Genomic DNA, 72,089 nt, shown 5'->3' with positions numbered 1-72,089 from the left:
TTCTGGAATCAGAAAAAAAATGTTGCTTATTAGCCCAAACATCAAAAACAATTATTGCAAAAGAAAATTGAAGGATACACTTACAAAAGTGGAGTCACTGGTGTTGCTGAAATCATGCCTTTAGGAAGGCCTTGTTTTCTGTATATTTGGTTTAAAATTAACAGCATTAATTTAAAAAAATACAGATAACAACTGCTATTTATTTGTTTCTTGCTCTTTAATTTTCAGGTGATGGATTCTCCAAAATTATTTTAGCCTTTTAGTCTCTCGTCTTAAAAACTAAGTCAAATATTGATCTTAGAACAATTATCTTATAGGAGATGAACTTGGAATCTCCCCTCTGGACTAGAGAGACTATCTTGTAAAACAAAGTACTTAAACATAGCACATATAATTATTTCCTGAAGCCTGCTTCGGGAATCCTGTCTGATAAAAAGTAACAATAGCAAGTTCATTTGATTCTCTGGTGCAGAGTTTTTCCTTCTCTCTGTCCTGTAAAGCCACTTAAAGTACATTATTTTTCTCTCTCTCTCCAGACTCCTGATACTTTAATCCCAGAACAGCAACTTTTTTACCCAGATAAAATAGGCTCTATAGAAATTATTAGTCTTATTATTATTCAAATAAAATTACATATGTATATCAATTCAATTGTCTTTATATAACAGTGGTATTTCTCAGTCAGCAAGTAACCAGGCTGTAGACTTTTTATTTTCATCTACTTTAAAGTGCAACTGTTCAGCTATTGAAATCACTATAGCCCAACAAAATGCTCCACTTTGAAGTAAAGCATTTTGGTTTGGTGGATATTTTTATTTAACAATTTTTTAAATGACATTTCTGTGTACTCAAGTGTTACTGCTCATTGTGTTTGATCCAGTCCACTGTTGAATCTGTAATTCCACCTTATGGAGAAATATTTATTGATACCTTCCCAATTTTCCTGAAGTACCTGTTATCAACCTCATGTCATTGGAAGCTTTAACATTTGAAAATTATTTGCAAAATATTTAAAATTCTTAATGAAATTTCGGGGAACCTGTAGACTCTTGAACAACAAAAATAAATTCAAGTAGAAAAATACCAGATTTAAAAATATTAAAAATATGAATCATGTTTCTTATTAGCAAGGTTACAGTGTGACTCGTGAAATAATTTCAAGCATTACCACTCCCCTTCCACTTGCTACCTATTGCTTCTGGGGTCATCAAGTGTCAGCTTGAAGAATGCCTCTTTTATCTTCAAATGTAATTTTGCTTTTGATTCTCATGGACTAGAGCTACTTTTATTATATAAAATCACATCAAGAACTCACAGGACTTGCTTTATCTTGAGCAATATATTCTTACAGGTTGGAAGAGAAAGCTATTCCTGGGTAACTGTTCAAGTTCCCTTTGTCTTAACCCATATAATTGGATAATTTAAGAGTGGTACCCATTCCTTGGCCCTAATATTTCTGATAGTTTAAAAAGCTAGACATTCAAAATTTGGCAACTTAAAACAGCAAGGTTGTTTTAATTGTAAGAAGCCTAAAGAAGTCAAATAAGGTACCTGATTGTTTGCATGTGTTGGGGAGACAGGAGATACTCTGGAAATTCCCACCCCTGTTTTAATAAAAGCAGCTTCAGCTTTATCTGCTATAAATCGTGCCTTTCATGTAGCAAGTACTCAGTGTTTTTTATTCTTTTTAGCTGCTAATGTTTCTGCTGCTGTGTTACATGATGCTGTTTGCAACCAAAAATTGTCTCAGTAATGCTGATCTTTACTCCAAAAATGATCTTCTATGCTCAACATTGCCTGATACACAGTAGGAACTCCACGTAAATTGAACAAATGAATGTGTCCTTTGTTGCATGAGAAATAGGATTGGAATATGGAAAATTTGTTGAAAACTAGTGCCCACTTCTGGAGAATCAACCCAGAAAATTACCAGGTCACTATGTACTTTATCCCTCCAGGGAAGCATTGAACCTCCTCAAGGTTTCCTCTGTGATTTCCTGAGTGACAGCCAAGGGATAATTTCTAAACCGTAACATTCCTATAAAGACACAGTATAAAGACCAGTTAAATATCCATTAGTGATTAGCATTTGGATATTTTTCACAGTAAAATGATACATGTTTAATCATTTATGAGATATGGATATAATATAGGGAGAAATCAGGACATTCAATATGACAGAAAATGTTACATCTACATTTGAACAAACTTTGTAATATGTGAAGGTAACTGTGTTATGTACTTAGAAGATGTAAAGCTACCCAAGATGATGTTTTTGTCATCAAGTAGTGTATACTATACAGAAATACATAAAAATTTTAAAGTCATTATTCTACTGGAATGAGATATGGATGAATACGCATACATACACACACACACACAGACACACAAATCATTCTATGCTTATGAACAGGAAGAATCAATATCATAAAAATGACTATAGTGCTCAAAGTAATTTATAGATTCAATGCTATTCCCATTAAGCTACTACATGATGCTAGAGGGATCATGCTACCTGACATCAAACTATACTACAAGTTTATGGTAACCAAAACAGCGTGGTCCTGGTACCAAAACAAATATATAAACCAAGGGAACAGAACAGAGGCTTCAGAAATAATACCACAGATCTACAACCATCTGATCTTTGATAAACCTGACAATAGCAAGCAATTGGAAAAAGATTCCCTATTTAATAAATGTTGTTGGGAAAACTGGCTAGTCATATGCAGAAAACTGAAACTGGACCCCTTCCTTACACATTATACAAAAAAGCTCTAGAAGAAAACCCAGGCAATACTATTCAGGACATAGGCATAGGCAAGGACTTCATGACTAAAGCACGAAAAACAATGGCAATGGCAACAATAGACAAATGGGATCTAATTAAACTGAAGAGCTTCTGCATAGCAAAAGAAATAATCATTAGAGTGAATTGGCAACCAACAGAATGGGAAAAAATTTTTGCAAGCTACCCATCTGACAAAGGGCTAATATCTGGAATGTACAAAGAACTAAAACAAATATACAAGAAAAAAAAAATCAAAAAGTGGGCAAAAGATATGAACAGATACTTGTCAAAAGAAGACATTTATGTGGTCAACAAACATATGAAAATATGCTCATCATCACTGGTCATTAGAGAAATGCAAATCAAAACCACATTGAGATACCATCTCATGCCAGGTAGAATGACAACCATTAAAAAATCTGGAGACAACAGATGCTGGAGAGGATGTGGAGAAAGAGGAATGCTTTCACACTGTTGGTAGGAGGGTAAATTAGTTCCACCACTGGGGAAGACAGTATGGTGATTCCTCAAGGATCTAGAAATAGAAATATCATTTGAACCAGCAATCCCTTTATTTGACATATACCCAAAGGATTATAAATGGATCTGTTATAAACACACATGCACACGCATGTTCATTGTGGCACTGTTTACAATAGGAAAGATGTTGAACCAACCCAAATGCCCATCAAATACAGACTGGATAAAGAAAATGTGGCACATATACACCATGGAATACTATGCAGCCATAAAAAAGGATGAGTTGATGTTCTTTGCAGGGACATGGATGAATCTGGAAACCATCATTCTCAGCAAACTGACACAGGAACAGAAAACCAATCACCACATGTTCTCACTCATAGGTGGGTGTTGAACAATGCGAACTTTTAGAAACACAGAGAGGATCATCAACCACTGGGGTCTGTTGGGTGGTGGTGGGTTAGGGGAGAGATAGCAGGGGGTGGGGAGATTGGGGAGGGATAACATTAGGAGAAATACCTAATGTAGGTGATGGGGGGGATGGAGGCAGAAAACCACCATGGCATGTGTATACTTATGTAACAATCCTGCAAGTTCTAAACATGTACCCCAGAACTTAAAGTAAAATAAAAAAAAAATTAATGCAAAATGTATTAAAATCTTAAATGTAAAACCTAAAACCATAAAAAACTCTAGAGGAAAACCTAAGCATACTATTCAGGACATAGGCATTGGCAAAGATTTCATGAACAAAACACCAAAAGCAATGGCAACAAAAGCCAAAATTGACAAATGGGATATAATTAAACTAAAGAGCTTCTGCACAGCAAAAGAAACTATCATTAGAGTAAACAGGCAACCTACAGAATGTGAGAAAAATTTTGCAATCTATCCATCTGGCTAATATTCAGAGTCTATAAGACACTTAAAAAAATTTTACTAGAAGTAAACAACCCAATCAAAAAGTGGGCAAAGGACATGAACAAACACTTCTCAAAAGAAGACATTTATACAGCCAAGAAACATATGAAAAAAAGCTCATCATCACTGGTCATTAGAGAAGTGCAAATCAAAAGCACAATGAGATACCGTCTCATGCCAGTTAGAATGGTGATCATTAAAAAGTTAGGAAACAAGAGATGCTGAAGAGGATGTGGAAAAATAGGAACTTTTTACATTGCTGTTGAGAGTGTAAATTAGTTAAACCATTGTGGAAGACAGTGTGGTGATTCCTCAAGGATCTAGAACCAGAAATACCATTTGACCCAGCAATCCCATTCTTGTGTATATACCCAAAGGATTATAAATCATTCTACTATAAAGACACATGCACACGTATGTTTATTGCAGCATGATTCACAATAGCAAAGACTTGGAACCAACCCAAATGCCCATCAACGTTAGACTGGATAAAGAAAATCTGGCACATATACACCATGGAATACTATGCAGCCATAAAAATGAATGAGTTTCCGTCCCTTCCAGGGACATGGGTGAAGTTGGAAACCATCATTCTCAGCAAACTGATACAGGAACAGAAAACCAGATGCTGCATGTTCTCACTTATTAGTGGGAATAGAACAATGAGAGCATATGGGCACAGGGAGGTGAACATCACATAATAAGGCCTGTCAGGGGGTTGGGGGAAAGGTGAGGGATATCGTTAGAAGAAATATCTAATATAGATGATGGGTTGATGGGTGCAGCAAACCACTATGGCACATGTACACCTACATAACAAACCTGCACATTCTGCACATGTATCCCAGAACTTAAAGTATAATAAATACATACAAATATATTCTTCTTTTCAAAAAGTCATAACAAAAGAACATGTTGTGTGTACTGGTGGAGATTTGCTACTTTGAATGGCAAGTATGAAGGTAAACATGACAAAACTGAGTATATATATAGGTAGGAGATAGAAATGAGGGCACAAGAGCCAGATAATAAACTTTATGTTCTAAGCTGAAGAGTTTACATTTTATTACATAGATAATGGGAAAGTCATTGCAGATTTTTTAAATATCGAAAGTAATGCAAACACACCTGGAACGTTCAAACAATGTAGAAGTATACAGAGTAAAAAGTAAGATGCTTATTTTTAATTTCATATATTTAAGATGCATAATATGATGTTTTGATATATTAATACTTATACATAGTGAAGTGATTACTACAGTAAAGAAAATTAAGACACCCATCACCTCACAAAGTTACCTTTTATCTGTGTGTGTTGTAAGAGCACCAAAAATTACTCTCTTAGGAAATGTTCAGTATACAATACATTAGATCTCTAGAGTTATTCATACTACATAACTGCAACTTCTTACCCTTTCCCCTACATCTTCCCATTTACCTCGTTGCATAAGTTTATTAGTATGACTCATGAGCATGCTTTGAAAGATATTTCAATTTGTTTTATTAACGTTAAAATAAAGTGCATTTATTTTAAAATGTGAAGGATAGGGTCAGACTTAAATAAAGAGTAAAAATATATCCACTGTCCAAATCGTTATCTTTAATTCCACTTGTTAGGGGCAAAACTATGAACAATCTTGCTTATACATTTGAAAACTTTCATTTTTAACTGAAAATAATAATAATCTATTTTTAAGGAAACACCATTAAAAAGGATGAGGTATAATGACAATATCAATGCAGAAAATTGTCAGGTTCCCTATCTTTTTAAAAAATTTACCAAGTAAAGTTTACAGAGTGAATTACACTAGCACTACATGCACAAGATAATCCCAGTCTTACTCCTGTTTGATTTTAGCTTTAGTTCAATGTTTTTTTGAAGGGGAGTTTTGCTTTTGTTGCCCAGGCTGGAGTGCAATGCCACAATCTCGGCTCACTGCACCCTCCACCTCCTGGGTTCAAGCAATTCTCCTGCCTCATCCCCCTGAGCAGCTGGGATTACAGGAATGTGCTACCATGTCTTGCTAATTTTGTATTTTTAGTAGAGACAAGGTTTCTCCATATTGGTCAGGCTAATTTCAAACTCCTGACCACAGGTCATCTGCCCACCTCAGCCTCCCAAAGTGCTGGGATTAGAGGCATGAGCCACCACATCTGGCCTAGTTCAAATATTAATATTTGCTTCATCATGTACTTTTTTGCATGGATTTTTATTTTTAATACTCTTACATTAACATATTATCGACCTTGAGTTTTTATGCCCTCTTACATTTTCACTTGAGGAACATACCACACTTTTAAGTTTATTAAGTTGCCCAAAACAGTAAGAAAAAAAGCATCTCATTTCTTTTTTCTGTTAAACAACACACATTAAAATACGCTCAGCAAATAAAACTACATCTACATAAGACTTACAGATATTAAAGGAAACATGTTAACTAAAAATCAAATAAACTGTATAATGAATTAGTCAGTTAGTCCTTAATTCAAAATTTATTTCTGAGAATGGAAGAGTGGCTCAGTATAAGAAAACAAGTAACATAATTTACTATAAACATAAATAGTATATTGAAAATATAGAGGTACAGTTGGAGCATATGGTTTTGGGGAGATGGGAGATGATAAGATTGACAAGATAGACCTAGCAGTGTATAACAAAAGAGTTTATAATGGTTTCCAGCTTCATCCATGTCCCGGCAAAGGACATGAACTTATCCCTTCTTATGGCTGCTTATTATTCCATGGTGCATATGTGCCACATTTTCTTTATCCAGTCTAACATTTGATGGGCATTTGGGTTGTTTTCAAGTCTTTGCTATTGTGAACAATGCTGCAATAAACATACGTGTGCATGTGTCTTTATAGTGGAATGATTTATAATACTTTGGGTATATATCCAAGAATGGGATTGCTGGATCAAGTGGTATTTCTGGTTCTAGATCCTTGAGGAATTGCCACACTGTTTTCCACTATGGTTGAACTAATTTAAACTCCCACCAACAGTGGAAAAGTGATCCTGTTTCTCCTCATCCACTCCAGCATCTGTTGTTTCCTGACTTTTTGATGATTGCCATTCTGACTAGCATGAAATGGTATCTCTTTGTGGTTTTGATTTACATTTCTCTAATGACCAGTGATGATGACTGCATAAATGTCTTCTTTAGGGAAGTGTCTGTTCATATCCTTTGCCCGTTTTTTGATGGGGTTGTTTATTTCTTGTAAATTTGTTTAAATTATTTGTAGATTTTTTTATATTAGCCCTTTGTCAGATGGGTAGGTTGTAAAATTTTTCTCCCATTCTGTAGGTTGTCTGTTCACACTGATGATAGTTTCTTTTGCTGTGCAGAAGCTTTTTAGTTTAAGATCCCATTTGTCAATTTTGGCTTTTGTTGCCAATGCTTTTGGTGTTTGATTCGTTCTTTGCGCATGCATATGTTCTGAATGGTATTGTCTATGTTTTCATCTGCGGTTTTCATGATTTTAGGTCTTACATTTAAGTCTTCAATCCATCTAGAGTTAATTTTTGTGTAAGATGTAAGGAATGGGTCTAGTTTCAGTTTTCCACATATGGCTATCCATTTTTCCCAGCACCATTTACTGAATATGAGTTCCTTTCCTCATTGCTTGTTTTTGTCAGGTTTGTTGAAGTTCAGATGGTTGCAGATGTGTGTTATTTCTGAGGTCTCTGTTCTGCTCCATTGGTCTATATGGCTGTTTTGGTATCAGTACCATGCTGTTTTGGTTACTGTAGCCTTGTAGTGTAGTTTGAAATCAGGTAGCATGATGCTTCCAGCTTTGTTCTTTTAGCTTAGGATTGTTTTAGCTATACAGGGTCTTCTTTGATTCCATGTTAAATTTTAAATAATTTTGTTTCTAATTCCCTAAAGAATGTCTATGGTAGTTTCATTGGAATAGCATTAAATCTATAAATTACTTTGGGCAGTATGACCATTTTCACGATATCAATTATTCCTTTCCATGAAGATGGAATGTTTTTTCCATCGTTTGTGTCCTCTCTTATTTCCTTGAGCAGTGGATTGTAGTTTTCCTTGCACACGTCTCTTTATTGCATCACTATTTACAATAGCAAAGACACAGAACCAACCGAAATGCTCATCAATGATAGACTAGATAAAGGAAATATGGTACATATACACCATGGAATACTATGCCTCCATCAAAAGAAATGAGATAGTGTCCTTTGCACGGACATGGATGAAGCTGGAAGCCATCATCCTTAACAAACTAACAGAGGAACAGAAAATCAAACACTACATGTTCTCACTCATAAGTGAGAGTTGTACAATAAGAGCACATGGACACAGAGAGGAGAACAACACACACCAGGACCTATTGGGGGTGGTGGGTGATTGAAGGGAACTTAGAGGACGGATCAATAGGTGCAGCAAACCACTATGGCACACGTATACCTATGTAACAAACCCACATGTTCTGCACATGTATCCCTTTTATTTTATAAGAAATTTTAAAAGTTTATATGCAATAATAGCAAACATTATATGTTTCCTGTGTACCAGGAAACATATATGAATATACATATATATAATATATATACACATGCACATATGTATATATTTAAATAAAAAATAATATAACTAAGCCTCACAACAATAGTCTGTTATTAATATTATTCTTCTATTAAAAAAAAGCCCACAAGTTTGATACCAAAATCTGTGTGTTTAATTCACCACACTCTGTTTTCCCAACATAGTACAATGTAGACAAAACAATAAATAGGGAAAAGTAATATCTAAGAACATTCTGGTGAATGTGAATCTTTTAGTAGGGGTGAAAAGTTTCCCAGGAATAATCTATAAAAGGAAGTCAATATGTAAATATTTCAAGCATTCAAAAGCTATCTATTCTCTCTTAAGAATAAATACTAGTTCAGCTTAAATAACAGTAATAGTTGCCAATAGTAAAATAAGTATTTTAGACTTTATCCTCATAGTAGGTCATTTGTTTTGAGTTACCCTTCATACTTGAGTTGAAATTGTCATAACACGGACAATTTCAGAATGTGTATTTCTGTCTTTTTTTTTTCCAAGGACCATGTAAGTTACTTTTTTATGTTTTAAAACTTCTACAAGATGTGTCATAAGCTTAACCACTGCATAACAGTTCAGTAATATGCACTGGACAATGCAAGAGTATTATAGTAAGTAAAGACTAATGAAGAAGAACAATGTAGCTAATGTAGCTTCCCATATAGACTGTTCACTATTGCAGTGTAGTGCTACTGTCATGCTCTTGTTAATATGGGAGCTAGAATAATGCATAACTATTTAGGAAGTCTTGCAAATAACCTTCAACTCCTAATAATCTGTATTTTAACATATATGGTCTAATTTTAGTTTCATTGTAGAAATAGCAACAGCCTATTAGATGCCAAAATATTGATTACTATTGGTGCTTTAAGGTAAAAAGAATTGTAAATCAAATATGCTAATAGTGGCACTATTACTTATATTAATAGTAAACAGTCATATTATTAAAGTAGAGACATTTAATTAGCTTTTGAATTCAAAGCATAAACAGAAGAATAATTCAAAGACTTTAAAAATGCATTTGATGATAGCAAAGGATGCCATCTATTATAAACTAATATACATTTTATATGTGTGTTCTGTATGCACACATGCATATGTATGTTTTTGCATATGTGCATACATGTGATTTTTTGAAAGGTCTGGTTTACAAAAGAAGTCACAAGATCCCTCTCAACATTCTATGTATTGAATCCCAGGAGTCATTCTATACTCACTGTCTGATAAGATTTGACAGTACAAAATTCAGTTGCAAAGCTACATACAATGCAAGTAGTCTGCAGCATTGCACTATCTTGCTGAAGGCTAATCACTTTATAATGAGTTTAGTGAAAAGTACCTATGCAATAAGTTGTAGTTGACAGCAGCCCAAGGGAACCTCTAAGTGCTAAAAATTAGCAGCTGAGAGATGTTGGATAGCATCCTTTTGAAGACAGAAAACAGATTCCTTTCTAAAATACAAGCAGTTTAAATTTGACATAAATCACACAGATGGTAAAAGAAATATCTTGTTGCTATGGGCTTTATCCTGTTTTTGTTCTCACTGTTTTATGAAGTAAAATAAGAAAAAAATCAGGCTGCTAGTGTTCTAGTTTGAGGAAACAATATCTTAACAGTAGAGAGAAATGATTTTTTTTCACTGCAGTATTGTATATTTGACAGTTCATGAAAAAATTTACACCAAGCTATATTTAAAGAAAATGATGAACATGCATTGAACAGTCAGCTTACTTTTAAATGATTAGCTTTCATTGTGGATTTTGGATTTATATTATCAATCTAGACTGGAGAAATTGTAATAAAACACAATCACTACTATTTATAAGACTATTGAAGAGCTGGGTTGCTATAAAGACCACTATGCATTAGAGGAAGAATAATTTTGGTTAGACTGTACTGATACTATTGATGAGCATCGAAATCCATGCTAATTTTGCCTGCAAGAATGATGCAGCACACACCATAAAGAAAGAAGGTTATAACACTGCTTGGTAGGAAGAAATTCATAAAATAATATTTTAGCTTTCCAACCTGGCAGTAGAAAAAAATGAAGAACAAAACAGAAAAAAAGATACATTTGATACACTGCCATGAAAGGCATTTGACACAGTTCCATGAGAAATATTTGTAAACTTCAGTATATTTCCTTGAATCAAAGGGCATTCACTGATCAGGGCTTTAGAGGTCAAAATTTTCAATGGTATGATACTCATAATTGATAGATACAGTCTCTAAACTATTTGTGTTTCATTAGTAAGTACTTGAAGTGAAATGATGTATTGACTTAAGTATCATACAAAGTTTCACAAACATGCCAGGTAGGAAAATGTAATTTTATAGTATGATTTGAAAGACTAACCTATAGCTGCTAAAAGGTTACTGGGCACAAGAACAATATGTAGGGGTGCAAGCAGATAAGTCTTCACAGAGTCATGTGGTTTCAGTGGCGGTTGTAAGGTAGGTTACAGGTTAAATAAGCAAAGAGAAGAGAGAAGAGCGTTCCTGCAAAGCATAAAAATGTAAAGAAGATTTTAACCAGATTGTAGAGAACATTAAATTTGAAATGGAGGAATTACAGGTTTGTTTGGTAGGTGATTAGGGGCTACTGATGGATTTCAACAGATGATAATGTCCACAAAATGGAACTTTATGAAGATGTGCTGACCAGCAATTGGAGAAAGAGCAAAGGAAGGCGAGGAAACTAGTTAAGAGACCTTAGCAACCATCCAAGGAAACAGTGATGAGGGTTTGAACAAAGTTTGTATCAGGGACAATGAAAAGGATGGATATTACAACAGAAAAAGTACACTGCACCTGTTGATCGATGCGATGGGAAAGAGATAGGGGAGAATCAATATTTGTGATGCGTAGGGTAATTAATTTCATAACCAGTCTGTTTTAAGTTTCTCCAGAAAGAAAAAGAATCAAGAATGATTTCAGTATTTAAGCCTTAGGACAAATCGAAAGTTAAGTACCTTGAAAGAAATATCTCCAGAGGGGAAATTGATTTTGAAGAAAGAGTTAAATTTATTATATTTTCCTGTTATTTCTGAGTGTCATTATGCAGGTGTTTTGTAAAATGCTGTTGGTATTGTGTTGATACTTTTAAAAAATTTAAAGTATTTCAGCTTATGATTTATTATTTTATGTTCTTTATATATATATATAACATTTGACAAATTGTTTCATCATGTGGTATTATAATCAATGTAGATGTAGCCTTGATTGCTAAGTCTGACCTTTATAACTAACCTTTTAAAATTATGAATAATATATATAATGTATATATAGTATAATTATAGATAAGTATATATTGTATATTTTTAGAAAATAAATAACCACATTTATTGTCAAAATCTAGTATTGTTAGGAACATGTTCTTGGTATCTGTCACTCAGTAAGCCTGATCTACACATATTCCACTATAAAATGGAAACAAATCAAACAATAATGATTACAAACTGATGTAAAACAATATTTTAATATATCAAAATTTTTTAAATATGACCTGAAGCAGTTAATGATAAATAATATCAAAAGTAAAAAAGGAATAAAAATAAATATCATAAGTCTTTTGCACGTACTATTAATAATATGTTTTTATGAACAGGCAATACACATTCAAGTCAACATGCATATATACTCATCTCCTGAGAACCGTGCATTCATGTTTCTATTTGCTTCAACCCCTGCTTAGATATTTCAGGTCATGAGCGAACCCTTAGAAATGTAGTAAGTATAGTAAATGTTTTTATATAAAATGTTTAAGCAGAGTTGTTTTCATTTAAAATAAAGTCAAAACATCATGGCACATTTTGGTTTGTCTTAGGTATGACATTGGGCAATATTTTTTCTACCCCATTTTGTTAACTTGTTGCTTCTCTTTACCTCCACTCATGAACTGAAAACTGAAAACTTAAGGTAACCTTATAGAAGTTTCAGTTTCCAAAAAGGATGTACCTTTTAGCTAAATGCTCTGACACTGTTTTTCTCTAAAACCAGCTTTTCAATAATGGTCTTATTTTGTTTTAAAGGTGAAAAAGCAACCATATCTTCAATTGAAAATGTACTTCTATTCCTTCATAAAGGTTCTATCCTATACCTATTTCCAATCTGGTTTTCTTATCTAAACTTCTTCTCACTAAAGAATCAGATGAAACAAAGGATCAATGAAATGGAAAGTTGATTCTTTGAAAGGAAAAAGAAACTTGGCAGTTCACTAGCTAGAATAAACAAGAAGAAGAGAGAAAAGATTCAAATAAACATAATCAGATACAACATAGATGATGTTCTAACTAATACCACAGAAATACAAAAGATCAATGTAGAATAATATGAACACCTATAAGTACGCAAACTAGAAATCCTAAAGGAAATTGATACATTCCTGGAAACATACAACCTCCCAAGGTCGAACTAGGAAGAAATAGAAATCCAAAACAGACCAATAATGAGTAATGACATTGAATTAGTAGTAAAAAATCTCGTAACAATAAAAAGCCTAGGACCAGACATTCTTATAGCCGACTTTGGTTAGATGTACAACCAATAGCTGATACCAATCTTACTGAAACTATTTTTTAAAAAATCAAGGAGCAAGAATCTCTCCCTAACTCATTCTATGACTCCAGTATTGTTTCCTTTTGTAATGCCTACAGGACATAGCTTAATGCCTACCATGCCCTAATTCTGCTTATCTTTAAGAAGCAGGACTTTTGTGATAAAAGCTTCCTTTTGTAACTGGACCAACTGAGACTGATTAGAACCAAGATAGCCAACCAAAAAACTTCAAAAAGACCCCAGGCTTCATTTTAATCTTATTTAAAACTAAATGAAACTCACACCAGTGCCAGAAAAATTGACAATGTTCATGACAATACTAGAAGAAGCCATAAAAGAACAAAAAAGAAGGCAGCATTCCCGTTCTGACAAGTTCACTGCCCATTTGTAGAAAAGACATGAATATTCCTCCCTTCACTTTTAAAGTTCAATTTATTCATTACAGAAACCTTATATTTTAACCACCTCACCACTTATCAGAAAGTTGATTTGTGAGCCATGCTCCCACTTTTGAATTCCATTGCCATTGAATGCTTGACACTCACTTTTGGTTTTGTGTATTAGCTTTGTGACACCAAGCAGGGAAAGACCCCATCATTTGGAGAACTGGCTTTGTCAATAACAGTATCATCCTGATACCGAAAATCAGGCAAGGATGCAACAAAAAAAGAAAACTACAGGCTGATATCAGTGATGATCATGCATGAAAAATCTTCCATAAAATACTAAAACTAAATTCAATAGCATATCAAAAAGATAATTCATAATGATCAAGCGGGCTTTATTTGGGGATGCAAGTATGGTGTAACATATGAAAATCAATAAATGTGATTCACCATATTAACAGAAGCAAGAACAAAAGCCATATGATCATCTCAATAGACGCAGAAAAAGCATTTAATAAGGTCCAACACCCCTTCATAGTATAAACCCTACACAAATTAGGAATCAAAGGAAAATACATCAAAATAATAAACCACATATAACAAAACCCACAGCCAACATCATACTGAATGGGCAAAAGTTGAAAGTGTATCCCATATACCAATAATGTTCAAACTGAGAATCAAGTCAGAATTTTAGCCACACACGTGCATACAGAAATGCCTAGGAATACATTTAACTAAGGAGTTGAAACACATCTATATGGAGAACTGAAAAACACTGATGAAAGAAATTGTAGACAACAGAAACAAATGGAAAAACATTCCAAGCTCATGTATTGGAAGAATCAATATCATTAAAATGACCATATGGCCCAAAGCAATCTACAGTTTCAACACAGTTTCTGTCAAATTCCTAACATCACTTTTCAAAGAATTAGAAAAAAAATTCTAAAGTTTATAGAGAACCAAATAAAAAGCTTGAATATCCAAAGCTATATTAAGTAGGAAGAGCAAGTCCAAAGGCATCATATTACTTGACTTTAACTTATACTACAAGGCTATAATAACTAAAACAGCATGGTACTGGTACAAAAGTAGACACATAGATCAATGGAACAGAAACAGGAAGTAAAGTCACATACCTAAAAACAACTGATCTTCAACACAGTCGACAGAGATAAACACTGAGGAAAAGATACCCTTTTCAATAAATGGTGTTGGGAAACTTGGCAGACATATGTAGAACAAAACTGGAACCCTATCTCTCCAATACACAAAAACTAACTTAGGATTGATTAAAGACCTAAATTTAATACTTGAAACTATAAAAATTCTAAAAGAAATCTAAGAAAAGCTCTTCTGGATATCAGCCTAGATAAATAACTTATGAAAAAAATAGACACATGAGATTTAAAGTAAAATTTTCTGCATAGAAAAAGAAATAATCAACAAAGTAAACAGGCAACCTATGGCTAGAAAAAATATTTGAAAATTATACTTCTGATGAAAGCCTAATAAGCAGAATTTACAAGGAACTCAAACAACTAAGAATAAAGCAAACAACTCCATTAAAAACTGGACAAAGGACATGAGCAGATATTTCTAAAAAAAAAATACAAGTGGCCAACAAAAACTGAAAAAATGATTAACATCAATAATTGTCAGAGAAATGCAAATTAAAACAATCCTGAACTATCATCATAAACCAGTCAGATTGGTTACTATTAAAGTATCAGAAAATAACAAATGTTGGCATGGATGCATTGAAAGGGGAAGGTTTATACACAGTTGGTGGGAATGTAAATGAGTTCAACATCTATGGAAAACAGTATAGAAATAGCACAAAGAACTAAAAATAGAACTACTATTCAATCCAGAAGTCCCACTACTGTTGTCTATCAAAGAAAAACATTAAAAAACACCTGCAACTGTATGTTTATTACAGAACTATTCACAGATGCAAAGTCATGGCACCAATGTGTATACACACATTGGTATGTATAGATATATGTGTGCATGTGTATATACACATACTGTGGAATTCTATTCAGCCATAAAAAAAATAGTTAAATAATGTCTTTTGTAGCAAAATGGATGGAATTGGAGGCCATTTTTGAAAGTGAACCAACTCAGAAGCAGAAAATCAAATATTGCAGGTTCTCACTTATAAATGAGAGCTAAACAATGGATACACATGGACATAAAAATGGAAATAGTAGATGATGGGGACTCCAAAAGGAAGCATTGCAGTAGGTGTTGAGGGTTGTAAAATTACCTATTGGGTACAACTCAATATTTGGATGACAGGTACAGCTGAAGCCCAATCTCCAACATTATGCAATATACCCATGTAACAAACATGCACATATACCACCAAATTTAAAACTAAAATTAAAAAAGAATCAGATCAATAATGTGTAGTAAGATGTAAAAGATAAAATGAATATAATATAGGTATACATTTATGAAACAAAGTTGTTAAAGTTTGATAGTAATTACTACAACCAACTTTGGTTCAGGCACCATGATATATATATATTTTTTAACAAATGATCCCTTTTGACATTCACAACAATTTCATCGAATAAATATATATGCCACCTTTTCTTTATCCAATCAATCATTAGTGTGTGTATATATATTTACTGAAATATATATATTTAAATATGTAAAATGAAATATATATTTATGATCAAATGTTTATATTTATATAAATATATTTTATTAAAATATATAATAACATATATTATATATTTATATATCATATATAAGTATAAATATATATACTTTAAAAATATATAATATACAAGCATATATAATATATATTAGGTTAGTGCAAAAGTAATTTCAGTTTTTGTCATTAAAAGTAACAACAAAACTCACAATTACTTTCACATCAACCTAATATATATTATATATTTTATACAAATTTATTTAAGAATTATATATATATATACATATACGGATATAAACACACACACACACACACACACACATCTTGCTTGCTAGGCATGTGTAATGTTACACTTAGTAGTAATGAGGTTTCATGAGAAGCAAACAAATCCAAAATGTACAAATATTCACTAATGAACTAACATTAAATAAAGTCATTTTATTCTTTTAAAATGCCCATGAACCAATGAGTAGATGAAGGAAATGTGGTATATATGCACTATGGAATACTACTCAGCCATAAAGTAGAAAAAAAATATGACTTTTCCAGCAACTTGGATGGAGCTGGAGGCTATTATTCTAGGTGAAGTAACTCGGGAATGGAAAACCAAATATCGTATCTTCTCACTTATAAAGTGGGAGCTAAACTATATTGATGCAAAGGCCTAAAAATGATATAACGGATTTTGGGGACTCAGAGGGAGGGTGAGGTAAAAGACTACATATTGGGTACAGTGTACACTGCTCCAGTGATGAGTGCACCAAAATCTCAGAAATATCTACTAAATAACCTATCTGTGAAATCAAAAACCACCTGTACTTCCAAAACTATTAAAACAATAAAAAAACCCACTTAATTATCCATTCATGATAAATTCTAGAATCTCTCTCATTCCTAGCCATAATCTGATATTTTAATGCTGATGTATTCAAAATTATCACAAGGTAAAATTATAAATTTTACATGTGATGAAGAATTTCATGACATAAGTGAAAACAATATAGGAAATCACAAATGAGAATAACAAATGAGAATCTGACAGAAATACAGGAGGCAAGTTGAATAAAAGAACATAGGCCAGAATGACAAAGATTGTGTCTTTTGGAAAACTGATTAAGCCCTTGAATAGTTTTTTCCAGGTATGACCTCATTAATGAATATGCACAAAAAATCAAAACTGTGCCATGTATAATACTATTTTATGCATTTTTTCTGAGAAAAATATACATGCATAAAGGTACAAATCAACATCAAATCCACCTTTGTTCTAAGAAATGCAGCATAATTTTTAATATAAATACAATTTTGTTAAATGTATGGCAGATGATTTTTATAATTATTTTTTCAAATTATACTCCCAGTCAAACCTTTTGATCACAATTTGTGATGCATTTTCAGTTACGTCAAACTAAAAAGCTTCTGTACAGTTAAGGAAACAATAAATAGAGTGAAGAAACAAGCTACAGTGTGGGGGAAAATGCTTGCAAACTATATATATGACTATGGATTAATATTCAAAATATATAAGAAGTTCACTAAATACTAAAAAAATGACAATAATCTAATTAAAAATGGTCAAATGACCTAAATAGATATTTCTTAAAAGAACGCATACAAATTGATAACATGTGAAAAAAATGTTCAATAAGACTAATTATCAGGGAAATGCAAATCAAAACCACAATGATATATCACCCCATCCCAGTTAGTACAGCTACTATCAAAAATATAAGAGTTAACAAGTGTTGGCAAGGGTGTAGAGAAAAGGAAATCCTTTTACACTATTAGTGAAAGCATAAAATAGTATATCTACTATGAAAAACAGTATGGAGGTTCCTCTAAAAAATAAAAATAGTATTGCCAAATGATCCAGCAATCTAGTTTCTCCTTTATAGTGCATTCCAATTAAATGGTATTTTATGGTGCCTGTTAATCTTGGATCATGAGGACTTCCTTTATTATTGTCCCTATGTTTAAGATGAGGAAACTGAATTTCAAGAAAATATGATAGCTTGCTATAATGGTTATTCAGTTCAGGTACAAAAATGACACTAGTTATTTGAGTAGAGAGAATTAGATATAAATAATTGTTAACTAAGTATAAAAGTTGTTAACTTAATAACTTAAAAAGTAATAAGAGAACACCAAGCTATCAAGTTAGCAACTACAGGAAGAAGTTACCTACCACACCTAGGGATGGACAAATAAAGAGAAGAGGTTAAGATTAATAAAAGCACAAATTTAGAGGTGTCTCAGTGACACTGAATCTCAGACTTCTCAACAGGGAGCACCTGTAACTCTGGGTTTTATTAGGCACTTCTCAAATGGTAGTTGGCAAGATAAAATGAAAAAGAAGCACAAGTGGAACCCTCTGCTAAACCCATCAGATCTCCTGAGACTTATTCACTATCACAGGACTAGCATGGGAAAGACCAGCACCCATGATTCAATTACCTCCCATTGGGTCCCTCCCACAACACCTGGGAATTCTGGGAGATAGAACTCACATTGAGATTTGGGTGCTGGCACAGCCAAACCACATCATTCTGCCTCTGACCCCTCCTCACATTTCAAAACCAATCATGCCTTCCCAACAGTCCCCCAAAATCTTAACTCATTTCAGCATTAACCCAAAATTCCACAGTCCAAAGTCTCATTTGAGACAAGGCAAGTTCCTTACACCTATGAGCCTGTGAAATCAAAAGCCAGCTAGTTACTTCCTAGATACAATGAGCGTCCAGGTAACAGGTAAATACAGCCATTTCAAATGGGAGAAATTAGCCAAAACAAAAAGGTTACAGGGCTCATGCAAGTCCAAAACACAGTGAAGTCAAATGTTAAAGCTCCAAAATGATCTCCTTTGACTCCAGGTCTCACATCCAGGTCAAGCTGATGCAAGAGATGGGTTCCCACGATCTTGGACAGCTCTGCCCCTGTGGCTTTGCAGGGTACAGGCTTCCTCCTAGATGCTTTCACAAATGGGCATTGACTGTCTGCAGCTTTTCCAAGTGCACAGTGCAAGCTATTGGTGGATCTAACATTCTGGTGTCTGGAAGACAGTGGCCTTCTTTCACAGCTCCACTAGGTGGTGCCCCAGTGGGAACTGTGTGGAAGTGCCAACCCATTTCCTTTCCGCACTGCCCTAGCAGTGGTTCTCCAAGAGAGCCTCACTCACGCAGCAAACTTTTGCCTGAGCACCCAGGCATTTCCATATGTCTTCTTAAATCTAGGCAGAGGTTCCCAAACCTCAATACCTGACTTTTGTGCACCTGAAGGCTTAACACCACATGGAAGCTGCCAAGTTGTGGGGCTTCCACCCTCTGAAGCCACAACTTGAGCTCTACATTGGCCCAAGCTGGGATAGCCATGGCTGGAGCAGCTGGGACACAGGGCACCAAGTCCTTAGGTTGCACACAGCACAGGGATCCTGGGCCTGGTCCCAAACCCACTTTTTCCTCCTGGGCCTCTGGGTCTGTGATGGGAGGAGCTGCCCATAAAGGTCTCTGACATGGCCTGGAGATATTTTCCCCATGACTTTTGGGATTAACATTAGGCTCCTTGCTACTTAGGCAAATTTCTGCAGCTGACTTGAATTTCTCCCCAGAAAATGGGTTTTTCTTTTCTATTGTATAGTCAGGCTGCAAATTTTCCAAATTTTTATGCTCTACTTCCCTTATAAAACTGAATGCCTTTAACAGCACCCAAGTCACATTTTGAATGCTTTGCTGTTTAGAAATTTCTTTCACCAGATACACTAAATCGTCCTTCTCAAGTTCAAAGTTCCACAAATCTCTAGGGTAGGGGCAAAATGCTGCCAGTCTTTGCTAAAATATAACAAGAGTCACCTTTACTCCAGTATCCAGCAAGTTCCTCATCTCCATCTGAGACCACCTCAGCCTGGACCTTATTGCCCATTGCTATCAGCATTTTGGGCAAAGTCATTCAACAAGTTTCTCATAAGTACCAAAGTTTCCCACATTTATTTTCCTGTCTTCTTCTAAGCCTTCCAAACTGTTTCAACCTCTGCCTGTTTCCCAGTTCCAAAGTTGTTTCCACATTTTTGGGTGTCTTTTCAGCAATGCCCCACTCTACTGGTACCAATTTACTGTATTAGTCCATTTCACACTGTTGATAAAGACATATTTGAGATGGGGAAGAAAAAGAGTTTTAATTGGATTTACAGTTCCATATGGATTGGGAGGCCTCAGAGTCCTGCTGGGAGGTGAAAGACACTTCTTACATGGTAGCAGGCAAGAGAAAATGAGAAAGAAATGAAAGCAGAAACCCCTGATAAACCCATCACCTCTTGTGAGACTTATTCACTATCATGAGAATAGCATAGGAAAGACCAGTTCCTATGATTCAATAATGTCACCCTCGGTTCTTCTCACAACACGTGGAAATTCTGGGAGACACAATGCAAGTTGAGATTTGGGTGGGGACACAGCCAAACCATATCATTGGGGGTAGGGGAAACAAGCAGAATGAGCCTAGTTCTATAAATTTTGGAATAATAGCATACTGGATTCAGCCACTACTATGAGAAACACCTACTGCTTCCAGGGTGAAGAAGCTGGCTGAAGTAAGACATGATAACAAAGGAACAGAAAATCAACCTGAAGCTAACAGAGATCAAGCAGGTAGGAACTTCTCCCTTCTTCCTCCTCTAACCTGGCTACAGTCTCCCAATCCTGCCCTGTATTGGCATAGCTGAACACAGAGCCAGCTGAAAAAGCAGAAATGTGGTTTGTAGAGCCCTGGAACAAGCATTACAAAGAGTAGAGAAGAGTAATTTAAAGATGAGAGATAATAGCTTAAAAACTGGTATAGCCCCCTCTCTACCCAGAATCTACGTATATCCTTCAATAAATATTTGAACTGCTGTGTGATGAAAACAAATCTGTTTCCAAAGCTAACATGATACAACTATCCTTCAAAAAAACAGATGTGGTCCTTTCTAACTATAATTTTATAATCTAATCTATATCTTCCTACATCACCCCACCCTCCACACATTTAGGAAATGGCAAGCAATGGTAGCCATTGCATCCAACTTATGAGGCAGTCACACTACCTACTACTGGATCATTTGCCTAAATAAACACAGCTGGTGATGATGGAAACAAGATTGAAGCCCAAACTGTCTGTGTCAAAATCTGAAGCTCTTTCCAATACATCAAATGGTTTCTCAATGCAGTTTGATAGAATAAGACCTAGTGTTACATAGACCAATAGGATGACTATAATATACAATAATCTATTTCAGAGGTCCTCAGCCCTGTGGCTGTAGACCAGTACCAGTTGGTGGCCTGTTGGGAACTAGACCACACTGCAGGAAGTGAGTGTGTGTGGGCCAGCGAGTATTACTGCCTGAGCTCCACCTCCTGCCAGATCAGCAGTAGCATTAGATTCTCATAGAAGCCTGAACCCTATCGTGAACTGCACATGCAAGGTATCTAGGTTGTGACCTCTTTGTGAGAATCTAATGCCTGATGGTCTGAGGTGGAACAGTTTCATTGCAAAACCACTCCCCCACCCCTATCCTGGTCTGTGGAGAAAGTGTCTTCCACAAAACTGGTCGCTAGTGCCAAAAAGGTTGGGGACCGCTGATGTGTATTTCAGAGTAACTAGAAGAAATTAATTCAAATGGTCTAGCATAAAAAAAGGCAAATATTTAAGGCGATGAATCTTCCAAGTATACATATTTGGTCTTTAAAAATTACATTAATGTATTATATTATCAAATGGACTTGAAAGCTATGTATATCTATTTTGCATCAATATAAAAAAATTCCTAAGTCATATCAGTTTAGACACTGTTTCAGTGTAATATGAGGTAGCTGTACCTAAACAACATTAAAACATATGACTAATTTAAAAACAGTAAGCTAGAGAAAAGATGCAAAATAATCCAGTTCTTACCATACTGTTATATTAGCAGATCTGGCACCAATTAAAGTTTGAGAAGTAAATATCATAACAAAATGGTCCTGCATTATCTAAGGATTTGGTGTAATCCTCACTTCTACAGTCCTTCATCCCATTATCTAAATACTTAATCCAGTTATTACCTCTGACAGTTCATTTTGATCTTGTCTGTTAAATTAGCCATAATATTGGGGAGAAAGAGAGCAAGAGTGAGAGTAAAAGCAATAGAGAAAAAAAGAGTCATTCTTTGAACACTCACATACAGGAGAGAAAGATTAATATATGGCTTTGGTTATTCAGCACCATAACAATACATTTGTTGTTGGACTACTTCTGAATAAATTTAACAATTGTATGTTTCCTATGTGATAATAAAACATATTATGGCCCACTGCTACTGATGAGATTTTCCACCTACAGCCAGGTGTGTGCACACGAGGGGTTTTCAACTAATAGTGTTCAGCCTGTTTTTTCTTTGTTACTCATAAGTGATTTAGGAATACAAAAAAAAACACTTATGAAAAATCATTCATGTTTTTTATGAAGGTAAAAAAAGTTCATGATTTTCCTCTATTGAGAATAAAATACAGTAAGAGGAACATACATGTTGCAAAGTCAGGCTTCTGTTTTCATAAAGTAGCATATTCCAATTATTTATAGCTGCAAATAAGGCTTAAGGCCAAGACAAGTGTTTGAAGAAATTGAGGAAAGAAGCATAAGGAAAGGAAAATAGGAAGCCAACTCAAAGCTACTGCATGCATGTTGGTGGGTTGTCTGTGTTTTGCTGTGAAAAAACATTTATGAAGTCCTATGTCAATGACATGAACTGAAGGGCCTTCTGCCCTTAGGCTTTCCGTGTGGGATTATCATCAAGTTTTAGGAATTCTCACCTCATATTTTCTTTTAAGAAAGTTTCCCTACAATAACAGGGATTTTGTTGTTGTTGTTGTTTTTAGGCATTTCTAATTTATTTGAAGAATATTGTCTTGTATTTGTATAGTTTATTTATTTATTTATTATACTTTAAGTTCTGGGGTACACGTGCAGATCGTGCAGGTTTGTTACATAGGTATACGCATACCATAGTAGTGGTTTGCTGCATCCATAGCCCCATCATCGACATTATGCATTCCTCCTAATGCTATTCCTCCCCAATTCCCCCACCCCCTGCTATTCCTCTGCTAGCTCCCAACCCCCAGGCCCCAGTGTGTGATGTTCCCCTCCCTGTTTCCGTGTGTTCTCATTGTTCAACACTGACTTATGAGTGAGAACATCTGCCATTTGGTTTTCTGTTCTTATGTCAGTTTGCTGAGAATGATGGTTTCCAGTTTTATCCATGTCCCTGCAAAGGACATGAACTCATCTTTTTTTATGGCATAGTATTCCATGGTTTTAACCTCATATTTATGCCCTTATTTTGACTGCATACTTCTCACTGCTTTATGTTATAGTTGAGCAATATTTTAAGACATGTTACTTTTTTTCTAGAAGTACCTATCACATAGTAAGTATCCATCACATAATTTGTGAATGAACAAAAGAATGAATGAATGGCAAATGACAGAATAGACTAAACCTTTTGGCGAGTGCAATGCATTTTATTTATCCATGTATCCTCTGAGTTTAGCACAGTGTCTATCACATTGTTGGTGTTCAGTAAATAAATGAAGATGAGGAAGGGATTTAAGGGATGATTATGAAGAAAAAAGGCAGTGTGGTGAATGAGAAAGAAGGCTAATTTGGAATTCAGGCTGTTCTGAGTTTCAAAAAATGTTTCTACCACACTGTACAATTTTCAATCAGTTGCTTAACTTCTTTGAACTTTAGTCTCTATTTATGATAATAATACATTCTTCATAGGATTGTTATGAGAGATAAATTGATCATGAATGTGAAATATCTAATATCATACAATGTAGAGTGAATTTTTTCATGGATTTGAATGACAAAAAAGAGATAGGAGTTCAACTACCTTATTAGATAACTGAAGGAAAGGTTGTTACTTTTAATATGACAGGTTTCCATACCACAGTCAAGCAGAAACAAAGTAAATGGGCAATAAAGATACTCTTGGAAGGATTCTGGCATGAAAATAAGATTATATGTAGATAATACCATGCTTCTTAGAAAATTCCAAGGCATGTTTATGATAATTCATTGGTTTCAATATTTTCTCTTCTATGACACTGATGAACTACTGAAGCAGTGTAGCAGATATGTTTGTCTGTGCAGTGCAGTTGTATCTCAGTAAAGATAATGTGGAGGTTACAATATAACAGACAGCTTTTAAAACTCATTAAAATATACAAATAATATTATAGAAAGTTAAACAAGAAATGAGGAAAATATTATTGGCTACAAGTCCAGAACCCTAAAGAAGTCATTATAATTTGGGAGTATTCCATTTGAGTTTTCATAAGCATATGTATTCGCCTGGCAGTAAACATTGTAGTCAGGACATATTGCATATTTTTTATTTAACAGTTTACTCCATCATTAAAGAGTAATAATGGTATTTTACTGATTATATAACATGTTTGTAATATAACTTAACTATTCCTGTAATATTGAACATTTATATTACATTTTCATAATTATAAATAAGAATGCTTTAAGCATCTTTGTGCATTTGTGAATCATTTTCCTAGTAAATTTCTGGAAGTGAGATTACTGCATTTCAACATTTTGCAGTTTTTCCAAGTGTTTTTACAAAAGGATTACCAGTCCACTGTATAGAAGAATATTTAAAGGTCCCATGTTCTTTTCTCTCTTTAGGTGTTCATTATATTGTGGGTTTAGGTTTTGCATTTGCTCGTTGGTGCCTCTTAAAGTATTCAGTTTCTGTTTTGTGGCAGAAAATTCTTGTGAATTCTAACTTTAACCTTGTTTCTCATATCTGTTTCAGGTCCTAGGCTAGTAGCCTTATCCTTATTATTCCTTTATATAAGTGTTAAGTTTGAATGGTACCTAATTTCTGACTTATTCTGCCTTAGCAGCTTAGATGGTAGCTTTAAATTTCTGTCCCAACAATATGAAGATGACACCAGCAATATGAAGATGACATCAGTTGAGATGGACTGCATGTACTTAATTATAATTTACTGCTCTTCATAATGATAAGACACACAACTGGGCTCAGTAGTACATAAACAATGATCTTTTTTTCCAAGATAAATAGGGCTATGTGAGAATTACACCTGTCACCTTGTCCTCATCTACAATTTATTCTAACCAAAATTAACTTAAAAGGTTAGCAAATTCTGGTACAGGACCTTCCACAAAAATTTGCAGAAACAGTTACATTTACCCATTATTTCATGATATAAAATGGCCAAGGGGTTCTTTGGGATTGTGAGCAAAGAAAAAGATTATGCATCTCTTCAGTCAAAGTTGACGCTCTGGAAGAATTGTAGAGAATGAAACTTGGAGGTCAGAATGAATGAGACTGATAATGGATAAAAGAGGTACAGGGAAGGTACAGAGCTTACTTTCAAGTGTTAAGGATAAGTTTAGTCATCACAAGTGAACAGTGGCACTGAGTCAACATACAGTGTGATTTCCAGGTAAACATAAATAATCCAAGCTAGAATGAATGATTATAGAAACTAGGGAATATGCAAGAATGAAGGTCAGGTAACAACCTTCTTGTTGGATACCTTGTCAGTTATCTCATCAGATAACGAGAGCATCAATAGGCAAAGACCTGAAGAAATGTTGTTAATATAAGAGTCCACTATTTCAATTGTCCTTTATTCTTTGTCACGTTTCTATAATGTCCCCTTTCCAAGGCCACTAAGAGACTATATAGATTATGACAAAAGTTTATATTTTATGTAATATAAGACTTGGTTTCCCCAGAAAAATCCACAGGGAAAAAATAAAAATTTTATTTGACAAATGGGTTTAAAATACAGTAGTCCAGGATCTTGTTAAATTAGAAGTTTTCAAAATAAATTTGATAATAATTGCTAAAGTTTGACTTGGTATTCTAGATTATTCAAAGCTTATTTTAGTAATGTAATTTGTTTTTAATATCTTGGCTTACTTACACCGTTTTTTATATTTAACAGAATAATGTTAATTTGGAAAATGATGATGGGGCATTAAATGACTCATCTAAGATATTTTTTATAAAACTGAAACATTAATAATCATTATGTGTATAGTTTATGTTCGTAAATGAGGACTTCAACTTTAGTGAACAGTAATTCAACAGAACATAAAACAAAGTATGGCTCTTAATCTAAAACATTAGATGCATTGATTTAAAAAAGTGATGTGAGGGCAAATAACTAAATCTAAGAAAATAGTTGGTCTTCATTTTCTTTACTTATTTGTTGGACAAATTTGGACATTTCTTTGTATGACATAATGGTAGACCACATGGATCAGAAATCCTAAGCTCTGTCATTATCTTTTCAGATATTCTTAGGCTTTTATTTCTTCTTTCATCTTCGATATATGAGAAGGAACATGTACCCTAACTATTCCACAGTGTTGTTATGAGCACAAATGGATAAAGGATATAAAAACACTTTGACAATTTTAAAGTAAGATATTTCTACAATGTATTATTGCTTCCAAAATCTGGCACACTAATGTATTTGATATAAGTTACCATTCCTCAAAGAATAATATTTAGATATTAAGGAAAATACAAGTAAATTAATGCAAAAGATATAAAGATTTCATAATACATTGTTTTGAAATCATGAAAATGTATAATTTGATATAATGAAGATAAAAATGGAAAATTTCAACTGAATTACTTTTATGAGAGAAAACACCCATTTATAAAAGGCACAGAAATATACATTTCAAAAATTGATGTTCACACAATTTTGGTATATGCATAATCTAAATTGTATTTCACAAATTTCAGCAAAAATGTGCATTTTAAAATAATAAAATATTTGTAATTTCATTTTAGGAAAACCTTTACAATTCTGTTAAGATCATCTTAACCACATGAAACATACTGGCATTAGCGCAAAATTAACTGAGTTTGTGTTGTATAAACTGAAAACTCTAGGTAAAAGAAAAGAAAGAACAGGGAGTGATTGCCATCATCAGTGAAAGAGACTAAGAAGGGGTGATCTATTTTTAGTTACAATAGGTGGGAACAATTTAAATCCAAGGAAAGGTTATAAAAATTAAAGATGGCTATTGCACATTTATTTGTGAATATTTAATTGAAGCACAGAGAGCTGGCACATTTTCCAGCTGTTAATCACAGATTTCTAAATGCATATTAGCTAATGGATGTGTAAAATTCCGCTTATGTTGTCTTAGATATATGTCTAATGACAAATCATTTTGGGGTAAAATCTTCCCATCATTAAAGAAAAAAAAATAAAAGAACATTATGTGAAGGTGTATGTAACTTTAGAGAGAAATTAGGATCTTTTTCCCCACAATAGAGTACTATGCTGGCTATTTTATAACTGGATTTTTCAGATCAGCTGAGAAATTTAGGTTTTTAGACACACAGACCAATGGAAAAGAATAGAGAACCCAGAAATAAGGCTGCACATCTACAAACCTGACAAAAAATAAAATAGAAGCAATGGAGAAAGGACTCTCTATTCAATGAATGACACTGGGATAACTGGCTAGCCATATGCAAAAGATTGAAACTGGACTTCTTCCTTATAACAGGTACAAAAATTAAATCAACATAAAATAAAGAATTACATGTAAAACACAAAATTATTAAAACCCTGGAAGACAACCTAGGCAATACCATTCAGGACATACGCACCAGCAACAATTTCATGATGAAAAAGCCAAAAGCAATTGTAATAAAAGCAAAAATTGACAAGCGGGATCTAATTAAACTAAAGAGCTTCTGCACAGCAAAACATATGATCAACAGAGTAAATTGACGACCTACAGAAAGGGAGAATGGGAATTTTTTTTTTTGCAAACTATGCTTCTAACAAATTTCTGATATCCAGCATCTATAAGGAACTTAAACATATTTAAAAGAAACAACCCCATAAAAAAGTGGGCAAAGTATGTGAACAGACACTTTTCAAAAGAAGACATACATGTGGCCAAAAGTCATGTGAAAAGAAAAACCAATTCAACATCACTGATCATTAGAGAAATACAACTCAAAACCACAATGACATACTATCTAATACCAGTCAGAATGACTATGATTAAAATGCCAAAAAATAACAGACGCTGGCAAGGTTGTAGAGAAAAAAATATTATACACTGTTGGCGGGTGTGTAAATTAGTTCAACCATTGTGAAAAACAGTGTGGAAATTCCTCAAAGACCCAGAGACAAAAAAACCATTTGACCCAGCAATTCCATTACTGGGCATATACCCAAATGAATATAAATTATTCTATTATAAAGACACATGCACATTTATGTTCATTGCTGCACCCCTCACAATGCCAAAGACATGGAATCAACTTAAATGCCCATCAATGATAGACTGGATAAAGAAAATTTGGCATTTATACACCAGGAATACTATGGAGCCATAAAAATGAATAAGATTATAACCTTAGGGACATGAATGGAGCTGGAAGCTTTTACCCTCAGCAAACTAATGCAGGAACAGGGAACAAAACACTGCATGTTTTCACTTATAAGTGGGAGCTGAACAGTGTGAAAACATAGACACAGGTAGGAGAAAAACACACACTGGTTCCTTTTGGGGGTGGGGTGGGGGGAGGGAGAGCATTATGAAAAATAACTAATGGGCACTAGACTTAATACCTGGGTGATGAAATACTTTGTACAAAAAATTCCATAACACAAGTTTACCTATGTAACAAACCTGCATCCCCTGAACTTAAAATAAAAGTTAATGCTTTTACCTCATAAATGGTACTGCAGTTGATTTTTAAAGATCAATTTTGTTTACTCAGATTTATACATAAGCTTACTAAAGCACTAGGCAATTAAATACATTTTCTCATAGAGTGATTTTCTATATTCTCAGTAGAAATCAAAATCATGAGGCAAATTTCAGAATATTCTGGGACTTAGAATAATTGAAGTGAAATGCTCAAAAAGACTTATATTCAAAATTATATTGCATGTTTGAATCCTGAGATTTATAAGACAAGTTTAGAAAATATGGGTCCTAGAGGATCTAAATTTAACTATTTGTTTATGTCAGCTTAAAATGAAGATACCTAAAATCACCTCTTCAATAGCAAACACGAGCATTTTTTTTAAGAGAAAAAATGCAGAGCATTTGTTCCACATCCTGTTAGGCTCTAGAAACTCAGGTTTTAGTGATGTAAATAATCCAGCTTCCTCAAACCTACCAATGGTTTATTAGAGTTGTCTTAATAGAAATGTCTGTATATATCTCTCTATATACATAGATAAACACACTCCACTTTAAGGAAAAGTAGAGTACACAACTCCAGTTTTAAAACATATATTAGGAAAAGTTATTTGTAAAAAGATCTATAATGTTGCAAAAGATTCATAACAGCTTTAAAGTAATCCCACTTACTCACATATTGCTTTTAAATGCTTTGTATTAGACAAAATTCACTTGCACGCAACATTTAGGAAGACATTAAAGGGATAAAGCAGATACCCATGTATTCACTTAGAATGTAATGCTATGAAGGCAATAACATATAGATGTCACATTTCCTTTCATAAAGAGTTACATTTATCTTTTGAAATGTGTAAATTAATTGCATATAATTTAAATGATGTTTTGACTAATGTAATACTAAAGCAGACTCAACAGAAATGTTAAAAGTTAAATCACTCAGGTTCCTGGCAATGTTTTAATTCTTAACCCAAGTGGGTTACAAGGTTGTTCACTTAGGTGGTGATTCACTGAACTGTACAATAATGTTTTGTGTACATTTCTATAAGTCTGACGGACTTCATTCCAAAAATTAAATCAACTTACTAAGATTGGAATGTTATAAATATAAGTTTACATTTTTTGAGAATCTTTGAAAGCCTATTCCTCAATTTTAGCATGCAAAAATTAGTCATCCAAAAATTATAAGCAAAAAATTATCCTCTTTTTAAAGGATGGGTCAGGAATATTCATTTGGCTAAATGATTTTCCATATAAACAAAAGTTACAGTTTTCTGCCAAGAAAATGTACTCTAAAAGTTGGAAAGAAACTTAATGATTCTTATATTTCCCTGTGGGCTGAATTTGGGTCCGTAGAAGGAGGAAGGAGGAGGCTGGAATGGAGAGGGAGAGGAAAAGATTGAGAAGTAAACTTAATTTTATAAAGATATAAAAATCAAAGGAGATTTCCTCAGAATTCTAACTTTAGGTAAGGACAAAAAGATAGTTGGTGAAATTATTAAATGAGATACCATCTCACGCCAGTTAGAATGGCGATCATTAAAAAATCTGGAGAAAACAGATGCTGGAGAGGATGTGGAGAAATAGGAACACTTTTACACTGTTGGTGGGAGTGTAAATTAGTTCAACCACTGTGGAAAACAGTGTGGCGATTCCTCAAGGACCTAGAAATAGAAATTCCATTTGACCCAGCAATCCCATTACTGGGCATATATCCAAAGGATTATAAATCGTTCTACTATAAGGACACATGCACACGAATGTTCATTGCAGCACAGTTTACAATAGCAAAGACCTGGAACCAGCCCAAAGGCCCATCGATGATAGACTGGACAGGAAAAATGTGGCACATATACACCATGGAATATTATGCAGCCATTAAAAACGAGGAGTTCACATCCTTCGTAGGGACATGGATGAACCTGGAAACCATCATTCTCAGCAAACTGACACAAGAACAGAAAATCAAGCACCACATGTTCTCACTCATAGGCGGGTGTTGAACAAGGAGAACACATGGACACAGGGAGGGGAGCACTATACACGGGGGTCTGTTGGGGGGGAGGGGGGATAGTGGGGAGGTGGGGAGTTGGGGAGGGATAGCATGGGGAGAAATGCCAGATATAGGTGAAGGGGAGGGAGGCAGCAAATCATACTGCCACGTGTGCACCTGTGCAACAACCTTGCATGTTATTCACATGTACCCCAAAACCTAAAATGCAATAAAAAAAAAACTCATAATTTAGTGGCATTGTATGAATTAAAATATGTTTGAATTAACTAAGTTTACCTAAGCACAGAGTATTGCTGTGACTTCTCATTTGAAATTCACAAAAACATTTTCATTCACTTGATAAATTATTTTTAAAACCTGTGAATGTGATGAATTTTATTCTGCTGACATTTAAACGTATATTCTCTCCCTCTAAGAACAAATGGGAAAGTCATGCAAAATACCTATGTTCAAACCCTAGTTGCTGTCACTGACAAGCTGTGAGATCTTAATGTCTCCAGGCCTGTATAACTGAGATGATAGCACGTAAGTTTGATGCAAAAGTACCTGACACACATTTGTTTTTGATCAAATGTTATCTGATTACTTCTTTTTAAAAAGAGAAAAGATTAGTGCTGGCTGAAGTAAAGTAAGCCTGTCACCATTTAAGGCTGATATAACTGGTTACAACTAAAACTGATTATGAAAAAAATATATGAAAAACAATATGGGGACCTCAAATTGTAAATAATAGCAGACAGTTTGGAAAAGGAAGTCAAAATCTAAAGGAAGACTAGTAAGTTTTCTTTTTTTTCTCCTGTAGCAGTACACTTTGAGCAGCAGACAGAACATATTAGGGAACTGTGCAGTGGGAACAGACAACCAAAACTTCAAGAGGAATTTATTCCCCTTACCACAATACAAGCAAAAGGATCTCCTTAAGCCACAGAGTAGAAGGGAAACGCGGGGTGGGAGATTGGAATCCTGTTTTCTTCTCTTTCTTTCCTCCTCATCCTGAATCCAGCACTAGCTGCTAAGTTTCACTGCTGCAATTCAGAAGTACTAAAAGCCCCAAGAGAAACTTCATGTCTTTGGATAAGAACTCAGGAAAAGGAGCCTCTGTTCTGCACAGAGTTTAGGGGGATTCTCCATGGTTTTCTTTTTTTCCTCTCTACTCTCATTCTGTCTAAGTAGACTGAACTGTGAACATGTGCAGATAACTGAAATACCGAGAAAATTTCATATTTCTGGCCAGAGAAACAATTAACAAGCCCCTGAGATCTGCAGTGTATAAGGAAAATCCCAAAGATGAGAGTTGGAGAAGTATATCCCCTAATTCTGTGTTTGAACTGACTGAAATCCCAGGCTCACCCCCAGGCTGTAGATGTGTGGAACACACCCAAAGAAGCATAGCAAAGGTTTTGACATTGGATGCATAATATAAACTACTGCCACATCCCAAATTAACTCTGCAAGTGGCTCATGTGAGAGGTAGAACCAAAGGGCACAGCAAAGGTCGTTTGTAATATCATCTGCAGAAAGAAAGAACTTGTGGTATAAACATAACTTTGTCAATTGTATGCTAAAAGAACAGATAAATTTCTCCAGAGGATTTTTAACAAGACCCAGAGTCCCACAAAATAAATGAAAAATGCTCATCACATAAAGAAAAATATTAGATAAAACAAAACAAGAAAATATGACCAATTCTCAAGAAAAAAAAGAAAAGAAATAACAACGAACAGATGCTGACTCCAACATATTAGAATTATCAGACAAAAGTGTTAAAGAAGCTGATATAATCACCCTCTGATGAAGTAAACATCTCTGAAATTATTGCTAAGATGCATATTCTTAGCAGAAAATATAAATTACCAAAAAATTGGAAATTTTATAATGAAAATGAATATCTGAAATATAAACATTAGTTGGATGGGCTAATTGTCAGAATAGAGATGACAGGGAAAAAAGTAAGTAGAAAACAGATCAATAAAATTGCTAACTACATGTGAGACAGTCCCAAGAATTTCCAGAAATGAATTCTTAAGGGACTTTTTAAAGAAGTCTGAGATACTCTAAACAGATGGAGACAAGATCCAGTGGATTGGAATGATTGCATTATGTGTGACCTCATATATTCTCAGACACTGATGAGGCCTATGAAAACTCAAACTGCATTTGAAAGTCTGACTATGTCTGATTGTTGCATGTATGACAGTTCAGAGCAGGCTTCTAGACCCAGTCAAATCCTCATCCAAGTCAAAATTACACATGTAAGTTTATAACCATTATCTTTCTTGTAGAAACATAAACATGATACTGACTATCTTGTTATTTTTCCTTTCAAGCATTAATTATCTATATTAATTGGGTATACATGTGCTTATTTGGAGTGTCATAATTTATACATGTAGTCTCCTGACCCTGATGATTTCTCTTCAGATATCTCAAAGATTTTGGATGAGAGAGTGCTATGGAATGGATCTCTATGGCCTCAATACTGACATGAGATCATAGCTAGGTTTTCTTTCAAGATATAGGCCTTGGCTTTAATGATACTATTAATATGAAAGCTATGGGCTGGAGCCAGTGCTCCAACTCCAACTGTGGGATTCTCAATGGTGAAACCTGCAGGAAGTACAAGGTGATCATGAGGCTACTGAGATTCTCAGCAGCAGATTGCTGGTGTCCCCTGCAGAGCAGGACACTCAGGATCATTTTGGCACTTACCACATGGCTGATTCTGATACTCTCCACTCTTTGCTCTAGTAGTTTCTAGTAATGTAGACATTCTGGTCTCCCAGGGATCTGAGGAGGGGAAACCATGGCAAGATCTTGTGGGCAGTGTCTGCAAAGTCTAGAGAAGCTACTCATTTACCGTGCTCTCCTTCCCCCTATGAAGGAATATAACAAGCTGGGGATTTTTCTGTCAACACTGGGCACTGCTGGGCCAGAAAATGGGGTGGTGCAGGCACAATTAAACTGTTCTTCCTACACTTTTTGTGTAACCATCTTGTTTTTTGTTGTTTTTTTCTTCTTCCGGTATGCTGCTAAAGCTGTTAAAATGAACTCCTGACTTCTGCAGAGTTATTTACATTTGTAGACAGCTGTCCAATTGTTTTTTATGGAGAGCTAAAAACTGGGGTCTCCTACTTCATAATCTTGCTGATGTCACTACCCTCAATTTATTAATAAGAAATTGTACCCAAGAAATTTGCATCACTCATGACTAAATTATAGAATTTACACATGGTTAGCTTTTAAAAAGATATTAACACCAATATATCAGAAAATAAATAATTTTTATTCATCTTATAATAGTAAAACTAACATCATTTTTTATCTATATATATAAAATAAAGTCCCTTTTGTGTTATCAATTGGCTATGATTTTAGAAGTTTCCCCTTGATCAATTTGTAGACTAAACTTCCTTAATTCTACAATGCAATTAGATTTTTATTTGCATTATATATATATACACACACACTCATAAAATTTTCTAAAATACTTATGTCTAGCTCAGTTAATGATCACAAAGTGAGACCATCCATGTAACTACCATTCAGATTAAGGAATAGAACACTATCAGCATCTCTTCCTCTTCTCCCAAGTCCCTCCCAATAATTATACCTCCTTCCTTTCAGTTTTTAAAACATTATTTCACTTCTTTAAATGTGCTCTGTACTTCAATAAAGGAAATATTATTTCTGAAAAGTTTTGTATTCAAGTTTATAAACTACCAGTCAAAGTCATAGAGAACTCTAAGATGCCCGTTTGGTGACAATTTCTTAAAGAAGAAATGTGGTGAATTAAGGAATCTTTTCTATACTAACAAACTTCTTTTTTTCGGGATACCAAGTTTCCAGACCTCTCACCAACAAAGCTTTGTCTTCCCCTCTTGAGGACAAAGTGTCAACTAAGTTTTCATACTCATTTGAAGTTATTTTCTGATTTGGGAGACAATCAAGGGGAAAAAAGATAATGACTCTTACTACTCAATTATTTCGAATGTGGTTTATGTTTAACATTTCTTGCGAAAGAATGAGGCAGTATTCAATTGGTGAAGTATAGATAGTTTGGAGGAATGATTAATGAATTAATCACCTTACATTAACAGTAGATACTTTTATTTAATGCCTAGAGCCCACTGTCAGCTGCATTCAGAAAAACACACAAGAAGTGTGTCCAATATAGTTGAAGGAATTAAAAGTAAAAAGTCAGATAAATCAATAACAAATAACAATTGATATAGCAGCTTAACTGACAAGCCTAGCAGAAAAATTTTCCATACAGAATGCTGTGCCAATGGCAATTGTTTTCCTCTCAATGTTTTTGTCTTTTTCTCAGTACAGCTCTGACTGGTGTTGAGGAAAATGCCAACCACTTCCTTTTCTCCTTTGCTGACATGTATACTGGATACCCACCATATACTCACTGAATTATGTGGCCCCTCTCAGAAATATTGAAGCCCCCCGAGTGCCATTAACCATGATCTATGGAGGCTCTTGTCAGAATTAGACAAAAAGTAAAATTATAGTGGTGTGCTGGTGCCAGTCTAGTTAAAAGTCAGTCATCTCTGCCATTATAAACTTCTATTTCCTGTGCTTTATAACTCGGCTGAGAGAATTTGCCTTCAATAGAACAGCTGAGAGAGTGTCTGTGTTTCAAATATATATTTTTTTAATCTGGAAGACTATAAATAAAATCTATTCAGCTATTATTCTGTACTGAGAGAGAGAGTGTGTGTGTGTGTGTGTGTGTCGGAGAGAGAAAGAAAGGGAGTATGTGCATGGGGAAGTGTGATTTTATCAAATAAGACTTACTTTGAAGTAGAAGAATAAAATAAGTATTTTTAAAAAATATGAAAGTTTAGGAAGCAAAGGAGAAAATGTAGGGAATACGTGATCCAATCATATTGGAGTCATAGCTTTATAATTATCAGCACTTTGCTTGCCTTTTACCCAACTCTCCTCATCTTTGTTCCCAGAAAATTTAAGAATTTTTACTATATTTGGTAAACTTCATATTGTTACTTAGGCTAGTTAAAGAGAGAAGTGTATTCTAAACTGGCTATATTTTGAGTGGCAGTGAATTTTTTACCAGGTCTATAAAATAGTTTGTTACCTCTTTGCTTATGTTAAGAATATATTCCCCCTTTGAATAGAGTCTATGCTTTGAAAGCCTGTTGTCTACAATCATCATCTACAGTAGTTCTCAAACAATTTTTACAATGTATTGCATACTTGTTAAATAGGTTTTTCACTTCAGAGTTTTACAGAAATCAGAAAGAAAGGCAGTGAATTATGAGGGCCTACTTTGTGTAAGCTGCTTACTATGTGTTTTATATTTTCTACATAATAACACATTGAGCTTGGTAATTTGTTCTCATTTTATATATAAAGAGCCACAGCAAAGAGAAATTAAGGACTACAGAGGGCTGCACAGCAGGCAAGCACGTGAGTAGAGATTAAAATCAAATTTGCTGTGATTCTCATATCTGTAAAATTTTCCATCACTATAACTTGGAATAAAAGTTTAATTTCCTTGAGAGGGAAGGAAACCAATGTTTGATGAATACCTACTCTGTGCCAAGCAATTTTAAAGTGCTATTGTAAATTTAATTTTTATGAGAAGTTGAATATTAAGTGGTATTATTTGCAATTAAGAGATAAGCTAAGGCTTAGGTTGATTAATCATTAATAATTTGTCTGAGGCACCTAGCTGTAGACTTAGGCTTGTGTATGTATACCTGCAAATCTGATCCTTTTTTAACTAATTCATTGGAATTTGACTTCTAAAATGTATGCTCTAATCAATAAAGAGTAATTATAGGATTACAGTCATGTATTCACCTTTCCATTTATTCCATGAATATTTACAAACACATATTGTGTATATAAAACACTGTGCTAGGCACTGAGTTATTCCTGGAATTCTTGTTGGTTGCTTATTTACAGTTTTATCTTTCTGCACTCTTATGTTCATCTGTTTTCACTTTCAGCTTTCTTTCAACTATACAAAAACCAGTATTTCACAAAGAGCAATTTATGGGCCAGTTCTTAAAAACAAAATCTATGAAACAAAGTGTTCTAAAATAAAATAGGTCTGAGAAATGTTGTATGGTATATCAGATTTTTAGAAATTCATAATGAATAATAGCATACTAAAGCTTTGAACAAGCTTGCGGAAATAAAACCTGTTTAAAACAGAAGATAAACTTGTAGAACTATATATTTTTTTCATGTAACACCTATTAGCATTCCACAAAATTAGTGATCCAGGCAGCCTACTTTAAGAAATGCTGGCCTAGTTCCCTGCCTACCCTAGAATTACACCGTTTGGCAAAACATTTTCAGTAATATGGGGCTCATTTTTAATAATGTAATTATTCTGGTACTTGTAATTACTTTATAATGTCAACCAAATTAATGAAAAATAAAACATATATGGGCTTTGATTAATTCTATATGTCTTGGATTTTGTGTAAATATTATTTTTCTTAAAGGAAATATATTATTTAGAAAAGAGTGCACTTTTATAATTATATATTATTAGCTTGTACCACATGGAGGTTATTAAAACGAGAAGTAATGTTCACACTGACACAATTCAACTTTTTCCAGCAGAAGACCAAAAAGTCATCTTTAAATAAATACAGTGAAAACAATAATGGTATATAGCTTAATTCAGAAAACTGCACATGTGAGATGTGTAAAGTTTTCAGTCTTAAATTTTGGGGTAATGAAAGTAACAAACAAGATAATTTATAATTTTATGTTTCCTGAGTAAATTCATAGAACATTCCTTTAAACAAGTCTATTAAAGGTATATATGTTCAAGGAAGTTTCACATTTAAAATATTCCACTTTGTAAAGCATATAGTTTTAACACATGATTATTATAATATTCAATGTTTTAGGTAAGTTAGATAAAAAATCTGCAGAGTAGATCCTTTGAGCTTATTATGTACATAAATAATAACATATAATGATCTTACATAAATGACTATTTCTATAATTTTGGTATTAGCACAATATGCTTTCATCATATAACCCTCTAGTTCTGTTGAGAAGCAGAGTAGCATAGTTAAAAAGTGACTAGGAGTTAGCTTGTTTGAATGATCCAGGTTCAACCACAAAGCTGGCTAAGTTTGAACAGTTAGTCTTTATTTGCTTCAATTATCTCATCTATACAAAGATATTATTATCACCATTAAATGAGATCATATATGCAATGTACCTGACTCATCATAAGTACTTAATGAGTAATAGCTATTATTATATTTTCCTGGGATATTTCTGTTAATTTTCTTTTGTTTCCATTACAAATTACTACAAATTTAGCAGATTAAAACACCACAAAGATGTTTTATGTTTGTTTTCTATTTGTTCTATAGGTTAGAAGTCTGATATGCTTCTCACTGGGCTAAAATCAAGGTGTTGGTAAGGCTATTTTCTGGAGGTTATAGGAGAGAATATATTCGCAATCTAATTTGGGTTATTGGCAAAATGTAACTCCTGGGGGTTGTTAGAATGAGGATCCTTTTACCTTGCTGGCTGTCAACTGAGGGTTTTGCCATGTTTCCAGAGGTCACTGTTATTCCTTGGCTCATGACTAACTTTCTCCCTCTTCAGTGTAAGCAGAGAGATATTTACTATGAGTAATTGTATCACATTATTATCAAGGTTGAGAAGTCCGACGATCTGTTAGTGACATAGTTTAGTCTGAGTCTGAAGGACTGAGAGCTGACGAACTTGATGATGTAAATCTTAATCAGAGGACAGGAGAAGATGAGATAAGATGTTCCAACTCAAGCAACAAGACATAAATAATGGAGCAAATTCCTCTTTCCTCCATCTTTTGTTCTACTCAGGCCATTATTGGATTAGATGATTCCCAGCCAGATTGGGAATGAAAATCTACCTTATTGAGTCCACCGATGCAAATGTTAATATCACCTGGAAACACACAGACACATTCAGAAATAATGTTTAATCTGAGCACTCCATGACCTACTCAGTTTCATTCAAACATTGAGAAAATAGTTGCCATTTCTCAGACATTTTTTTTTTTTTTTTTGGATGCTGTGAATGTAACAACACAACAAATATGGCCAACTCTTTTTCCCTATGAAAATATCCCCAGTATGGAAGGCAGACACATGAACAGATCATTTGGATTCAAAGTGTGATTAAGACTGATAGATATATATAGTAGTAGCACTAGCAACAAATGAGACTAACACAGCTTTCGTATTAGGAAATTTTAAATGGCAGAGATGAAGTAAAATCTGTTATAAATAGCAGTTAGATGTCTTCTTTTGAAAAGTGTCTGCTCATATCCTTCTCCCACTTTTTGAAATTTATTTAAGTTCCTTGTAGATTCTGGATATTAGCACTTTGTCAGATGGATAGATTGCAAAAATTTTCTCCCATTCTGTAGGTTGCCTGTTCACTCTGATGATAGTTTCTTTTGCTGTGCAGAAGCTCTTTGGTTTAATTAGATCCCATTTGTCAATTTTGGCTTTTGTTGCCATTGCTTTCGGTGTTTTAGTCATGAAGTCCTTGCCCATGCCAACAAACATATGACAAAATGCTCATCATCACTGGTCATTAGAGAAATTCAAACCAAAACCACAAATGAGATACCATCTCACCCCAGTTACAATGGCAATCATTAAAAAGTCAGGAAACAACAGATGCTAGAGAGGGTGTAGAGAAGTAGGAATGTTTTTACACTGTTGGTGGGAGTGGAAATAAGTTCAACCATTGTGGAAGACAGTGTGGCAATTCCTCAAGGATCTAGAACTAGAAATACCATTTGACCCAGCAATCCCATTACTGGGTATATACTCAAAGGATTATAAATCATTCTACTAAAAAAACACATGTAAATGTACGTTTATTGCAGCACTATTCACAACAGCAAAGACTTGTAACCAACCCAAATGCCCATGAATGTTAGACTGGATAAAGAAAACGTGGCACATATACACCATGGAATACTAGGCCATCAAAAGAATAAGTTCATGTCCTTTTCAGGGACATGGATAAAGCTGGAAACTATCATTTTCAGCAAACTAACACAGGAACAGAAAACCAAACACCACATGTTCTCACTTATAAGTGGGAGTTGAACAATGAGAACATATGAGCACAGGGAGGGGAACATCACACATCAAGGCCTGTCGAGGTTGGTGGGCAAAAGTGGGATAGCATTGGGAGAAATACCTAACACAGATGATGGGTTGATGGGTGCAGCCAACCACCATTGCACATGTATATCTATGTAACAAACCTGCGCATTCTGCACATGTATCCCATAACTTAAAGTATAATAAAAATAAATAATAAATAGCAGTTAGATTTTTAGATTGTCTATTTGCATAACAGATGTAAAATAGCTATGTCTAGCTAATTTTTATTCGAAAATTAGTTTTTGAATAAAAAACTAATTTTTTAACATGTCATTCATTACTTGAAAGAAAGGGGACTAAAACACATGCAAAATGAACAAACAAAACATTATTCTTCTACGTATTGAATAATAACATCATTAAATTACTGGAGATAGAAATGAAATTAAATTTCTGCATTCCAGGGATTCAAAAGAAGAATCATATGCATATTTCTGTGGGATAAATGATGAAAACGACAAGAAATATAATTAGTAAAACTGAACTGTCATTTTCAAAATGTAAGGTTATACCTGAGTTAACTTGAGAATAAAAAGTACCATTTTGTCAGTAAATCCTTGATTTATGGACAGAACTTGTTACATTTAATTGGCACAGTTGCCAATTAGGCTTTCTGCAATAGCACTTTTAATTTAAACCTCTTCTGTTATAATATTAACAAGCCAACATAGTGGTTTGTATACACAAGTTTTTGTTGTTTTTGTTGATGTTGTTTTGCAGAATGTTAAAACTTTTACTGTTAATATATCCATTAGTTTTAAAGTGCAATTGCTGTGGGGACAAGAAAAGATATTTTTTAATGGAGCATAACTTCTTGGGAAATGGTCATACCCATCATAATGTCAAGAGTGTACTCATTGGTTGAATGTAGTCATTTTTGGCCAGGTTAATGTCTTGGAATTATTCCTACAAAAGTGACTGTATAAATTTCCATTCCATTTTAATACTTTACATGAACATGAAAGCCTAATGCAAAGTCTAACTGTTAAAAAAGAAAACTGTAATACTCTGCATATTATAGGGATTAAAACAAATTTGGCTGAAGGTTTTCAAGCATTAATTTTAAATATTTTTTGTGAATGTTATCTATAAAAGCATACTTTCCAAATCCCTCCTGGGTGATTATCAGTGAATTGTTTAAAATTTCCATTGTACTCTCCTTTCAGATCAGCTAACTGTCCATTCAGTAATTTTTAGCCTGAGTCCCTGGGCTAATGTTAAATTATAATTCATTTAACTACCCCTGGCACATTTAGAGCCAGACTTTCACTGTAGTTCAATGAAGCCTTCTGCTGTATGTGAAAATCAAGTTAAATTGTGATAATAAATGAACAGTGGGATAGAATTAACTGGTAGTAGAACTAGTTATGAACATTAGAAAGGGAAGTTAGATACAAAAAAATATGATTCATGTTCATGTTCTAATGTGTTTTCACAAACATTATTTTTATGTATCATGTTGTGTTACATATCGTTAGAGAAGTATTATTTCAAGAGTAATAAGGACAAACCAAAGGACAATCTTTCATGCATGCACCTATCCATCCAACATTTATTGGTCACTTACTGTGTCAGACAGTGTATTAAGCATAAGCGGATTAAAAATATTGACAAATAGGTGTGATTCAATGCAATAATTTTACAGTGGTGCAATGACATGCTTTCTATGAAAATATAGAGGAGAAAATAAAATTATATTGGGTAAGGAGCTAGCAGGTACAACACATAGTTTTGGAGAGATAAATTGGACTTTATTGAGAAAGTTCTTGCTAATTGCACTGAGGAGTTTGAAATCTACACTGTAAGAAATAAGTATCTGAAAGTGGCATTTAGCTAGGGTTTCATTGGTAAAGCATACCAACAATACCCAAAATGGAAATGCTTGCAAATTTATGGTTTATAGAAGAAATACAAAATAATATAGTGACCATGTTAAATTTAATAAATGAATCACTGTCAAAGGCTGTCTCACAGCATCAGATCCAGGAAGGCTGAACACAAGATTCATTTGTGCTCCCATTTAAAGTCTATTCTTGCTATGTAAACAGCTACAATGACAGAGACCCCAGGGACCTCAATGAGACCATGTGCAAGTCATCAATTTCACTATTTATAAAAAAACAATGCTAAAAAGGAGATACAGATCTCCCTAAACCTCCTTTTACCTAACGTGGCAAAAAAAAACATCCATGCTTTGATCAGGGATCAGTACCAGACAGGTACATTTTTTTATTTAGATAAGACAGCCCAAGCCAATACTAAGTCTGCTGGAATTAACTCATACAACACAGTATGCAATGGAGAACTCTAAGCACAGTATATATTCCCTGACCATACCTTGCATTTTTAATATAAATTTAAATGGGAAAGTAAGATTTCCCAGGGACCTTTATGTCATGCAGATGTTTCTAGGAGGGACAAAAAGAGAAATACATGTAAAAAGTATCTGATTTGAAACAGATTTTAAACCTATATTATGATGGACACATAATTAGAAGTAACAATCTTAAATTGAAATATTAGAATTGTAAAATTTAATGTGCGATTAACTATAACAAAAGGAATTAATAAATTTTAATAGTATGAAATGCCTTATTTATCTCTATGTCACTACTTTCTTTTGTACTCACCCTGTTCTTAGATAAACCCAAATGATTTTTATATGATTTTCAAGATCCAACATAGTCTGACTCTGACTTACCTGTACGAATCGAACGGTACCCAATGACCTCTTTTATGACTTTGCTTGCTTATATCTCTGTTTGGAGTCTCAACACAACATAACAAATAAAGTGACAGTGAACACCTTGTTTTGCTCCTGATTATAGAAACATTAAATCATTGATCAAAGGATTAAATGATTCAATGATGAAAACATTCAACCTTTTAAAATTAAATCATTTCTCTTAGTTGACCTTTAACAGTTGAAGAATTTCCTTCTATTCCTAGTTCAATGAGTATTATTGTTATGAAAGGATGCTGGGTCACATCAATTGGTCTTTCTGAATCTATAGAGATACTCATGAAATATATTTCCCTTATTCTGTCAATATGATGCTTGTATTGATAGATTATTATGGTGAGTTAAATTTACATTCTCCTACAATAAATACTTACTGGACATAGTGTAAAATACTATTTATATGCTGCTGGAATTAGTTTGCTAATAGTTTGCTGAGAATTTTTGCAACTATGTTACTAAGGGATATTAATATACAGTTTTCATGTTATGGCTGTCCGGTGTTGGTATCACTTCAATACTGAATTCATACTATGAGTTGGGAAGTCTGACTTCTTATTATCATTTTGTAGAAAATCTTGTGAAAATTGGTGTTACTTCTTCAACTGCTTTCCAGAATTTACCTGTGAACCCATTTAGTCCAGGAATAGGCTCAGGCCAATTGCTGAAATTTTACTTTGTTTTGTTGGTTTTCAAATTACTAATTATATATCCTTACTTGTGAACCTATTACAATTTTCTACTTCTTCCTAAGTCTCTGTAGTTTATGCCATTCTAGGAAGATGTTCATTGCATCTGGATTTTCTGATTACTTGGCATTCAATTGTTCATAATATTCATGCAAAATCATTTTTTATTTCTGTAATGTGCATAGTGGTGTTCATTTCCAATGCTTGATTGAAGTAATCTGAAATTGCTCTCCTACTTTTGGAGTCATTGTAGTTAAAGGATCATTAAATTTGTTGCTCTATTCAAAGAGTCAACTTTTGTTTTCACTGGCTTCTATTATTTATATGCTATTTTATTAATTTCAGATATCATTTTATTTTTTATTTTATTTTTTAATTTTTAATATCTGTGGGTATATAGTAGATGTATATATTTGTGAAGAACATTAGATGTTTTGATATAGGCATGTATCATAACCACATTATGGAGAATGGAGTATCAGTTTCCTGAAGCATTTATCTTTTGTGTTAATAAACAATCTAATTACACTCATTTAGGTATTTTAAAATGTACAATTAAATTATTAATGACTATAGTCACCCAGTTGTGCTGTCAAATAGTAGATCGTATTTATTTTTTTCTAGCTATTTTTTGTATGCATTAACCACCCACAACTCCCTCTCACTGCCTACTACCTTTCCCAGCCACTGGTAACCATCCTTCTACTCTCTATCTCCATGAATTCAATTGTTTTGATTCTTCTGTGCCACAAATAAGTGAGAACAGGCAATATTTGTCTTTATATGCCTGACTTATTTCAAATAATATAATGATCTACATTTCCATCTTTTTTTTTTTTTCAAATAACAGGATCTCATTTTTTTTTTATGGTTGAATTACTATTCCATCGTGTGTATGTACCACATTTTCTTGATCCATTCATCTGTTGATAAACACTTAGATTGTTTCTAAATTTTGGCTGCTGTGAATAGTGCAACAACAAACATGCAAGTGCAGATAACTCTTTGATATACTGATATCCTTTCTTTTGGGTATACACCCATCAGGGAGATTCTTAGATCATATGGTAGCTCTATTTTTAGTTTTTTGAGGAACCTCCAATCTGTTCTCCATAATAATCATACTAATTTACATTCCCACTAATAGTGTACAAGGACATTTGTACACATCCTTGCCAGGATTTGTTATTGCCTGTCTTTTGGATATAAGCCATTTAACCTGGAATGAGATGATATCTCAATGTGGTTTTGATTTTCATTGCTCTGATGACAAATAATGTTGAGCAGCTTTTCATACGCCTGTTTGCCATTCATATATCTTCTTTTGAGAAATGTCTATTCAAATTTTTCGTCCATTTTAAAAATCGGATTATTAGATATTTTTTTCCCGTACATTAGTTGGAGCCCTTTATATATCAGGGTTAATAGTTCCTTGTCAGATGGGCACTTTGTAAACATTTTCTCCCATTCTCTCTCTTCACTTTGTTGGTTGTTTCTGTTGTGGTACAGAAGACTTTTAAGTTGAAGTGATCCCCTTTGTTCATTTTTGCTTTGGTGTCCTCTGTTTCGTGGATATTACTCAAATAATTTTCACTCAGACCAATGTCCTGGAAATCTTTCCTAATGTTTTCTTCTGGTAACTTCACAGTTTAAGGTCTTAGGTTTAAATATTTAATCCATTTTGTTTGATTTATTTTTATGTGACAAGAGAGCAGAGTCTAGTTTTATTGTGCATATGGATATGCGGTTTTCCAAGCACCATTGATTTGTTTATTTAGAGACAGAATCTCACTCTGTTGCCCAAGCTGCAGTGCAGTGGCCCAGTGTCAGCTCACTGCAACCTCCGCATTTCGGTGTCAAGTGATTCTCTTGCTTCAGCCTCCCGAATAGCTGGGATTACAGGCGCATGCCACCATGCCCTGCTAATTTTTGTATTTTTATTAGAGTCAGGGTTTCACCATGTTGGCAAGGCTGATCTCTAACTCCTGACTTGTGATCTGCCTGCCTCGGCCTCCCAAAGTGCTGGGATTATAGACGTGAGCCATAGCACCTGACCTCCAGCACCATTTATTGAGACTATCTTTACCCCTTGGCACCTTTGTTGAAAATGAGTTTACTGGAGGTATGTGGATTTCTTTCCAGATTCTTTATTCTTCATTGTTTTATGTATCTGTTTTCATGCAAATACTATGCTGTTTTGGTTACTATAGCTCAGTAATATAATTGGAAGCCAGATAATTTGATTCCTCCAGTTTCATTACTTCTTCCTCAGGATAGCTTTGACTACTCTGGGTCTTCCATAGTTGCATACAAATTTTAAGATTCTTTTTTGTATTTCTGTTTAGAATATCATTGGTATTTTGATAGAAATTGCATTGAATCTGTAGAAGGTTTTGCATAGTATGGACATTTTAACAATATTCATTCTTACAATCCATGAGACTGGAATATAATTCCATTTTTTGGTGTCCTCTTCAATTTCATTCATTGATGTTTTGTAGTTTTCATTATAGAGATCGTTCATTTCTTTAGTTAATTCCTAGGCATTTAATTTTATTTGTTGCTGTTGTGAATAAGACGATGATGATGATCATGATTATTATTATTTTGAGATCGAATCCGACTCTTTTGCCCAGGTTGGAGTGCAGTGGCGCAATCTCGGCTCACCACAACCTCCACCTCCCAGATTCAAGTGATTCTCATGCCCCAGCATCTCAAGTACCTGAAATTATACATATGCATCATCACGCCCAGCTAATTTTTGTATTTTTTAGTAGAGATGGGGCTTCACCATGTTGGCTAGGCTGGTCTCAAACTCCTGACCCCAGGTGATCTGCCCGCCTCAGCCTCCCAAAGTGCTGGGATTACAGGCGTGAGTCACTGCACCTGGCCAGATTATTTTTTTATTTGCATTTCTCATGGCTCACTGTTTGTATATACAAATGCTACTGATATTTGTATGTTGATTTTGTATCTTGCAACATTATTGAATTTGTTTATCAGCTCTAATAGTAATTTGGTGAAGTCTTTAGTTATCTTTCAAATAATAATCTTTCAAATAAGAGATCATATAATCTGCAAGTAAGGATAATTTAACTTTTCCCTTTCCAATTTGGATACTCTTTATTTCTTTCTATTGCGTGATTACTCTATCTGGGCCTTCCAGTACTGTGCTGAATAACAGTGGTGAAAATTGCCTTCTTGATCACGTTCCAGATCTTAAAGGAAAGGCTTTCAGTTTTTCCACATTCAGTATGATAGTAACTCAGGGTCTGTAAGATTTAACATTTGTTATATTGAGTTATATTCCTTCTGTCCCAGTTTTTTGAGAGTTTTTATCATAAAGGGTTTCTCAAGTTAATCAAGTGGTTTTTCATCATCAATTGTATGGATCATATGGCTTTTGTCCTTTATTCTGTGGACATTGAAAGGAGTTAGCCAGCTTGCTTTAGGCAGACAGTAGGGAAGGGTCCCCAGAGAACCTCCAACCTGTGTTTTGTGCAGATAAGGAAACTTGCACACGCAGCTTGCCAAAACATGCCCACAGTGTACTAACGGCCTGTGTGTGGACTCATAAATGGGGTGAAGCCACCAGAAGTTTGTACCTTATACAAATAGGGAACCCAGCCCCATCAGCTTGTATGTAAAAGTCCTTGTATCTACCTGTGAAAGGGACAACTAGGAACCTGCTTTTAGGACTCCTGTCTTTCCTGAGAGCTTTTCTTTTGCTTAATAAATTCTACTGCCCTCATTCTTTGAGTGTCCATGTGCTTAATTTTTGCTGGTAGTGAGACAAGAACCTGGACTCAGCAGAGCTAAGGGGGAAAAAATCCTGCCTCAATGCGATGTTCCATATTGACTGATTTGCATATGGTGAACCATCCTTGCATCCCATGGATAAATCCCACTTGGTAATGAGAAAGGATCTTTTTAATACACTGTTGAATTTGATTTGCTAGCATTTTGTTGCTGATTTTTGCATCAATATTCACCAGAGATATTGGCCTGTAGTTTTATTCTTTTTTTCTTTTTTTTGATGTGTCTTTGTCTGATTTTGATATCAAATTAACACTGGCCTTTTAGAATGAGTTCGGATGTGTTCCCTCTTCCTCTATTTTTCAGAATATTTTGAGCAAGATTGGTATTACTCCTTTAAATTTTTAGTAGAATTCAGCAGTGAAGCCATCAGGTCCTGAGATTTTCTTTACTGGGAGATTTTTTTTGCTTCAATCATGTTACTTGGTATTATTATCTTCAGGTTTTGGCTATATTCCTGATTCAATCTAGGTAGGTGGTAGGTATCTAGTTGTTTTTTCGTTTCTTCTAGATTTTTCAATTTATTGATAGATAGTTGCTCATAGTAGCCATTAATGATTCTTCAAATTTCTGCAATGTCAGTTATAATGTTTCCTTTTTCATATCTGGTTTTATTTGTATCTTATCTTGATTTTTCTTAGTGAATCTAGCTAAAGATTTGTCAATATGGTTTAACTTTTTGAAAAAAAAAAACAACTTCTTTTCATTGATTTATTTTGTATTGCTTTCTTTATTTCAATTTCATTTCTTATTATTTCTTTTCTGTTACTAATTTAGGGTTTGATATACTCATGCTTTTCTATTTCTTTAGGATGCATAGTTAGGTTGTTTAAGTTTTTCCTCCTTTGTGATGCAGAAACAGTTTTCTCTAAACTTTCCTTTTAATTCTATTTTTGCTGTATCCTATAGGTATGGTGTGTTTTGTTTCAATTCACTTGTTTCAAGAACTTTTATTGTTTTTGTAATTTCTTCATTGACACACTTGTCATTCAGAAGCATATTCCATGTATTTTTACAGTTTTCAAAATTTCTCTTTTTAATAATTTCTAGTACTAATTTATTGTAGTCAGAAAAGATTCTTGATATTCTTTCAAATTTTTGCATGCTTTGTGCCTTGTTTTGTGACCTATCATATGGCCTATTATTGAGAATGATCCTGGGCTGAGGAAAAAATATGTATTCTGCAGCTGTTGGAAGAAAAGTTCTGTAAATATTTATAGATCCATTTGTTCTATAGTACATATTAAGTCCAATGTTTCTCTGTTGCTTTTATGTCTGGAAGATCTATCCAATGCTGAAAGTGGGGAGTTGGAGTCACCAGCTCTCATTATATTGGGGCTTATCTCTCTCTTTAGATCTAATAATATTTCATTTATATATCTTGATGCTTCAGTGTTGGGTGCATATATATTTAAAATTGTTATATCTGCTTGCTGGATTAATCCATTTATCATTATACAGTGACCTGCTTTTTCACTTCTCATAGGTTTTGTCTTGAAAACTATTTTGCAACTACCCTTGTCTTTTTTTATTGTTGTTGTTTCCTTAGGCATGGAATATTGTTTTCCATCCTTTTTTTCCCAGTCTATGTGTGTCTCTATACATGTGTTACTTGTAGGCAACAAATCAGTAGGTCTCAGGTTTTATCCATCCAGGCACTCTATATTTTTTATTGGAGAGTTTAGATCATTTATACTCAATGATATTTTTGATAAATAAGGGCTTACTCTTGCCATTTTGTTATTTGTTTCTTATTGTTTTGTGGTCTACCTATCCTTCTTTCCTTACTTCTTATCTTCCTTTTAATGAAGGTGACTGTATCTGGTGATATGATTTAGCTTCTTGCTTTTTATTTTTTGTGTATTTGTTTTATGTCTTTTGAATTGAAGCTACCATGAGTATTGCAAAAGACAAAAAAAAAATAGACAAAAAGAAAACTAATAAAAACTCTACACCTTAACTTTAACACCCTGCTTTTAAAATTTTGTTGTTTATATTTTATTGTAATGTCTCTGTACTAAAAAGTTGTTTTAATTATTATTTTTGATTGATTCATCACTTAAACTTTATATTCAGTATAACAGTAGTTTACACACCACAGTGACAGTGTTATAATATTCTGTTTTCCTGTGTACTTACTATTACCAGTGAGTTTTGAACCTTCTGGTGATTACTTACTGCTCTCTAATGACCTTTTCTTTCTGATTGAAATACTCCATTTAGCATTTCTTGCAGGAAAATTCTGATGTTGATGAAATCCTTCAGCTTTTGTTTGCCTGGGAAATTTTTTATTTATCCTTTATGTTTGAAGCATATTTTCACTGGTTTTTCTCTTCTACCATAAAAGTTTTTATCCTTTAGCACTTTAAATAGGTCATGCCACTTTCTCCTTGCCTGTAAGGTTTTCACTAAAACGTCTGCTCTCAGTCATATTGGAGCTCCATTGTATGTTACTTCTTTCTTTTCTTTTCCTGCTTTCAAGATCGTTTCTTTATTCTTGATCTTTGAGACTTTAACTGTTAAATACCTTGAGGTAGTTGTATTTGTGTTAAATTGCTTTGGTACTGTATAATCTTCTTATATTAGGATATTGCTGTCTTTCTCTAGGATTTGAAAATTCTCTGTTAGTTTCCCTTTAAATAAACTTTCTACCACTGTCTTTTTCCCTACCTGCTCTTTATAGCCAATAATTCTTACGTTTACCCTTTTGAGGCTATTTTCCAGATCCTTTTGATGTTCTTTGTTGTTTTTGTATTATTTTTTCTTTTGTCTCCTTTAACTGTATATTTTCAAATAGCTTCTATTCAAGTGCACTAATTCTTTCTTCTGCTTGATCAATTCTGCTATTAAAAGACATGTGCATTCTTCAGTATGTCAATTGAATTTTTCAACTTCAGAATTTCTACTTGTTCCCTTTTAACTATATAAATGCCTTTCGTGCATTCATCTGATAGATTTCTAAATTTCTTTTCTGGGTTCTTTTGAATTTCTTTGACTTTCTTAAACTCGGCTATTTTTAATTCTATGTCTGAAAGTTTACCTGTCTCTGTTTCTGCAGGATAACTTTCTCATGCCTTGTTTAGTTTATTTCATGAGGTCCTGTTTTCCTGGATCATCTTGATATTTGTAGATGTTCTTTATTGTCTGATCATTAAAGAGTTAGGTATTTAATTTGTCTGCACAGTCTGAGCTTCTTTGTACCTTTCCTTCTTGGGTAGACTTTAAAGAAATTTGAAAAGACTTGGGTGTTGTAATCTAAGTTGTATTTGCTTTAGTGTTCACTCCAAACTCAGTAACATTGTTGTTCTTACAGACTTTTAGAGGTATGGCCTTAATGGTCTTGGACAATATCCAGACAAATTCTATGGATTAGTAGGCAAAGACTTTGTTCTCTTCCCTTAATTTCTGTGAATCAGAGTCTGTCTTGGTCTGTTCTCAGTCAACTGAAGCTAGGGGTGTAGTGACACTGCTATTGTTTCAGTGTTGGTAAGTCAAACTGAAGCCAGCATAGCTCTTGGTCTCACCCAAGGCCTACTGTAGCCACTTTCTAGTTCCCTTTTATGTTTGTTCACGGCCTTGGGGCTCTGCAAAAAGCTTTTGGCAATGCCAGCCAAGTCTGTATCCGTCCCTTCAAGGCTGCAATTACAAACAGTCCACCAAGTAGACTTTAAAGGATTTTTCCCCTAGTGATACCATCTGACAGCCATGGACTAGAGTAATAAACTGTGGAAGTCTACCTGATGTTCCATTGTACTTCAGCTGACCTAGTGGTCAAACCACAAGAAACAGACTTTCCCACTCTTCCATCTTCTTTCCAAAGGCAGAGAAGCCTTAGCCCATGGCCACTGCCACCACAGACCACAGTGGAGTACTGTCAGACTACTGATGTTCCCTTATGGCCTGAGGGCACTTCAGTTAGCTTGTCGTGAATATTGCCTGACCTGGGACTCACATTTCAGGACAATGGGCTCTCCTCTGGCCCAGGGCAGGTCCAGAATTGCTATCCAAAATCCAGGCCTCGGTACTGGGGACTCTAAGAGCCTACTTGTGCTCTACTTTCTGTGTCCATGCTTGTACTTAAGATTCAAGATGAAGTCCCTTTAATTTTTCCTTCTGCTTTTGTCAAGCAGACAGGCTTTTACACCAGAGCCAGCATAGCTGGGAATGTGCTGGGTCTCACCTGAAGCCCGAATGTCTCAGAGTCTTACCCAAACCCTTGACATAGTAGCTGAGTATCACTGCTTAATATTCAGTGCCCAAGGTATTTTAGGTTAGCAAGTGATGAACGCTGCTAGGACTAGGTTCTTCCCTTCAAGACAGCAGGTTCCCTTTAGCTCAGGTTGCATCTATAAATGCCAAGGATCTAGGGTCTGAAAAGGGGGCCTTATTACGTTGACTGGTGCCTTATCTTTCTGTGGCTAATCTAGTATCTAAGATGCAAGAAGACGAAGTCCTCCCCAATCTTCCATCTCTTCTCCTCAGTTAAAAATAAAGGTTCTCTTGTAGCTCCAGGAGCAGTGCCGCCTGGAGTTAAGGAAGGAGTGATGCCATCACTACTTTAGCCATCCCAGCTGGTGTCTCAGTAGGTTATGTGCCTCCCCCCCAATTCAAAGTTTATGGGCTCGGTTCAGTCCTAGGACTAACGTCGGTGTTAGAATCCTTGTGACTTGAACTTCCTTTCAAGTTAATTTCGAGGCCCAGGGCATCTTAGCCCATGGTAGTGAGACTGTGTTCCAGGATGCAGGGGAGGTTCAGCTCCCCTGCTAGGATGTGTTTTTCTAAGCCCTTGGTCTCTCACTCATCCAAGAATGGGAGAGAGGACCCCACCAGACACAGTGGCTTATTTAAGTAAATGTTGGACCCCAAAGAGTTTTTACAGAAAGTGATTTATCTAGGCAGAGAGAGAGAAAAAGGAGAAAGAAATAGAAAGAGAGTGAGCTCTCATGTGTCATGAGAGGGGATCCAGAAATGGAATTCACCCAGATGTGGGAGAAGAGGACTTTTAACCTGGGAGTTATTACCACCCCATTTAAGTTTTCTGGCCTATGAAAGGAGTTCCCTTAAACTTTCACTGGAGTGATTGATCTTTGAATTTTTCCCACATGTGCAAAACCTAAACAAAGATCTCTAAGCTCCCGGATGCAAACGTGGGTGGAGGTATTGCTGGGAAGTTCTTGCCTTTGAACCTATGCCCACTTGTAGACCCAGGAAAAGAATACATTCCCTCAGTGGCAAGGTTTGCAGGAACTCAAGTTCTTCCCCTTGAAATCTGCTATTCCTTTCTGGTAAGGGTTGGTTTAAATGCTCACTTCCTGGATTGGCATCAGCTGAGTTTGATCCAGGTTTTCTTTCTTCCATGGTAGGACAGCACTAAGTTCAATGCCTCACAGTTGCTGTGTTATCCATCCCAAAGCATCCAGAGATTTTCTCTGCACCAAGCCGCTCCTGCTGGGGTATGGGGAGGGGGTGGCATATGTGGTTAAAAAGTATTTTGTTTTGACCTCTTCAGTGCCTCTTTCAGTGATAAGAAATTGAAACCAGGTATTGTGTATGCTCACTTGATTTTTAGTTCTTAGGAAGGTGTATTTTGTGTGTAGATTGTTGTTAAATTGGTGTCCTTGTGGGGGAGACAATATGTAGAACTTTGTATTCTGTCATCTTGCCGTGCTTCCAATGCTATCTTTATTATTGCTTTCCTTCCTCTTGTTTGGCTTTAGTTTGTTCTATTGATTTTACTGTCTTAACATGAATATTTAAGTTATTGCATTGATACCTTTCACCATTTTTTTTTTGAAAGAAAGAAAAAGTAAAAAGAGGAGGAAAAAGGAAGAGAAAGAGAGAGAGAGAATGGGAGTATTGCTTTCTTGCCCAGGCTAGAATGCAGTTTAGTAATGAGTATTGAAAACCTCTTTTATACCAATAATTATACTTAATGATGTAGTCAGGAAGGAATAAGGGAAGAAGATAACAAACAAGCAGCCAACCAATATTTCATTTAAACCTATGAAATGCTATGCGATTACTGAGGAGTGATTTACTTCCAATTAGGTAGTCACTTATGGAATAGGTGTGAGGTGGTAATGTATGTTTTGTGTATTTGAAGTGGAGAGTTCTATAAATGTTTATTAAGTTTACTTGTTCCGGGTCTGAGTTCAAGTCCTGGATGTCCTTGTTAATTTTCTGTCTCGTTGATCTATAAAATCGTTAGCTCTTCTTGTTACATTGATCCTTTTGCCATTATGTAATGTCCTTTTTTGCCTCTTTTGCTCTTTGTTACTTTAAAGTCTACTTTATCAGAGGCGAGAATTGCATCTCCTGCTTTTTATTTGTTTATTTTTACTCTCTGATTGGTTAATAAATCTTCCTCCTTCTCTTTGTTTTGAGTCTTTGTGTATCGTTGCATGTGAGATGGGTCTGGATGCAGCATAGCAATGGATTTTGGCTTTTTATCCAATTAGAATATATATAACTTTAATACTAGCATTTGATGCTAGCTGGCTGTTTTGCCCATTAGTTAGTGTAAATTTTTCGTTGTGTTAATGTTCTTTTCTTTTTGATATATTTTTGGAAAGGCTGATATTGGTTGTTCCTTTATATGTATAGTGCTTCTTTCAGAAGCTCTTGTAAAGCAGGCCTGGTGGTGGTGAACTCTCTAAGTACTTGTTTGTTCGCAAAAGATTTAATTTTTCCTTCGCACATAAAGCTTAGTTTGGCTGGATAGGAAATTCTGGGTTGAAAGTTCTTTTCTTTAAGGATGTTAAATATTGGTCCCCACTCTTTTCTGGCTTGTAGGGTTTCTGCTGAGAGATCTGCTGTAAGTCTGATAGGTTTCCCTTTATGGGTAACCTGACCTTTCTCTCTGGCTGCCCTTAGTATTTTCTCCTTCATTTCAACCCTAATAAATCTGGCAATTATGTGCCTTGGGGTTGGTCTTCTCGAAGAATATCTTTGTGGTGTTCTCTGTATTACCTGGAGTTGAATATTACCCTGCCTTGCCAGGTTGGGAAAATTTTCCTGAATGATATCCTGAAGAGTATTTTCCAACTTGGATTCATTCTCTTCATTACATTCAGGTATACCTATCAAACGTAAATTAGGTCTTTTCACATAGTCCCATATTTCCTGGAGACTTTGCTCATTCCTTTTCATCCTTTTTCCTCCAATCTTGTCTTCTCGTTTCATTTCACTGAGCTGGTTCTTGACTTCTGATGTCCTTTCTTCTACTTGATCAATTCGACTGTTTAAACTTGTGCATGCTTCGCGAAGTTCTCGTGTTGTGTTTTTCAGCTCCATCAATTCACTTATATTCCTCTCTAAATTGTCCATTCTCATTAACATTTCGTCAAACCTTTTTTCAAGGTTCTTAGTTTCTTTGCATTGGGTTAGAACAAGTTCTTTTAATTCACAGAGGTTTCTTATCACCCACGTTTTGAAACCTGCTTCTGTTATTGGAACACACTCGTAATCTATTAAGCCTTGTTCCATTACTGATGAGGAATTGTGATCCCCTGTAAAGGGAGAGGCATCCTGATTTTGAGTATTCTCTGCCTTTTTACGCTGATTTCTTCCCTTCATTATATATTTATCCATCTGTCGTCTTTGTAATTACCGACTTTCTAACTAGATCTCTGAGCAGACGTCCAACTTGTTGATTCCCAGCACCGAAATCTGAGCAGTCCACTGCGCCAGCCAAAATAGTGGTGTTAAGATTGATGGTGCTTTTCTGCCCAGGAATCTCCGGACTCTGCACCAAAAACTGGTGCGCTAAGGCACCAGCAAAACCACCACGCCGGCCACAAGAGTCGCCCTGGCGACACGTGGGGCTCCTCTGCTGGGAATCTCCTGGTCCGTGAGCAACTAATATTCGTCTGAAAGTGTGGCGTCCTCTCGTTCTCTGCGCTTTCACTGGGAGCTAGGAGCCCGAGCTGCTAGTGATCAGCCATCTTGGATCTCTCCCCATTTTTAACATTAGTGTTTGTAGTTATAATTTTCTGATAAGCATTGCTTTGGCTAAATCTTATGATTTATGGTATGCTGTGCTTCATGTTATTTTACCTCAAAGCATTTTCCATTTCCCTTGTGATTTTAAGGATGTATTGTTTGTTTGGAATGTATTGTAGTGTATAATTATCACGTAGCGTGTATTATCAAAATTCCTTCTTTTATTGATTTCTAATTTCATTCCGTGTAATCAGAGTGTCTTAAACTGTTTGGGCTGCTATAACAAAATGTTGTAGCTAGTAGCTTATAAACAACAGAAATTTATTTTTCACAGTTTTAGAGTTTGAGAAGTCCAAGATCAGGACACCAGCAGAGTTGGTATCTGATGAAGCCCTGCTTTCTGATATTCTGCCTTTTTGCCATTTCCACATATGATAGAAAGGAATAGCTAGCTCTCTGAAATCTCTTTTATAAGGGGGTGAGTTCCAATCATGTGAACTTTTCACTCATAATTTAAAAACCTCCCAAAGGCCTCACCTCCTAATACCATCACCTTAGAGGCAAGATTTCAACATAGGAATTTTGAGAGAAAGATTCGTCTCACAACACATAGAATATAGGTATTATGTTCTTATCCTTTAAAATTTATTGAGGCTTGTGTTATAACTTAAAATATGGTTAATCCAGGAAAATGTACCATGTGAACTTAAGGAAGTAGTCTTCTTTCATTGAGTGGCCTATCCTATAGATGTTTTTTAGGTTTAGGTGGTTTTTAATATTGTTCAAGTCTTCTACTTCCCTTGTTGTTATTCTGCCTAGTTGTTTTATTTGGTATTGAAAATGGAGTACTGAATTTCCCAACTATTATAGTTACATTGTGTATTTCTCTATTTAATTATGTCAGATTTGTTTCACATATTTTAAAGATTTAATTGAATATAACCTTATAGCTGTTATATATTCTTGAAGGATTTACCCTTTTTTCATCATAGAATTTACTTAGTATCTAGTAATTATTCTAACCTTGTCTATTTTGCCCTTTATTAATAGATCCACTCTAGTTTTTATGGATTAGTGTGTATGTACTATTTCTTTTATTTTCACATTCTTTTACTTTCAAACTATTTGTCTCTCAATGTATCTTATGTTTTTTGCTCCTGTATCCCTCTATTGCTGGTTTCCTTTGTTTTAAATATATATGATATAGCATACCACTTCAACTCTTTTAGTCTTTATTTTAACATATTTTGTGGAATTTCATTTTTTCTGGTTACCCTGGGATTACAACTATCATCTTAAATTAAACATATGTAGTTTGTATTAATAGCAATTTAATTTAAATATTATAGAAAGCTTTCATAATATATAGCTCTATTTCATCCTTTTTGGTATTATTGGCATTCAAATTAAATTGTTATACATTTTAAATCCATCAGCACAGATTCACAATTTTTTTTTGCATTTGGCTTTTCCATTTTAGAAAAGTTGTAAAGAAAAATAAATTTATAATATCTTCTATATATCTCTTGAAGTAACATTGAAGTTACGTTTATTGCTGTTGTTTATTTCCTTGTGTGAGTTTGTGTACATTCCTATCTATAGTCTTTCATGACACCCTAAAAGATTACTTTTAGTATTTCTGGTAGGGCAGGTTTGTGGGCAACAGATTTCTTCAGTTTGGGTTTATTGGAGAATATATTAATATTTCTTTCATTTTTGATGGCTGATTTTCTGGATATAGAATCCATGAGTGACAGTATTTTTTTCAGCACTTTCATCATGTTATCTCACTTCCTTCTGGTCTCCATGATGTCTGATATGAAGCCTGCTGTTAATGTTAGTGAAAATTTCTTTTACATGATTAGTTGCTTTTCTTTTGCTGTTTTAGAGATTCTCTCTCTGTCTTTGCCTTTTGACAGTTTGCCTATGATGTGCTCAGCTGTACATTTAAGAGTTATCTTAGTTGGAATTTACTGGCCTTAATGGATAAGTAGATTTTTTTATCAAATTTTGCAAGTTTTCAACCATTATTTATTTAAATTTTGTTTGTGGTTCGTCCTTCTGTTCCCAGTCTTTCTAGAAATCCCTTTTTGCCTGTGTTGGTATGCCTGATGGTGTCCTACAGGTCTCTTAGGCTCTGTACATTTTTCTTCTTTCTGCTATCTTTCTGTTCCTCAGACTAAAAAAAATCCCTATCTCAGGTTCACTTGTTTGTTCTTGTGGCTGTTCTGATCTGCTGTCAAGTCCCTCTTTTTCATTTTAGTTGTACTTATTCATTCAATAATTTTATTTATTTGTGTATACTACCTATGAATTTATTGACATTTTCTATTTGGTAATACATTGCCGTGGTTTGAGTGTCTAAAATCATGTGTTGGAAAATTGATCTCTAATGCAACAGTGTTGGGAGGTGGGACTTAATGAGAGGTGATTAGTCCATGAGGGCAGAGAGAATGGATTCAAGCTGCTATCACAGGAGTCTTGCCATGACCAACATGCTAAGGACAACTCCGGTGAGGGCTCAGAAGAAGAGAAGAGCTGTAGGAAATGTCTGAAACTTCTTAGAGATTACGTGATCATTACCAGAATGCTATTAGAAATATGGACAGAAAAGACCACTCTAATGCCGGCTCAGACATAAATGGGAAATATCTTATTGGAAACTGGAGTAATGTTCATCCTTGTGATTGATTAAATGACAACAAATCTTGATTGAATTTTGTCCATGCCTGGGAGCTTTATGAAAGGTGGAATTTAAGAGAGATGAGCTAGGATATCTGGAAGAAGAAACATTGAATAAGCTACCTGGCTTATTTTAACTATATATAGTAAAATACAAAAGATTGGAATTATATAATGATGGAATTTATAATGTAGAGGAAAGGAGAAATTAAACATTTGAAGCATCCCCTAGCCTGGCCATGTCAAGAATGATGAAGCTTGTTTAGGAGAGAATAACAAGGATGTGCCAAGTGATTCTTTGATAAAAATAGTATGTCTAAAAGAAAGCCAGGTACTATTCATCAAGACAATGGGAAAATGGCACTGAAGGTGCTTGGGAGATCTTCAAGACTGCCCCTTATATCGTAGGCCCTGAGCTCCAGGTGGACCAAATGGTTTGGGGTAAAGGCCCAGGGTGCTCTGCAAAGATGCCTTCAGACTCTGCTGCCTAATTTCCAGCACAGTGTTCCTTGATCACCCAAATTGAGGCTCAAGTAGATCCAGGTGCAGTCAAACCCACTGTTCCAAAAACTACAAGCCATGAACCCCAGAAGTGTCCATCTGGTGCTAATTCTGCAGATTTGAAGTAGGCAAGAGCTGTGGGGGCATAGTTTCCTCCACCTAAATTTCAAATAATACGTTTGACTGCGAGGAGTCCAGATAGAAACCTGCTGCTGCAGGGGTGGATCCACTGCAGAGAATTCCCATTAGGACAATGCCTAGTTGAACCACAGCTGTAAATCCACCTCCAAATCCCTGGAGCTATAGAACAACCTGTGGTTGCAGCCCCAGACTGCAGGCATGAGATTTCAATCCATGAGAGCTGCTGCATGAGCTGAGACCAGCAAAGCCACAGAGGCAGGGCTGCCCAAGGCATTGGGAGCCCAACCCCAACCCCAGTGTGTTCAAGAGGTGGGAAACAATATCAAGGTAGGTTATTCCTGAGCTTTAAGATTAAATGTTGCTACCCTATTGGGTTTTGGACTTATTTGGGACAAGTTGTCCCTTTCTTTTGCCTATTTCTCCCTTTCGGTATGGAAATGGCTATCCTATGCTTGTTCTGCCATTACATTTTAGAGGTAAATACCTTGTTTAATTTCACAGGCACATGGCTGGAGAATATTTTGCCCCAGGATGAATTGTGCCATCTCATCCATATCTAATTTTGATGAAATGCTGAACTTTAGACTTTTGGGTTGCTGCTTGGAAGAACTTAAGACTTTGGAGCTACTGAAGCAGAATTAATATACTTTGCATGTGAGAAGGCCATTAATTTGGGGGGCCAGGCATGCAATGCTATGGTTTAAATGTGTTCCTCAAAAAGTATGTGTGAGATTCTTAATCCCTAATGCAGCAATGTTGGAAGGTAGGTCCTAATAAGAGGTGATGAGGCCATGAAGATAATGTGATTGAATTATTGCTGTTATGAGAGGATTTTTATTATCACTGAAGTGGTTTTCTCATAAAAAGACGAGTTTGACCCCCTTCTGCCTCTCTTTTAGCTTTGTCCTTATTTTTCCTGTTTGCCTTCTGCCATGGGTTGATGTAGCAAGAAGACACTTGCAAGATGCTGGCTTCTCAATTTTGGACTTCCCAGCCTCCAGAAATGTTAAAAAATATATGTTTTTTGTTTATTATAAATTACCCAGTCTCAGGTACTCTGTTATAGCAGCATCAATGGACTAAGAAATATATTTTCCCCTAATGTCTTTTATTTATCTAGGTAGTTATCTTTAGTTTTTGACCATATCTATAATAACTAATTTATAATATCATACTAATTTATAATATAATAACTTAGTTTTTTAAAGGTTTTTGATTAGCCTCTAGTTAGCCACAACTGGTATGCTACACTGTTGCTTCTTCTGGTTGTTTTCAACATCCTAGAGTTAGGGTTCATGCAGAGTGAGCTCTAAGCCAGGTGAAATTAAAGTAAGCACTGAGAATGGAACTTCTTGGGAAGCTGCCAAAGAGGTTGAATAGCAACAATTCCTTGTGGATGTGATTTGGAGGCATGTCCAATCTTTATAAGCCCTCCATTCTTTATGGGCTAATCTCCTAGTTTCCAAAGCTACACTCATTCTAATGGTGTTGCTTTTCAAGTATATCACACAGCTAAAGAGAGGGGTATAGAAATATGGCAAGTTAAAATGCAAAAATGTTCATTGTTGTTACTGAAATTCAGTCATTGTAAAAATAAACTATCAGATTATCCAAGTGTTTTGGTTAATTTCCAAAGTTCAGGAAAAAAATGATTTTTTTAATATATTTTTGCTGATTTTTTTTGAGATCATTAGCATCATGGGAATGATTGTTGCATAAAATATAATTTAAAAGCCTATGTCCATACTTAAAGAACAGCGCCCAAAACATATGCAACAGAAAGTGAACGAAATCAAGAGATAAATAAAAAATTCAACAACAATACTTGGAAACCTCAATGCTTCATTCTAATGTGATAGAACAACTAGACAGAACATCAGTAAGGTTATAGGAGATTTAAACAACAATGTAAAATAACTTTACTTAATATTAAAACCACCAAGAACAGCAGAGGATACATTATTCACAATAAAACATTTGAACAATGTTCAGGAAAACCCATATGCTAATTTATAAAGAAAAGTCTCCACAAATTCAAAAGAACTGAAGTCACATAAAACATATTTTTTGACCAAATAAGTTGAACTATATTAGAGCTCAGTAACAGAAATAAATAGGATAAATTCACAAATAATTGGAAATTAATTCTAAATAATCAGTGGGCTAATGAACAAACCATGAGAGACATTAGAAATTATTTTGAGCTGAATGAAAATTATACCACAGCATATCAAAATTAATGAGATACACCGAAGTAGTGCTTAACAAAAAATTATAGTTTTAAACATCAATTTTAAGATAGAAGGAAGCTCTCAAATAACCTAAGAATTTACCATAAGCAACTAAAGTAAAATATATATATATATATATATACAAAAAAATGCAGAAATAAGGGAGCAATAAAGATTAAGGCTGAATAAATGAAATAAAAAATAAATTGATTTAAAATTAGTGAAATTAAAAATTAGTTCATTTAAAGAATCAATAATACTGACAAATCTTTAGCTAGACTGATCAACAGTTTAAAAAAGACTACTAAAATTACTAAAATGCAGAATGAAGGAATAATTATTATTGACCCTACAGAAAAAAAAAATGAATCAGAATACCATGAACAACTGTGTGCCAACAAACTAGATAAGTTACATGAAATGGACAATTTCCCATGCAAGTACAAGTTACCAAAATTAACTTGAGATACAAAATTTACTAGATATAAGACAAGTAAAGGGACTCAATTAGTTATTTAAAACTTCCTACAAATCAAATATCAGGCCCATATACTTTAACAAATAAATTCAACCAAACATTTAAAGAATAAATATTTATAATTTTTGTGAAACATTTTCAGAAAATTGAGGAGATAACACTTCCTGACTTATTCTATAAGGCCAATATTACTCTTTCTTTAACCAGAGCCAGAAAAAGATATCACAAGAAAATAAAAGTGAAGTTCAATACCTTTTATGATTATAGGAAAAATTCTTAGCAAAATATTACAAACTTAAAGCCAGTGACATATAAAAATTTTTGTAATATCTGAGTAGGATTTATTCTATGAAAGCAATGTTGGTTTAACATATGCTTGGATGCTTCCAAAATCATGTGTGGAATGCCAACACACAAGGTGATTATATAGATGGTAGAGCCTTTGAGAGATGATTAAGTCATAAAGGCAGAACTCTCATGAATGAACTTTGTGTCTTAATAAAACAGGCCCAAGAGAGATCCCTTGCCCCTTGCACCATACGTGGACACAGTAAGAAGGTGTCATCTATGAACTAGAAAGTGGGGCCTCACCAAACACTGAATCTGTTAGTGTCTTGATCTTTCACATTCTAGCCTCTAGAACTATGAGAAATAAATAGACTAAGATAACATGCAAAAATAAATTACTGTAACATACCATATTTACAAAAGAACAAAAAGCAAATAATACTTTTAAGAGATGAACAAAGTAGTTTGACAAAATCCGGCACTCTTCATAATTGAAAAAAGGAAAAAGAAAGAAAGGAAGGAAAGAAGGGAGGAAGGGAGGAAAGAGAAAGAAAAAGAAAGAAAGAGAGAGAAAGACAAAGAAGAAAGAAAGAAAAGAAGGAAAGAAGGAAGGAAGAAGGAGGACAAAGGAAAGGATGGAGGGAAGGAAGGAGGGAGGGAAGAAGAAAAGAAGGAAGAAAAGAAGTTCTCAACACATGAAATAAAAAAAGAACTTTCTCTATCTGATAAAGGGCATCTATGGGAAATACATGGCTGACATCATACTTAATGGTGAAAGACTGAATGAATGCTAATGAGACTAGGATGTATACTATCATTAGCTTCTATTTAACATTATAGTGGAGGTTCTGGCCAGTAGAGTCAGGTAAGAAAAAAATATTTAAAATGTAAATCTGGTAAAGTAAAATGTCTTAATTCCAGATAGCATAAACATTTATATAGGAATCATTAAGACATTATCTTCTCCTCTCATTCTCTCTGTGTTTCTCTCTTTGTCTCTCCCTCTACTACAAATGCCTTCAGAAAGTTCACAGGGTAAAAGATAAATATACAAAAGTCAATTGTATCTTTACATCCTAACAATGATCTATCACAAATGAAATTAAGAAAACTACCTCATTCACAACAATATAAAAAATAACAAAATACTTTAAAATTAATAAAGATGTATACATTTTAACATTGAACAATATAAATCATTACCAAAAAATTAAAGACTATATAAACAAATGGAAAAATATGCAATGTTTATTAATTGAGACTCTGTGATATCATAGCAATATTCCCTATATCGATGAATTCAACAACAATCCTATCAAAATCCTAGCTCCCTTCTTTTAAAAATGTAATAGCTAATTCTGTTTATATAGAAATTCAAGGGACCCAGAGTAAGCAAAACAATCTTGACAAATAACACGAATGTTGGAAGATATGTATTTCTTTTCAAAAATATACTGCCAGGGTACAGTAGTGAATATGGTGTAGCACTGGCATAAAAGTTGACATCAATCAATGGAATAATTTTTAGAGTCCAAAATGAAATCCTTATATATTTGGTCAATTGATTTTAACAAAGATTCCAATCAACACAACTAGCGATGCATAGTAACTTCAACAAATGTTGCTGACATAACTGGACATCTATATGCAAAGAATAAATTCAGACGAATACATCATCATACACAAAAAATTTCTAAATGAATAATAAACATAAATTTAATCATAAAAACTAAAGATTTCTAGAAGAAAACTGTGAGTTATATTTTTAATCTTAAGTTAGCTGAAAATTTCTCAGGTCTGAAACGAAGGGCACAAGCAAAAGAAGAAAACTTATAAATTGTCCTTCATCGAATATTTTTTTTATTGTACTTTAGATTCTGGGGTATATATGCAGATCATGTAGGATTGTTGCATAGGTACATACATGGCACGGTGGTTTGCTGCCTCCATCCCCCCGTCACCTTAATCTGGCATTTCTCCCCATGTTATCCCTCTCTAACCTCCCCACCCGACACTGTCCCTCACCTAGCCCTGCCTCAACAAATCCCAGTGTGTGATGCTCCCCTCCCTGTGTCCATGTGTTCTCTTTAACACCCGCCTATGAGTGAGAACATCCGGTGTTTGATTTTTAGTTCTTGTGTCAGTTTGCTGAGAATGATGGCTTTCAGATTCATCCATGTCCTTAGAAAGGACACAAACTCATCATTTTATGGCTGCATAGTATTCCATGGTGTATATGTACCACATTTTCCTTGTCCAGTCTATCATTGGTGGGCATTCGGGTTGGTTCCAGGTCTTTGCTATTGTAAACAGTGCCACAATGAACATACATGTGCATGTGTCTTTATAATAGAAAATTTATAATTCTTTGGGTATATACCCAGTAATGGGATTTCTGGGTCAAATGGAATTTCTATTTCTAGATCCTTGAGGAATCGCCACACTGTCTTCCACAATGGTTGAACTAATTTACACTCCCACCAACAGTGTAAAAGTGTTCCTATTTCTCCACATCCTCTCCAGCATCTGTTGTCTCAAGATTTTTTAAGGATCACCATTCTAATTGGCGTGAGATGGTATCTCAATGTGGTTTTGATTTGCATTTCTCTAATAATCAGTAATGATGAGCATTTTTTCATGTTTTTTGGCCTCATATATGTCTTCTTTTGAAAAGTGGAAGTTCTGTTCATATCCTTCACCCACTTTTGAATGTGTTTGTTTTTTTCTTGTAAATCTATTTTAGTTCTCTGTAGATTCTGGATATTAGCCCTTTGTCAGTTGGGTAGATTGCAAGAATTTTTCCCATTCTGTTGGTTGCCAGTTCACTCTAATGACTGTTTCTTTTGCTATACAGAAGCTCTGGAGTTTAATTAGATCCCATTTGTCCATATTGTTTTGTTGCCAATGCTTTTGGTGTTTTAGTCATGAAGTCCTTGCCTATGCCTATGTCCTGAGTGGTATTGCCTAGGTTTTCTTCTAGGGTTTTTTATGGTGTTAGGTCTTATGTTTAAGTCTTTAATCCATCTGGATTTAATTTTAGTGTAAGGTGTCAGGAAGGGGTCCAGTTTCTGCTTTCTGGACATCGCTAGCCAGTTTTCCCAACACCATTTATTAAATAGGGAATCCTTTCCCCATTCCTTGTTTTTGTCAGGTTTGTCAAAGATCAGATGGTTGTAGATGTGTGGTGTTGCCCCTGAGGCCTCTGTTCTGTTCCATTGATCTATGTCTGTGTTAAAAATTGCTTCAAAATACACCATGAAGAAAGTTAAAATTCAAACTACAGACTTAAAGAAAATATTTATACCTCATATATCTGATAAATGACTTACAAGTATAGGATATATAAAGAATGCTTACAATTCAATAATAAGCAGGAAAATCCTCAAATAAGTAAAGGGGCAAATATTTCATTAAATAAGTATATCTGTATGGTGAATAAGTACATGAAAAGGTGCTCAACATAATTAATCATTAGGTAAATGCAAATTAAAACCGCAATGAGATACTATTACCTATCAACTGGAAAAGCAATATTCAAAGTATTGACAAAAACAAGTGTTGGTGATGATGTGGAGAAACTATAACCCTAATGCATTGCTGGTGATAGTATAAAATTGTGCAGCAAATTTAGAAAACATTTTGGCAATTTTTAAAGAAGTTAAGCATAAATGTATATAAAACACAGTAATTTTATGCTTAGGTTTCTATCCAAGAGCAAGTAGTGCCTGCTCTGTTTCCACACAAAGAATCATTCAAGAATGTTCACAGCAGTATTGTTCATTAACAGTCAAAAAGTAGAAACAATTCAAATGTCCATCAACACAAGAATGATTAAATTAAATGTATTTAATTATATGTTAAATACATACAATGGAATCTGTCAATGAAAAGGAAAAAATCCTGATACATGCTATATCATGGATGAACCTCACAAACCTTATGCTAACACAATGAGGTTGGATGAAAAATACCCCACATATTGTACCATACCAGTTTATGAAATGTCCAGAAAGGGCAAGTTTACAGAAACAGAAAGTAAGTTAGTGGTTAACTGCCTACAGGGGAAGAAACCTGGAATTGTCTGCCAATTGTAATGACTGGGCATCTTTAGGATGACAGAAATGTTGAAACTCTGGATTGCTGTGATATTTGCATAACTCTTTAAAGTACTAAAAATCACTGAGTTATACACTTAAACAAGTGTGTTACATGGTATGTAAATTATACATCAATGAGCTTTTAAAAAATGGATCAGTCCAGGCACAGCAGCTCCTGCCTGTAATCCTGGCACTTTGGGAGGTCGAGGGTGGGCGAGTCATTTGAGGCCAGGAGTTCAAGACCAGCCTGACCAACATGGCAAAACCTCATCATTACTAAAAATACAAAAATTAGACGGGCATTGTGGTGCATGCCTATAGTCTCAGTTACATGGAAGGCTGAGACAGGAGAATCCCTTGGACCTTGGAGGCAGAGGTTGCAGTGAGCCAAGATCGCACCACTGCACTCCAGACTGGGTGACAGAGCAAGTCTCTGTCTAAAAGAAAAAAAAAGAAAAAAAAGGATCACATCAATAAGAGCATGGACTTCTAATATTTTAGTAAAATAGAGCCTTAAAATAATTACCCTGATATATAAGGAAAGTAGAACAAAGCTAAACAACCACCAACCAAACAAATAAGTAAGGCTGTCCTCAATACATTTGGGTAATTATGACACAGCCTCACTTTACGTTTCCATACTTGTTGAACTAAATATGGTCCAACATGAATTCTCAATAACAATTACTGAAACACAATAGAAAATTCATACTCTCTTATGATCTGAAAATACTGAAACTATTAAAAATAAAAAATAACTTTTATGACTCATATCATTAAGACATTTTTGTAAAAATGTTTCAAAATTATCAATAACTATTCATATGGATTGTTGTTAGTCATAAATGTGTTAACAGATTATTGACACACTTCTATGTCAGTGTGAGGTATTTTAAAACACCATAATATAGAAGATAAATTTTCAAACACTCTAGAATTAATCACTATAACCATAAGATGAAATGTATGACAGGTAAATCCATCATTCAAGAACATGATGCTCATTATATTAGTGTTTATAATAAGATTCAATGAAAAGACATTTTTCTTTTACATATTTAAAATACATTATTTCTTAACAAAATAGATTTAACTAGTAGTGATTTTAATTTACAATAATAATGATTTAAAAATATATCTGGGTACTTTTAAGTATTAAAATTTTAGTTAATAAGCATCATTTTAATGACTATTGTGTGCTAGGTGCCATACCTTACAGAATCTATCTGTATATCTATGTTTATACATATCCATACATATATTTATTTACATATATATATTTATGTACAATATAATATTATATATAATAAAATTGATATGTAATAGTATATAATGTATAGTATAATAACATAGAATAATACAGATAATTTAATTATATATAAATGGCATAATTATAATATATAATATTATATGTTATTCCATTATATAATTGACATTACATACAATATTAATACATTATTGCATACTAACAGATAATTATATATAATTACATATACAATATATAATTAATATACTAATATAACTACATATTTTATAGATACAGATATATATGCCAATGTACACACACACATGTGTATAAAATGAACTACATAATGAGAGAGGGAGAAAATTCCCAAATAAAATATTTCCTACATAAATTTTTATGTCATCATGTCATCTACAGATTAAGGTATTTTTACTTATCAAATTTCTATTTGAGTGCTTTTTATTACTTTTTCTTACTTTATTGTACTGATCAGAGCCAGTAATACAAGGTTAAATAGAAGTTTATTATACCGGATGTCCTTGTCTCTTTAGTATTTGCTCAATCTTTTATCATTAAGGATGATGTTAGTTTTGAATTTTCCACAGATACCCTTTACCTGGTTAAGAGACTTGTCTTCAATTTCATTTGTCAAGATTTTCATTGCTTTCATTTTATTTCATAAAAGGTTGCAGATGTTGTGAAATGATTCTGTGTATCTCGTGAGATGATCATATGTGCTTTTTCTTCTATATATGTAGGACATTATATTAATTGCTTTTGATATGTTGCCTTCATCCATTCAGGCTTCTATAACAAAATACCATTTTATATATATATATGCCATATATATGTTAACCCATATGCCTAAGGTGATAGAACTAGAAAGCTTAAGAAACATAATTTCACTCTGCAATGCTGCCTTAAACTTTATTATTCGATATTAAGGAAAAATATTGAATTTCTTCAACTTGAACACTTGGAGTAATTCTATGAACTATAGTGTATCTGATGAACCTGAACATGTGCTTTGTTCTTAGAGACAAAATTAGTCTATAAAGTTAAAAGCTGGGATAGTGGTTATTTTTGGAGAGATAGCCAGTGGAAAGGAGCCTGCAAGAGGGCTTCTGAATACTGGGGTTCTGTTTTTTTACCTGAGTACTAATTATACAAGTATGTTCAGTTTGTGAAAATAATTCAAATTGTACAGTTATGATATGGGCCATTTTACACATACACACACATATAGATGATATGAATGTTTTGAACTTTATTTTCAAAAATTTTCAGGAATATTTGCAGATAAGCAAAAATTGTATATTAAATTGTACAAAATTTAATATCTATGCAGGGAAGTACTTTGAGTAACAGGGCCACTCACTTGAAAACAGAAAATAACTGAAAGTTTTGTCTATCAATTATCTTATTTAGAGTTGTTCTGTTTTTCTATCAGTTGCAATATATTGTTTCAATCTGGTTGAGTCTTGCCAAAGTTAAAATTAAAAATCCCTGGGCCATACTTTTATTAAAAAAATTTCTAATTCAGATATTTGGGAAAATATTGTTTGTATTTAACTAAAAGACCACAACAGACTATATGTGAAGATAAAGTTTGATATATGTAAACCAAATGATGAAAACTCTTGTGACATACTTATATTTGAAAAAAATATATGGTCTGATTAGAAAAGAGGTAAATTAGCAGTTGAATAACTTCATATCAAAGAAATAAAACAATAAACCAGTGTTAACTTGGATGGTACCAGGTAGCAGAGTAAGTTAAGACTCTATCCTTAATCATAGTTCATCCTATATATAGTGACCAAAATCTTTTATTTTATTTTATTTTATTTTACTTTAGGTTCTGGGGTACATGTGCACATCATGCAGGGTTGCTGCATAGGTGCATATTATATCCTGCATTTCTCCCCATGTTATCCCTCCCCACCCTCCCCACTCCCTGCTGTCCCTCCCCTAACCACCCCCCCCACCGACTGCCCCCAGTGTGTGCTGCTCCTCTCCCTGAGTCCATGTGTTCTCATTGTTCAACACCCACTTATGAGTGAGAACATACGGTGTTTGGTTTTCTGTTCTTGTGTCAGTTTGCTGAGAATGATGGTTTCCAGATTCATCCAAATCCCTACAAAGGACACGAACTCATTGTTTTTTATGGCCAAAATCTTAAAAGGATCTTTAAAATTTACACTTATCAAATATTCTGATAATTCAAAGCTAGGAGAGAAATCAAAATGCTGGATTGTAGTTGACATTAAACATTTTCTGGGGTAGCTGGAACATGCTGGTGAATTCAGTGATATAAATATAAATTTAATTAGTTACACAATTAAATAATTGGGGACAATTCCTGTAAAAGGGGTACGATTTTATTCAGTAAAGCTTTAACAATTTAATATTGGCTAATTCTCATATATAAATATAACATGTCAATTGGAATTTTAAAAAATGTGCTTTGAAGGATATCAATAACGGTCTAACAAAAAAGTTGTAATTGAGAATGGTGAGCTCAACAAGTAATCAGTTTTTTATTACTGCAGTATGTCTAAGACTTTAATAAACATCAAAAAACTATTTTCCTTATGGAGATCCTTAAGTGACCAGTGTTTCAGAGAATATTTTCAGTGAAAAACTGACATAGATCAAGTAATGCATGCCTTTGCTTTTTCCTTGTGACAGATTATTAACATATCTTATGATTGCCACACACAGCCAGTTATCATGATTAACTGAGGATCTTTAAAAATAATAATAAGATATTCCAGGACTCCAATCCAGAATAAGGTGAGGGAAAAGCTGAAAGTACAATGATTTTAAAGTCTGAAACTAGGACTTACTGCTATCAAGATAACTACCTTTATCTCTACTTCCCTCACTCTGTTCGGCTTCATTTTATAGACAGGCTCTCTCCATATAGCAGGGAACATAGCCACCAATAACTTTATATTCATATTTTGCCAATTTTGTAACCCCAGTGTTTCCACTTTGTAACCCCAGCAGTTTCTTTATTGTGGAGTCCTATTATAAATTCGAGAGAAGGACTCTGGGTAATGTAACCAACATATGAACCAATTGCTGTTATTTGCGAGATTTAATATATGGATAAGCTAGGATTTAATGAAAGGTTGATACCTACAACACACAAACAAAAAAATTTGATATCATAAATGATAGATCTGTAAGGTACAAATAAAATGGGAAAAAAATTTGTTTCAAAAAATATTATTGAGAAGACAAAAACAACACACAACTACTAAAATTCCTGTTATATGCAATAAAGAAGGAAGTATTTTAAAACATTTTAATAGTTACAAATATAACACAGACTGAATGAAGAAAACTTGGGACAAGTACAAAAAGGCACAAGGGAGACTTTTGGAAATAGATTGAATCTCTTCACTGAAAGGAACAATTATTAATATTTAAGGGTGTTATTATAGTAATAAAGAACTTTATAAGCTGACTTTGGTTTCAAACCTAGTTTCACTAAGTACTATGTGCTATGTCACTTTAGGTAAGCTTTTTAATCTTTGCATTTCAATTTCTCATCTGTTGTGTGGGGAGACAAATAGCAATGGAGTTATCGTGATGATTAAATAAGGTAATTTATATAATGTTTCTAGCAGAGTATCTAACATATTAATTACTAAATACATGGTATTTTTATTTGTTATTACTGTTGTTGTTTGGGAATATTTCTTATGATTGTTTTACATGCTCTATATAAATTATTCAAAAAGAGTTAATTTTGACTAGGATATTTATAAGGGAAGAAAATGCCAGGTATAACTTTTGAGAAGGACAGAGCATCTTTACAGTTCCTAAAAAATGTTTGATTAAGTAGAACTACTCAAGTCCATCGAGATGAATTAGCTACAAATATATATTCCTAGATAGATTTTTGTTTATTTTAAACAATGTAATAGTGTTTATTTTGACATTGGATGCCTTATGTCATCACCGTAGAAGATATTTTACATATTCTAGGCTTGGTCATGCATGTATTAAATTCACCTCAAAAGTAAAAGTATATCCAGATAATATTCTCTTATTCTGTCTCTCTCTGTCTCTGTCTCTGTCTCTCTCTCTCTCACACACACACACACACACCCACACCCACACACACACACACACACACACACCACTCATCTATTGATGGACACAGATTTATTCTATATCTTGGCCATTGTGAATAGTGCTTCAATATTCATGAGAGTGAAGATATCCTTCTGATATACTGATTTTAATTCCTGTGGACACATACCCTGTAGGCAGAGTGTTGCATAACATGGTAGTCCTATTTTTAGTTTTTTGAGGAGCCTCCATACTGTTTTTCGTAATGGCTGTAAACTTCTCACCAACAATGTGCAAGGGTTGATTTTTTTCCACAATCTTGCTAACAATCATCTTATCTTTTTTATAATAGCCATTCTAACAGATGTGAGGTGATATCTCATTGTGGTTTTGATTTGTATTTCCTTAATAATTTGTGATGCTGAATCCTTTTTCATGCACCTGTTGACAATTTGTATGTCTTCTTTTCAGAAATGTCTATTCAGGTATTTATGCATTTAGTAATTGGGTTTTTTTTTTCTTGCTATTGAGTTGTTTGAGATTTTTTAAATGTATGTTATATATTAATCCCTTGTCAGATGTATGGTTTCTAATATTTTCTCTCATGTGGTAAGCTGTTTCTTAATTTTGTTGGTTGTTTCCTTTGTTGTGCAGAAGCCTTTCAGTTTAATGAATTCTCATTTGTCTATTTTTCCTTTTCTTGCTTGTGCTCTTGAGGATATGTCCAGAAAATAATTCTACAGACAACTGTTTTAGAGCACTTATCCTATATGTACTTCCAGTAGTTTCAATGTTTTGGATCTTATATTTAAGGATTTAATACATTTTCAGATAATTTT

This window comes from Aotus nancymaae, unplaced genomic scaffold, assembly GCF_030222135.1.
Source record: "Aotus nancymaae isolate 86718 unplaced genomic scaffold, 86718_ANA_hifiasm-v0.15.2.pri h1tg000004l, whole genome shotgun sequence".
In the NCBI taxonomy this organism is placed as follows: domain Eukaryota; kingdom Metazoa; phylum Chordata; class Mammalia; order Primates; family Aotidae; genus Aotus; species Aotus nancymaae.
This window is presented reverse-complemented; position numbering follows the sequence as displayed.